The sequence below is a fragment of the Astyanax mexicanus genome, chromosome 3 (genome assembly GCF_023375975.1).
Source record: "Astyanax mexicanus isolate ESR-SI-001 chromosome 3, AstMex3_surface, whole genome shotgun sequence".
NCBI classification, from domain to species: Eukaryota; Metazoa; Chordata; class Actinopteri; order Characiformes; family Acestrorhamphidae; genus Astyanax; species Astyanax mexicanus.
The window spans coordinates 32,988,100-33,054,793 of NC_064410.1; the positions used below are offsets into that span (position 1 = coordinate 32,988,100).

Below are 66,694 nucleotides of genomic sequence, written 5' to 3' on the forward strand. Positions count from 1 at the left end.
AGATAGCACCCTCAGTCAATACAAGTATTTAACTACTTGCCAGAATAATTCAAGTATGTGCTGTTTGAAATACAGACGTTTCTTTTTATTTGGGCTCTGATTTCTGTCAAAACAGGAATTTCATTAAACCATAACCGAAAAACTGCAATTGTAAGAGAACAGTGCGTAGGACTAACAGGAATAGGATTAATCAGCATCTAAATGTGTAAATGTATGAAATGACCACCAATTAACAGAACTATGCAATAAACTGATACAATAACCAACCAGTGAATTAGTACAAACTTTTTTTTCCTGGTCCCCTATATCTATTTTAAATCTGTTTCTACGTTTCATTGATTTGCATGTATTAAGATACCAACATAAATGTTATGAGTTGCATAAGCAGTGTGTAATGGGTAGTATTAACACCATTCATTGTAAAACCCTGCACTCACACCAGCAGCACTACTTTATGATGTCATTATCTAAGGTTTTAAATAATTAAGCCAATACTGAAGGATGATCGGCCACTCACCAGTTTAAACTAGAGCTAGAGAGGCTAGATCTGATGCCACTGGTTGGTCTGTGCACTGATCTTAAGAGAACTGGTGGTGTGTCAGCTAATTAAAATGTTAGTTAGTAAAACATGAGACAAGGTAATATGCCACTCTCTTGTCCTGTGTTCACCCAGCCAATCAGCCATAGATATTTGCTAGTTTTCCACTTTTAATGGCTAGCATGATTTTGAACACGTTTGCGTCTTATGCAACAGAAAAACTAGCGACCAAAACATCTGCTATGCCTGTTTATACATGGGCACTCAATCCAGACTTCAACACTTTCAATTTAAACTCTGTTTACATGATATGCCATAAACAATTTCCTTGTTTGTAATTACTGGTTGTTACAGTGATCAGTTTTAAACTTGCTTTGCCAGATGAACCATTTTGTAAAGTAGTTACGTTTTAGAACCTGAACCTCAGTTTAATGGAAACGCTTTACCTTTCAGTTAAACAGAAAGAGAAACCATAGTCACTTCAGAGCACCTCATTTCAGAGTAGTCTGAGCTGATTGACATTATTTGCAAACTGGTAATTCTTTGACATCACAATTTTACATTCTCCTCCGGTTGGTGAAGCTTAGCAGCATTCTGTGATTTCAAGAAATGACAGACAGAATAGCAGACACTAATTTTATTTGAGCAAGCATATCTTCAATTGAATTTCACAATGCTGGCGTTGAGCAGTCCCTCGCCTCTCCTCCCAGGACACGCCAAGCTTTTGAAAGTAAAATTAGTAAAATAAGGAATGCTATGGGTATTTACCCCTTTTTTTAATGGAATATTTTTTTAAAACACCAGATTTTACATTTTTTACTTTTTCCATTTTTCTGATTTTTTTTTTTATTTAAGATAATTTACTAGGCCTAGCATTCTCTTTTTCCAGACCTGGCAGAATCTAGTTCCATTTTTCCTTTTTTTAAAATAGTTTTAAATCTTTTTGCAATGTTTTGTTTTTCAATGTTACATTTTTTCCCCCCTCGGTGAAGCAAGTTTCGAAGTTCTGTCCCTGCAACAGAAAAAGGAAAAATAAAAATCAGTTTCAAATGCATAAACACAGAAGTCACACAGTAAGTCTAGAGCAGTTATTGGTATATTGATGAGAACTGCAAGTTCACGTTACCTCTGCTTAGACGGTTGGCACACCAGCAGAGTTGGTTACATTTTTCTGAGCGGCTTCTTTAGCCTGATGAGCCTGGAGCACAGCGACTGCCTCATCAACCTGAAAGACATTGAAAGTAGAAGCTTAAAATTCAACCCAAATACTGATACTTGTTTGGCTCATGGCCTCAATTTAGACAATGATATGGCTGCACAACACCCATACCAAACAGTGATTTACAAATAATGCATTGTATTTGACCTTGGAGCGCAGAGATTCAGGAGACTCCAGCATGTGCAGCAGCTCGGAGTTGTCAATCTCCAGCAGCATGCCTGTGATCTTGCCGGCCAGAGTCGGATGCATGTTCTGAATAAGTGGGAAGAGGCGTTCACCTGGAAGAAAATACAAAAGGTTAATCAGGAGAGGTCTTTACATTAAACTGATAGTAATGCAATAGCAAATCAAATGTTTACCTAGAGGTAATGTAATCAGATAATCCATCTTAAACCTTGAAATAGCCATAGTTTCAAAATAATTATTAAACTGCATAAAACGGCAACTAATCTATAAAGAGAAATTTGAAGCAAACAGTAAAGTGTACACATTTCTAAAAACAAGCACCAGTGAACCATCTTCCTGCCAGCACAAAGCAGTACACAAACAAATCCTTCAATCATCATTACTCATTACCTTTAGACAGTCAAATGCAATATTTCAAAGAAAGCTCATGACACTTACCCAGCATCTGCTTCTGCTCCTGTGGAGGTGCGGCAGCCAACATGGAGGCTGTGAGAGGCTCCTGTCCCTGCACGTGCACAGCAGGCTAAAAGAGAGCAAACGAATGTCAGTTATTAGGCCTTCATAGTTACGTGATCCAACAGCAAAAAGAAACTGTGCCAACATTTGCAACATTAAATGTTACAAGTAAAGACTCACCTGCTGCATTGAGACCTGAGGCTGTGTGTTCATGTGCTGCTGGGGGTTGCGCACTCCTGCTGCGTATTTGTACTGTGGCACACTGCGCACCGGAGCTGCGGCAGCAGCGGCTGCAGCTGTTGCAGGCCGTGGACCCATTGTCTGTGCAGCTGAAGATGGAGAGCACACAGTTTAGAATACTGGTTCCTCAATGATTTAAACCCAGACCATCCATACCCTGATGATCAATGAGAGCAAATAAAGCTGTTAAAATTAAATACTTACCAACACGCTGAGCGGACATCATGCGGGGCACCTGTGAGGGAGGCCGCATCGCACCGAACGTCTGAGGTCTTGGAGCTGATGGGCGCATGGTGGCTGGCATGTTCTGGAAGTCTGGAGAAAGAAATTAAGCACTCTTTAGAAGCTGAAAACTCAACAAACCAAGACATCTGATTTATGAACTAAAAATACCCATTATTCTATGGATTACTAGGCTGATTTAAAAAGTGAAAGCATTTTACTTTAAGGAAAATGTGAACTTGCATTAAATCTTTTCAGTTAAGTTGCGCTCATTTTGAATAAACTAGTCCATAAATTGGGTATTAATTAAAAGGAACACCTGTGTGTCTGTAGGTGTACTTACGTTGAGGTCGGACACCCTGGGTAGCCCAGCGTGGGCTTGGTCGAAGCTGGGCCAGCTGACTTGTAGGATAGTACGCAGCTCTGTTTTGGGCCTTTGAATAAAACCAACAATGACTATTAAATTGCTGTGAAAACATCAAAACATTTTGCTGCAAAAATGCACATTTGGATGCCTGATCTGCAAGTCCTTAATCATTAAGTGCAATCGGCAATTTTAGATGCAACACAAACCTGTGGAATGGCAGCCATGAAGTATCCGGATGGTGGGGCAGGCTGGTACGGGTTGAGAACAGGGTTGGGAACTGCACGGACGCTGGCCATCCTCTGCATGTACTGGTTGGTAAGGTGAGCCTGACGCTCCTCTTTACGCTGAGCCAGAGCAACATACAGTGGCTTTGTGGCAACAATTCGCCCGTTCATCTCTGTTACAGCCTTAGTGGCCTCCTCAGGAGAGGAAAAGCAGACGAATCCGAATCCTTTACTGCGACCTCCGTCCATCATAACCTGCAGAAAAAAGATTAAGTGAGAACACTGCTGCTAACCAGAACTAGGGACATGTTACAACATTTTATAAGTATTTGTCTTCGTGATGAGGCAAACATCACTGATCATTATAGACTAAAATATAAAAATATAGAGTCTTAGGCTAATTTGCCTAGATGATTAAAAAACAAAATCTTTCAAATGTGACTGTTCCATTTAGTCTGTTTAAACTGTGGTCTAATTGATGTCTGGAGAAACTGCTCTAAAACTGGTGATTAAGTAGGGAGAACTGAGCACTTGTTCATAGCCCTATTTATCCCCAATATCTTGAAAATTCGAACATGGGGCCCATGGACTACTCGCTTATTGTTGCAGCCATTTTGGCCAGTGTATCCCACTGAGGGGGGTTACACTGAATTTGACAAGGCTGCAAAAAGTATTTATACCCAACAGAATCATTTTTATTCATCAATGAAATTAAACAGTGTATGTGTATATATATATAAAAAAAATAAATAAATAAATAAAAAAAAAATGCACCAAACCACAAGTTTCTGCTAATGGTTCAATACTACAGCAATGTTGAGGCCTTAAGCTTGCCGTATTTTTGCACTATACGGTGATCGTACTCGAGAATGGAAGCCCCAGTGCTGGGAAACTAAACTGAAACTCTTATTTCAGTGGAGTGGCTTTACTGCTCCTTACAAGCTGACCGGTAAAATTCATACATACGTATTAAAAGGCACACTAATGATTTTTGGGAAAATTAGTTATAATTATAGTTCAAAATATGGCACTAATTTTCTATTTTTTTGAAGACTATAGATAAATGGATATTATGCACCATCTGCAGCAGGAAGTAAAAACAGTCTACTGGCAAAAAGGCCAGCATGTCCAATAAGAGTAAGCAAATAAACTTCTCTACAGAAAATTAAATCTCAAAGATATTCCTTTAAATTGTGCAGCTACTAAACATGTATACCTTGGCACTGGTGATGGTTCCAAAAGGTGAAAACTCTTTGCGGAGACGTTCGTCATCAATGCCATCGTCCAGGTTCTTCACGTAAAGATTGACACCCTACAAACAATAATAAAAACAAACATTACAATTTGTACAAATTTGAATTCTAAATCTTATATAGATGCATTTGAGATCAGTCTGCAAACTTACTGTACAGTAAGTCAGTAAGTACAGTAAGTACAGTAAATCACTTAATTTCAGTGCTTGTCGATAGCCCCAATTATCCCCAAGATCTACCAGTTTCAGAACGTTGGGGCCCATGGACTACTTTTACTGTGGCAGCCATTTGGGCCAGTGCAGCTCATTGCCGGTGCTGCACTGAATTTGACAAGGCTGCAAGTGGACATTTTTATATACATTTTTTTTCGTCCAATCAGACCAACCTGGTAACGAGTCATACGATCCTGCTTCATCTGCTCAAACTTGCGCTTCAGTTCAGTCTGACGCTCCACCTTCTTCTGAGCACGGCCGACGTAGATTAGCTTCCCATTGAGCTCTTTTCCATTCATCTCATCTACAGCCTGCAAGAGGTCAGGGAATACTTTACCATTTCGTTTTAAGGTCTACACTAAAACCTAAATTTTAAAACAGTAGATTTTTGGCATGTGTGAGCCAAAGAACTCAATTTTCTATACACCTTATGTAAAGTCTTAAATATATATGCAAGACTGTTCTAGATGCCACTACAAAGGTGATCCTCTTGTTAAAAATATAGCATATTGGAACAGAACTGTTTTAACTTGAAAAACATCTAACGTGGACTAAACTTAAAATGCATGTTCTTGATGTTGCACCAACCTTTTGAGCATCTTCATGCCTTTCAAAGCTGACAAAGCCAAAGCCTCTGGATTTGCCACTGTCGTCAGTCATCACACGGATACTCATAGAATTGCCTGTTAATAAAAAAAAAAAATGCACGCTTTCATTAACTTAAGTCCCAAGACCCAAAGTGAACTCTTTGCTCTATGCGTGTAGATCTAGGAAGGGGACATTTTGAAAGGGATATAGCTGCAAGTTAAAAAAAAAAAAAAAAAAAAAGTTTTGCTGAGTTTTGCTTGACTAAAATGTTTAAGGTCTATTAGGCTGATTTGCCTTAATGGAAACTGGTGATTAAGTAAGGAGGATTAAGCACTTGTTCATAGCCCTATTTATCCCCAATATCTTATAAACTCGAACATGGGGCCCATGGACTACTCGCTTATTGTGGCAGCCATTTTGGCCAATGTATCCCACTGTGGGGGTTACACTGAATTTGACAAGGCTGCAAAAAGTCATGTTTAATACCAAACAGGATCATTTTGATTTAGGATTCCTGGAATCATTTACCAGTAAAATCACTTGAGACTTCCAACCATTGTTGGAAACTACAGGTTCCCAACAATGGTTCATTTTCACAGTAAATGTTAAGGACGAAACCATACCATATTTGCTGAAGACCTCCTTAAGTTTCTCATCATCCATGTCTTCTCCAAAATTTTTGATGTAGACATTGGTGAATTCCTTGGCTCTGGCTCCAAGCTCAGCCTCGCGTTCTTTGCGAGATTTGAAGCGCCCCACAAACCTGCATTTATAAACATTTAGAGTGGAGAAAACCTTAATACAAGCTCAGTTTTATTATACAGTACCACATTTTACACAGCATTCTCCAAACATCTTGCATAGAAAAAAGTGCTTGTTAGTTTCTACACATCTGCTATTTAATCAGTGACCACAGCACCCATTTTAACCATCCATGCCAAATGTGTTGTGTCTTATGGTAGTGATGCTGGCCTAAACATTTTGAAATAAAATTCAAAGAGTGCTAGTAAAATTTCACTCTGCCGAACATAAAAAAGTCCTCCAGTCTTACAAGTTCTGTATGCGGAGCACAGACAGATTAATTTAAATGACACTGACACTAATAGTCCACTTACACTTTTCTGTCATTGAGTAACATGCCGTTCATTTTCTCAATGGCCCTTTCGGCGGCCTCCTGGGTCTCAAAGTGCACAAAGCCGTAACCTTTTGAGCCATTCTCATCACAAACCACCTTGGAAAGAAGACAAAGGGGAGCAAATGCAAATCAAAGTCATGCAGCCACCACAAGCAGTCGTGCACAAGTAAAACCAACAAGTGAACAAAAAACAAGGCAAAACCCAAAAACATGTTGCAGTCAGGAGTGGGCAATATGACTATTTATTGGATTATGATGCATTTCATGAAGCTGCTGGTCTTTTTTTTTTTTTTTTTAATATATCAAACATTGCGCATAATGAAAATGTCTAATTACACTAACTTTACCACATTGCCCAGCCCTAGATCCAGTCCACCACAAACATATGCTTGGTCTCTTACCTTGCAGGATAAGATGTTTCCAAAAGCAGAAAAGGTGTCGTAAAGGGCCTTGTTGTCAATAGATTTGTCCAAGTTCTTGATAAAGATGTTGCCAACTCCACTTTTCCTCAGTGAGGGGTCGCGTTGAGACCACATAATGCGAACAGGCCTGCCTTTGATCACATCAAAGTTCATGGTGTCCAAAGCACGCTCAGCTGTAACACGGGAAACAAAAACAAAATTATTTATTACACTGCCTACCTTTTTTGCTTTAATATTATGTGCAAATCACTTGGAAATTTTCTTAGTTATTGTTATACACTCAAAAAAAAAGGAACTATCCATGACCAGATTTTCTCTTCACATAATAATGCTGACGTTTTGATATATGAATCTTCGTTATCTTCATGCCAAAGTACTACAACATTTCTTCAAATGTCCCTCATGAACTTAACAGGTTCATCTTCAACAAGGAACAAAGTTCATTTTTATACAGTTTCATGCTTGGTGCCCATATACATGGGGTTCCCATCCCAAGTGATTGATATTTCTATATTTATGTATATTGTTACAGGGACAACTCTGCCTATATCTCCTTTAAGGACATTCTAATGAAATTGGCCACCATAGGACATAATTCAAACCAAAGAGGTGATTGATCACAATCGGCCAATGCTTATCATCTATTTTTTAGCACGTGCATGCATTATATATATATATATATATATATATATATATATATATATATATATATATATATATATATATATATATATATATATAGATATATATATTCTCGTTGGAACAACCTCTGCATGAACCCATTTACATGACTATCCAGCACATGCTAGTTATATCAGCCCTCTAGTTTTAGTGCTAAAAGAAAACGGCAAACATCAGATATGCCTGATAGTATATACATGTAGTACATTGATGCACATTTTGTAATCCCCTCCTGCCTGGGTGGGAGGTATGAAGTTATCTTGGCCTTCCACTCCTTCTCGGTCCTCCTCCACCCAGTCAGGCCTACTCCTGGTACAGCCATGTGCGCACAGGGAGCACATGCTTTTCTACAGCTTGGACTTTCTACTTTATTAAACTGCTCACATCTATAGGACCTCTTCAAACAATTATGATTCAGTTTCTGAGCCTATTAAAGCTGCTCTTTCACTAATAAGCTTAGTGCTGTGTTAGCATTAGCAGTTAGCTAGCTAACTAGCTTGCCCATGCTGGATAGGCCCAAAGCAGCCAGCTAAATAACCTTCATTTATACAACCCCCACTTTTCGGACAAGAGTGTAGTTTAGTAATTTCAGGGGGTAATGTTAATTAATAACATGGCATGATATGTCCAACAAAATCTGAGAAAATAAGCTAGTTAAAAATCAGCGTAAATCTGTATTGCTTGAAACAGAACTCAAGATCAGGACTTAGACTAAAGCAAATGCATTTAAACTTAAGTACAAAAAAACTCTTAGCTTAAAAAAAAGGCCAATACACAGATGACTGCTTTAAAAAGCTTTACCATAAAACATAAATTGATACACAATGTAAGTTTGGGAGAACTTCATATAAGCAATTAAAAATAAAGAACATTTACATAAATAGTAAGTGTGACTATATGCACATTTCATTAGATATACGTGCTTAAGCCTGTTTAACTAGATAACATAACGTTACAGCAGTTTATGCAGCTGTTAGTAGTATTAACAAACTGCTTCTACCAGTAAGTTAACATACATTTGGTCTAAAAGTGTCAATATACCCACCACATCGCCCACCCCTGCTGCCTACTTAACCTAACTAGCTATAACGTTATAGTGTTACACACAGGGAGCCCATTTTTGGTCCTGGAGGGCGGGCAAACAGCACGTTGCGGGTTATTTTCTGATCCAACACAGTCAGTCCTTACTAGTAGCCAAGATAGCCAGCTAGCTTACTAGCTTGTTGAACGCCACCTAATGTAGATTAGCTAATTAATCAATACCTAAAGCACACGATTCACGACAATTGTTTTAAACGCGTGACCGCTCGTGTGAGAAGCATTAGCTATAGTTACGTTAAAGAGTCACAGACGACCACCAGACCATGCTGCTGCATTAAGACCCTCCAGGCCCAAAGTTAGCCTGCGTCAGAACCGCGGGCTGTAGTGCTCCGCTACTCGGGGGGAAGCTCACCGTCTGCCGGCTGCTGGAAGTTGACGTAGGCGTAGCCGAGCGAGCGGCGTGTGATCATGTCTCGGCAGACGCGGATGGAGAGAATCGCCCCAGCCGGGCTGAACTTCTCATACAGCATGGCCTCGGTCACATCCTGGTGGAGATCCCCGACGTACAGGGAGGCCATCGGGTAGCTGGGAGCGCTGGGGTTCATCTTTGATTCCGATCCAAACTCGAGCGACCAGAAGATACGTTTGAATTTCCTTCAGCTCCGCTCACGCGCTTTCCTCACGCCAACGGACGAGCTTCGATTAGCAATAGGCTAACTTAAAAAAAACGTGTCCGACCTTAAAATGGGCTTTTTTAAAAAAGCTCGAGTTAAAATAGTCGCCGAATCTACAAATAAGAATTTGGGGTTAAGAAATTAAGAGATTAAATTAAGTAATCGGCGCTAATTTAAGATAAACGAGTTGTTAAATCGAAGGAAATCGGTCGTAAGGCCTTCTAGCTCGGGTTTGGGTTGAAGTTCTTCAGCGTTAGTTTCTCCTCCTGATGTGCCGAGAGTTCTGCTCCTGCTTCACCGACTTGTTTTCTTAAAAAAAAGAAAAAAGAAAGGATTTTTTAAGAGTTTTTAGATTTTTAAATTTTTTTTTGTTTTTTATTTTTTTATATAATGTGTGCCTAGCTCAGCAGCACACACGCATTCACACCGCACTAACAGCCGGGGGGTTTCGGGGAGGGCCGGATCCGCAGCGCAGTGGTATTTATAGCGCGAGCGCCGCGTCTCCGGAACGAACCATTCACCTCCGCTCAGGAGGGGGGGCCGCACCAGCGCAGCTCACGATGACGACACCTCCAGAGAGAGCTGGGCAACAGAGACTGACAGGATCAGAGATACTGTATAAAGTACTAGAGACACAGACCTGAGTATAAAGTACAAGGGATTTATCAAAAAAAGTGACTTGAGTAGAAATTGAGTTCTTTAAGATCCATATTTGAGTGAAAGTACTAAAGTATTTCAAAGTTTTTGTACTTAAGTATTTTAGTAGTAATTTACTGAAAAGTGCTGAAAGTAAAAGAACAGTACAGTATTATGTAGTTATTACAGAAAGCAGAGTAAAAGGCAGAAAGGGAGCAGCACGGTCTTATTAGACTATATAACTAGGTTGATTGTGTTTTTTGCTCAGTGACGAGGAGCCTAATCAAACAGAGCAGTGCAGTGCAGTGCAGTGTATGAGGGTTTGGAATTATTTGTAACATTTTCATAATTGTAGCGAGTAACAATGCAGCACATAACAAAATGATGGAAGTAATAGTTTTAAATACATCGAAAATATGTAGTAAAGTGAAAGTGGTCATAGGAAAGAAAAAAATATACTCCAGTAGATACATATACAGCATTTTAGTAATTTAAAAAAGATTTATAGTAATATTTGGGAAATATTTAAAGGTTAAAAAGTTTAAAAAAGCATAACTTTTATTTCATCATTTCGTTCTTGAATCAAGAAAAAAATGTCAGAACTGGTTATATGTAATATATTATTTTTTAATAAAAACATTCAGAAGCAAAAATACACTTTAAAAATAACTGCTTTTGTCACAAACACTAATTAAGCACACACGCATTTTGTAAATGATGTCACATGTTTACACATTAACATACTGTGCTGTGACACCATCTGTGCCGTTCAGTATATGTCACTTAGGAACTTCATGAGGTAAAGTGAAGGACAAAGTGCTGTAAAGACCTTGCCACGTCTTTTAACAGGGGTTCTGTTTTGTATGTATTCTATATTTAACTGGCGGTTCTGTATTGTATGTATTCTGTATTTAACAGGGGTTCTATATTGTATCTATTCTCTATTTAACTGCTGGTTCTGTATTGTATCAGGTCTTTTTTTCTGATTCTCTTTTCCGAAAAGCTGCTTTGTGACAACATCAGTTGTAAAAAGTGCTATACAAACAAATTTGTTTGATTTGATTTTAAATAGCCTGTGGCACATCCATGTTCATGGAATCTTAAGGGATAAACACCCAATATCGCAGTTGCTATGTTCACACTGCTGAGAAGTGGTTAGTAGCAGAGAATCATATCAAGGATAATGAAATGTCATTAAAATGATTTAAATGCTCAGAATTTTCAGATACGTGATATACATTTTTTTCTATTTGAATAAAATAGATAAAAGATAATAGATAAAAAGATAATAGATCCCACTTACAAAGGCAAAAAAAATCTTTCTCCTTTTTTAAATTGGTATATGCAATGACCATAGGTAATAAACATAGGTAACTGCCTTCACACAAACTGTGTGATCTGATGTGAATTTACAAGAATGATGCATTAAATGCTCATTGGAGGCACCTTTCAGCATTATTGTTGGGGGAATTTAGAGAAATATGACACCCTACAGCCCTGCACAACTAGTGATCATGCACAAGTGAGGGATGCAAGGGTGAAAATGTTAGCGATACCAGGTGATAACAAATTATGCAGTACATTGCACATCCAAAGGATGCATGACCACAGATAAAAGTTGGACAGTACTGTATGTACAACTAATTTAACAAGACACAAATAGACAGAAGTGTCAATAAACTGTTTAATACCATTGCTTTACCTACTAAAATGTAATGCTTCTGAAATCTGTTAGTGAGGCTCTTAAGTTGGAATTTCTTACTTGGAATCCATCAGAACGTGTCTAGCATTGTGCATCAGAAATCCTCTGCTTTAACTTAAATGCTTTTCAAATCACAAAGAATATAACTAATTGTTGTGGGAACTTTTTTTTTTTTTACCTCAAATTGAATGAGTTATTGTCTATTAACAACCAAAATAACAACAGTGTACTTAAACATACTGATGTGTTTACTGAAAAGTAATAAATGTTAAAAAATGTTCTCATCTCCAGCCTGCATTAATATTTACCAGCTTTATAAATTGGTATTAGACCCTCTGTTTCTGCCTGAGGATCCCCTTGAGGGAAGTCAGTGAAGATTTAATAGTTAATACCAATTCTGAAACAGATGGCCTGACAGGGTGTATTGTGGCATCAGGCCAACTGATGACCACAATGGTTTCAGACACTCTTTCTGGGGTTCTGGATTGGCTACTGTTTACAAGCCGTGATAAAATATTTGCCCTCAGGGATAAATCCTAGATATGTGAGGCATATGTACATATGTACAGCAGCACAACATTGTTTTTCTTTTGTTTTAAAGATGGTTAAAGGTAAATGTTTTAAAGATAAATAGTTAAAACTAATTTGTGTCATTTTTTTACACACAAAAGTGTGTATTGATATCTCGTTACCATTCCTTATGCAAAACAGAACTACAATAAATATGATGTAAGGCAAGGAGAAGCTAAGAAAAATGATTTACATAAATGGCTCATTTGTAGACGGAAGAAAAATCAATCATGTGAAAAAGTTAAAAAGGTACAAAAATGACAAACCAGTGCTCCCTGCAACTTAATAGGATCATATCGCTGTAACAGAGTTCTGCAAAAACTCTCTTGAGTAATTTACCTGTACATATTTTCAATAACCTTTAGAATATACACATACATTCATGTTAAGTATACATGACAGGCATATAAGTCACTTTACTAGAGACCAAACTGCTGTAGGATTAGGATTTAGGATTTAACTTTATTGATCCACATTGGGAAAATTCACTTGTTACAGCAGGACAAAAAATATTAAGAATATAGAAACATTTACACATACTGGTGTATAAGAAGATACATAAACAAACTAAAATAAGATAGACAAAAGAACATAAAAAACTGTTATATATACATACATACACATATACAAAAATAGCCTCCTATATGGAGTATATGGCATGAAAACTTCCACAATTCAACCTACATCAAGCTCTTTAGTATAAAATATGGTACATTTTTCATTATATGGACCCTTTAACTATTCTGCTAGTGTTTATATCTCTGCTACATGCTAGTCTATGATTACAGAGAACACTGATTCATACAGTTTCAGAAATCACAGTACACAAGCCTATTAGGGAGCACAGAACATTAGCCTTGTAGCTCATGCGAATGACTTATTATGAAAATACTTTTAAAATCATGCAACAATACATTATTTTCTGCAGAAATTTACTTGCAGAATCAATTATTTAATTAAGAGTTAAAACAAATACATTATGTGTTTGAGATTCTAATCGTCTAATTTAACAGTTTGTCGAAAGTGTAATTTCAGTTTTAGTCATAATTTCATATTTAAAAATGACAGTCACTATTGGTTTTAGTTTAATATTTTTAAAGAACATTTTAAATGCTAGAGTTTGTGGTGGTGTAATAACCTGTCAATCGTGTCAGCATGTGAGGGCTTGTCATGTTTTGGGTAAGCTTACAGCTATGCTGTCAAAATTGTTCACAGGTTTACATAGTTCAGAGGTTACTGTTCCAGTAAATATGTTACAATAAACCTAGTTTCCTTCAGGACCTGATCAACCAGCCCAGTCACTTTTATTCACTGCTCAGTAATGAGCTGGAGAGAGAGAGGAAAAGGAAATAAATAAAGATCTATTTGAGATATTGCCTGTAAACTGATGCCAACTGGAATGATATATAATAATAATCACTAAATAACATTCCATACATTTTACAAGTCTCTGCATAAATCAGTGGTTTAGATGAACAGTGTTTAGTGATTGAAATGGTTAATAGTACAGAAACTTACTGTCTGATGTCTCTACAGTGATACTGGTGATAAAACCAGGGGTGGGATGGTGGGAAACCAGGGGTCATTAAAACTGTCCCACAAATATAGGCATTTTATTTACTATCCAAACCCACCAGTTAGGGGTGGGCAATATGCCAATATTGTATCATATAGGTGATACATGCATGTATGCCATGTATGTTCAGTTTCGTCAACAGCTCACCAAGTAACAAATTTACCAATTTACCAAACCTCTTGTTGATATGATGAGAACTAGAAATAACTCTATTAAACTCAGATTAGGAGATGCTTTAAAGAAAACATTGTTGTAAAAGCTCTGCTTTTTGTAAAATTGCTGTTTGTATTTATTTTAATGCTAATGCTTTACTGGGCTAATAAACACTTACTTCACAGTTAAGACTCTTATTCTTCACTAAAATTCCCACAGGTGCCTAAACATATACACAATACTGTATACATATATATATATATATATATATATATATATATATATATATATATATATATAAGGTCCTCTTTAAATGACATAAATTAACGTACAAGTAGTGTAAGACAGTCTTATTTTGTTGGTAATTTAATTATTTCCTTTTTATCTGTGTCATGTGTCATATGTCACATGATAGTGTGACCACAGCTTGATGATCAGTGTTTAATTTATGAGTCATGGTTCAAATCACAGAATTGACTAACCATTCATTTAATGGGGGCATTCACGTTCATTCATGTTTCTTTAGTGTGTTGGAAAAATCTGATTGCATCTAATTTCATTTATTCAGCATCAGAACTCGATAAATGAGTCAGAATGTCAACACTTTGAACAGCTTCACACATTTTTTGTGACCTGCTCAGAAAGAGAAAACAAGTCCCTCTGGCTTATGATTACATTACAGACAGTAACTTTGATGAGTAGGTCTAATAAAGGAGGAGATAATATCTAAGAAGACACTGATGATACAGTGATCAAAGTAAAAAGACAGTCACAATCATCATTACACAACTGCAGACGTGTGTAGAGAGAACTCCACCCCCAGAAAATGTACTGTGATGCCAGTTAAACATAAATTGCAGTAAAAGTGTATTTCAAAATTAAAAAGAAAGCTCAAAAATCGTAGGAACTGTAGAACTGCAGTGTAGTTTCTTACTCCACCCAGCAGCTATCAGCACTCCCAAGAGGTGTGAGTACCAGTAATGCAGTCCAGAAATTCAGGAACTAGTAACACTTTATAATAAGAGTACATTATTTAACAACACTTATACCATAACTAATTATTAACCAACACTAGTTAAAACATTGATAATCATTTCTCTTTACATTTTAAACTAATGTCTCAATTCCTTATATACATCATTCTTAACATTAAAATGTAGTAATATTTAATAGTGCCTTAACTAGTGTCAATTAATAATTAGTTCTTAAACATTACTTGTTTATTACTGTCAGAAGTATGGTTGTAAAGTGGTGCCCAGGAATAAAATGTTAAGGACTGAACCTGATATTTTACAGCATTTTGCTGAAATGGTTATGTCCTATCCAGACAAACTGGGTGTTCGAAAAAAAAAAAATATTTGTGAGTGTTTTTAGTTTTCTTCTAAAAATGGCATTTTTGGTCACTCTTCAAGATTAAGTTTTTTTTAACTCAGTTTTTAGTGTTGTTGTGTAAATGTGGAAAACAGAGCTTTATGAAAACATTAATATCCTAACACATGCATATTTCTGCTGAATCTCAAATACCTTCTTACTTCCCTACATCAGGAGCGTCAAATCTTATTTACAAGTAGACTCTCATCAACTCTTTGAAGACTGACCAATTTATTAAACAGCTGCTGGTTATTTGTAAAGAAAAACTTTAGCCACACCGATTAATTTTGCTGATAGGGTCTGACCCACCCGTCCTTATTTAGTGAAATGCATACTGTAAGTCACAAAACTACATTCAGATACAGATGGCATTGCATCTGTATGTATGCATGAATTTATATTATGGAATAGAACACTACTTGGACTTAAACTTCATTTTCTTGTGTTTTCTTTGCGTTGTTTTGATTTAGCAAGCATCTATTTTTTCTCTAAGTGGAAAAAATATTTTTTTAAACTTGAAGGGAGGGAAATTTTTCGTTCTAAAAATATCAGAATTTGTGTGGGTGGCTCGCTGTTATACTACTCGGCAATTCTGCATCAGCAGCAGTTCGAAAAGATATGATGACTTTACATGTATCAGAGGAGGCGTGTGCTAGTCTTCACCCTTCTGGTGTTGGGACATTACTAGTGATAGGGGGAGTCCTAATGAGTGGGTTGGGTAATTGGCTGTGTAATTTAGGGAGAAAAAAAATAGAAATAAAATTATAAAAAAGGTAAAAGAAGTGACATAAAAACTCTTACATAAATGTTACCCTTCCAAACAGTATTTTCTCAGTATATTATCTAAGTAAAAATGCACATCTTTGGTTTTGTACATTTATTTAAGTTTTTATTATTTTAATAATGTAATTATTTGTGTGTATTAATGATATTGTTTTACCCGGTCCTTGGATGTTGCCAGTTTCTTTGGCAAAAAGTAAGCTATAGTTATCCTGTCTTCCTAATAAAATGCCCAGTAAGTGCATCTATATTAAATGAAAAGAAATATGAATATTTCAGTGGTTCTTTGCCTTAATTAAAGGTCAAAGACAATAACAAAGACAATCACCCATAGATGTTTCTACACAGAAGTAAAAATATTCAAAGAACCCATTTGGCTTGCAGTATAAAATTATAGAGTACCACAAGTTTGGACACACAACTTTTTTATGTAAAGTTTGACCCGATACCGATGGATGTTGGACCCATAGGCTCTCATGTCCTCTGTCCCGCCAGACTGATGGAAGTTTCTGAAGTCAGCTCTTCTCCACCACCACCACAGATTCAATTAAATTAAATTAAATTAAATTTTATTTATATAGAGCTTTTTACAACAAAGGTTGTCACAAAGCCGCTTTACAGGAAAAACAGGTCCATGGATGATGAGCAGCTGATCCACAGATCAGCTGCTCATCATCCATCTTACTCTCCACTATGGATTACGTCCAAGCCATTAGTGGCGCTGCTATACTCCTGAATATATAAAACCTTTTTGGATGTATAAAGACTTTTTAAATTTTAATTCAAAAGCCGTTTGACCAGTGGTAGGATGGTCCCCTCTTAAATGTGAGTCTTGGTCCTCCCAAGGTTTCTTCCTCCCCCTGCAGCTCTGAGGGAGTTTTTCCTTGCCTCCGCACTCACTGGGGTTCTGTATTCTGTATTTTCTATGTTTAATGTTTTTGCCTGACTCTGTCCTGTAATCATGTTTCTGTAAAGCTGCTTTGTGCCAACACCAGTTGTAAAAAGCGCTATACAAATACATTTGATTTGATTTTTTTTCTTTATTATTATTATTTTCTACATTGTAGATTAAAATAGAAGACATCAAAACTATGAAGGAATGCACATACAACTGTGAAGTAAACAAAAAAGTGTTAAACAAGCCTAAACTGTTGTTTTATATGTTTTATACTTTAGATTTTTCAGAATGGCACCTTTTGCTTTAATGTTAACTTTGCCCACTCTTGGCAGATTCTCTCAGTCGGTTTCATGGGGAAGAACTAGGAATGGTTACTCTGGTTGTAAAGAAGTTTTAGAGATGCTGAGCTCTTGTTAACAGCTTTTCATGGGTGTGGTTTTTATGTCAGATGTTTATGAAGAACTAGATTTGTGTGTACTGCCTAACTGCATATGTATTCCTTTATAGTTTTTAGGTGTTTAATATTATTCTACAATGTAGTATAAGGAACAAGTATTAATGAGAATGTGTATCCAAACTTTTGACTGGTACTGTATGCACTTGTTTTCATTCTCCACATGGGGGCCCTGCAGACAAAAAAATTAAATGTACTTCTTCATGTCGAGCGGCTAAATCAGCAGTAAATAAGCAGCTGTGATTGGACCAAATGTGTCTTTATTTGATTTTATTTATTCCTTGTAAGTTTCATACCTTGATTCACAGATGTGCAGTTTCTATTGTGTTGTCTGGTTATGTGGTGTCATATCATGTCTGTATACATTTATGTTCAATTGATTTTATGAATTGCTTCTGATCTATGCTCAGACAGCTCATCGACCATGCACTCTTCAATGAAGGTTCTTTAAGGGTTCTATATATAACTCAAATAACACTGTAGATGCCTATATGTTTTTTTGCCTGATGACATTTTAAAATAAAATAAAAATGCAGGCACAACACCTTAAAATGAGCATTTAAATTAAACTTACTCATGTAAAACAAATAGAGACTATAGAGTCTATCTGTTATCAGAACTGTTTTCTATAAACAATGACAACGGTACAAAACAGAGCTGAACGCACTAGCAGGCAGAAGGCATACTGTAGTCCATGTTTATAGAAAACAGTGTGCCACAAACTCTTATCAAAAATGGTTCATTGACTCAAAACAATCCTGGGGTTACTGAGGTTTTCCCTCACAACATTTCTAATAACCTTTATTACAGGGCTGGGCGAAACTGTAAAATAATTCATCTCAATATTTTTTAGATTGTATATGAGCAGAGCCTACATACACAATATTATTTACCAACTTATATGAGTCACTTAAATCTCCACCTATTTACCCTACCAAAGTTTAGCTCCACCCACTCAAACTGCAGATAATACTAAAGACTAAATCATTTTCAAATACATTTCTAGAAAAGAATAACAACGGGGAAAAAAGCATCTGCAGCAACTTTTTTTTAAACTGTACTTTTTTATAGTTCCTGCCAATTTGTTGGGGCTACATTAGCATTGTAGCCTCAGGTCTAGACTAATCATCTACATATAGAGTTGGGATGGTTACAAAACTCAGTGCATCTTGGCCTGGCCAAAAAAAAGTTGCTGATCTGAGGTTACTGCAGTTGGTCTGCAGGTTTAGGTTCAGCAACAGTATGTGCTGAAAAAATGAGGTCAGCTGACTACCTGAATATACTGAATATAGACCAGGTTATTCCATGGATTTCTTCTCCCTTGATGGCTCGGGCATATTCCAAGATGACAATGCCAGGATTCATGGGGCTGAAATTGTGAAAGAGTGGTTCAGGGAGCATGAGATCATTTTCACACATGAATTGTTCACCAAAGAGTCTAGATCTTAACCTCATTGAGAATCTTTGGGATGTGCTGGAGAAGGCTTTGTGCAGTCGTCAGACTCTACCATCATCAATGCTGCTGCAAGATCTTGTTGAAAATTTAATGCAATACTGGATTGAAATAAATCTTGTGACACTGCAAAGGCGTATCGAAACAATGTCACAGTGAATATGTGCTGCAATCAAAGCTAAAGGCGGTCCAATTAAATATTAAGCCCTATACAGACGGAATTAGTTTCTCATGGGGTGCTGGGGTATTTTTCTCTTTTATGGGGGTCCACTGTGATTTTATTCCCGTCCCGAACGACCATGTATGTTTTTTTCTCAAAAGCCCTCTGAGAAAATTACAGGCTGCATTATCTACTGTTTTTCGCCGAACTCTGTGGTCCTCCAGTAATTTTAGTGCCATCTGGACGCACATCTCTGAGTTTCGTCTCCTTGCGTTTAATAAAACAGCTATTTGTTCAATGCCACGCAATGTAATTACACTTTGGGTGCGTGTTTCCATGGAGATCCACATAAACACAACAGCAAGTGGAAATAGAGGAGCTACTGAACGCGATGTCACGTAACCAAGAAAGCCAAAAAAAAAACCCTCACTGGTTCTCCTGTTTTTTCACTGAGTAAAAGTGTAAAATATCTTTCACAGATGTCCCCCTGAGAAACTAATCCCGTCCGCATAGGGCTAAAGAGTGTGTTATCTTTTTTTTTTTGGCCAGGCAGTGTATTTGGGCATTTTTTTTATTTTTTTTATTTGCACAGATAGAATGTGACATCAAATAATCAAATAAACAAACAAAATAACTGTGCAGGGAAAGTAAAAAAAGCCTTAAAGAGGCTTGTACAAGCTACTTTCCCTCCAAGCAAATTCTAAGAGAAACACAGAAAAAAGAAAAGATTGAGAAAAAACAAACAAACAAACAAAAAAAATAATAATAATAAAATAAAATAGTAAAAAAAACGTAATATGTAATATGTAGTTACTCAATATACATAATTAGAACACAAATACATATTTACTATTTGGATTGGTTATAATGAGAGTAGATACATTTTAAGCTGTTTTTTGAAACTAGTGATGCTATTGCAGATTTTCAAATGAGGTATAAAAGAAGCTGTTTTGATTTAATTGTTTTTGTGACTTCACAACATTTATCACTGTCACATATAGCTGTTTTGTGCCAACTACTCACACTAAAGTCACAAGCAGTGTTTCTGAGTACTTTTTAAACATGATACAAACATTGTTGCCATTCTGAACAGAGCTAACTTGCATATAACTGTCTTAAAGAGACAGTATGTTTAATGGGTATGGATAAAGAGAAGGTGGGGACGTTTAAGTTTGTAAGAGCTGTGGTTAAAGTGCTTGTCTGTGCTGATGTGTGTCTGTGGTGTGGTCTGGTATCTTTTGTTATCTGACTCACCCAGGCATTGTTTCCCACTCATGCATATGTGAATAAGTCAGGATACTGAAACATTACTCTCTCTCTCACACACACACACACACACCATGTGAAAAATTCCTGTGCCATTAGCTGGAGTCCGCTCGTCTCCTGCAGTATGGCCTGAGGGCTCTGAGCCACGCCCGGAGATCAGGAGGAACGTTCTGGAAGATCTGGGCTGACATCCGCTCAATAAAACAATCAGCCACAAGAGGCAGCAGTGACTTAACAGTGATTTCACCACATTAAAGAACTATAGTCTACACTGAGGTTCACTTATTTTGCACTTTTCTTTATCTAATTAAGTTTCAATAGATACATTGAATGAACACGTTACGAAGATGAATGATATCCATCACTTTAAAGTACACTTTGTACATTTTATACAGTTTTCCTTGATGTGAGGCGTAGAGCTTTTGCTGTGTCTGCAGTCTAGTAAAGTTGGATAATTCTTAAATATAAAATTTAAGAATTCTTAAATATATATTTTCTAAATTGTAACCGACAATGGCATGGTGTTGCGTTCGGGCAACAAACCTTTTTTTTTTTTACATAACACAAACATGTCAAAATTAGGAGTTAACATTTTATCTGGGGATGAAGCAATGGAGTTGGAGGGCCAGCAGTAATGTAATATAAACCTTTTTTATCATAAAAAAATGGAAAAATACCCTTAAAGCACACACACACACACACACACACACACACAAATATATATATATATATATATATATATATATATATATATATATATATATATATATATATATATATATATATATATACATATATACATATGCTTGATGCTTGTCTGTTTAAAGCCATATTTGGTTTTAATGTACTTACTAAAGTGCAACATTTTTTTAAATTGCTCTATCAACAAAGACTTTATATGGTTGGTGTGAGGCCTTAGATAACGCCTGCCAGTGAGGTGAGTATGCTGTGCTACACCAATGAGTCCTTGGGCAAGACTCCTAACACTACATTGGCCTGCCTCTCTAATAGGAATAACCTAATAAAGTTATTCTGGATAAGAGCATCAGCTAAATGCCCCCTAAAAAAATTATTTAATATTTGTTCTCCAAAAACAATCATGCTGTAGAGGGTTAAATTATACGTTTTAAAGATGTTGTTTGTTTTATTTAAACTATTAGATTATTCATTTAGCTATTTTCATTCAAATCCAGCTATTCATACTTGTCCAAAAAATTCGTTAGTGGCAATTAAAATATTTTTAGAATACCAAAAAATTTATTTTTGGTAGAACAAGATCACCATGGACAAATCACAAAGTTTGCAACTTTATTTTAACCATGTTATCATTAAACGCCACTTTTTATTATTATTATTGTCCACCCTGTTGTGCAGCTTGCCATGACAAATGCATGCAAGGGATAATATAGTGATTAAGCTGGAACAATATGATTACCTGGCAGTCTGAAGTCTTGTACATTTGAAAAATGCATAGTGTTTTGATAATAAATAAACAATATAAATAATAAGAAATATCACTTTAGAGAAATCCAGTTCATTACCATATTTTGCTAGGTTTGCTAGGTTTTGGATTGTCTAGGCTGGTCTTTGGTGGCTGTCCAGGCAAAAACATATACTATGGTAAGCTAGCTGGCTAGCCAGCTCATGACTTTGGTCATACTGGTCATGCAGGTTAACTAGCATAGTCTAAGTGGTCATAATGGTTGTATAGCTTGGATTAGTTAAACAAAAGCTGTCTTACCCTATGCCAGTCAAAAACTAAGCTGGTCAACCAGCAAAGCAAAGGTTTCTAATAAACTGGCCAGTAACAGGGTCGGTAACTAAACAAAATCCAGCAACACAGTTCGTACCATCTGTCGCTATCTGTGAAGGTTCTTGAATTGGCCTCAAATATAACTTGAACCACAAGCCCCCTGTCCAGAGGGAACACTGCCTGGGCTCCTGAAACTGGTGCAGTGCTCTGAAGTCTCTACACATGCTCAGTAAAAGGCTGCAGCATCATTCCTCTGAGACACTGTGGCCCGGTTGCTGTTCCCATTAAACTGCAAAGAGACTGAATGGTATAGAGCAAGGCAGAGGACTGTACTAACAGACTGTAGTTTAAGGTTAGCAGTTGTCACTGGGTAGGCTTCCATCCACAAATCATGGCTTGACCATGGCTTGGTCATGGCTTGACCAGGCAGACTCTATTGCACACTGTGTAATGGAGTAATTACTACCTCACCTGGTCCTTTTTGCACACTGCAAAATTTGCACACTGTCTTGTTATTTATTATTCTTTGTCTGTATGGTGTTGTATTGTCTGTCTGCACTTTTGTACTGTTGCACTATTGTTCTGTCTACACTGTGTTTATGTGCACCATGGTCCTTGGAGGAACGTTGTTTCGTTTCACTGTGTACTCTGTATATAGCTGAAATGACAATAAAACCACTTTGACTTTGACTTTGATACAAAAAAATTCCAGTTGCCTTCCTTGCAAAAAGGAACTGTTGCTGCTGTTAAGAGTTATTCTTACAATACAAGGATAATATAACTAATAAAGGAAGCTCCTAGCCACTATGTTAGCATAACCTTATACCTAGCTAACCTTATACCTACAGGTCTAAATTGCAGACTATTTGAAATTGTTCAGTAATCTCTAACAGACTAATGTACAGAGCAGACATAAGCATAATAGCATTTGAATATCTTCAAATTGTATCTGTACCCTTGTCTGTTATAGAACAATGGCATTGTTTGTTTTTTTTTAGTACAGCACTTTACACACTATTACATCATAGACCAACTGTGTGTTAATAGCCTGCCATTTTTACTCATAATCAGCTGCTCTCTCTCGCTTTTGTCCACTAAAAGAGGAACAGCTATTCAAATTAGTAATGCAACCTAATAAAAAATGAAATGCTTTAAAATCATTAGTTTTTCCCGGAATAAAAAACCCTGTTTTATGGCACCAACGTAACAAACATCTGTTATCATTTTCCTGCGTGTGTTGAGGTTCACTGGTGTTGAAAAGATGTGGTGGAGTTTTAGATGTCTCAGTTTTTAGCACATGAAAGTTTTCACCCCAGCAGCATTATGAGATAGAAAGCTAAAGTAGTAAAAGAGAAATTAAAATTCAGTAAAAACATGACAATGTTCTTTTAAGAGTTTGCCTTTAGAAATCACTAGATGGAATTGCTGTTTTTTTATTGAGAATCTGTTTTCTGATTTTTATTTCTAAAGCATAGATTCTGACTGACAAATAGTAAACAGCAAACATGAACACAAGTTTTTTTTTTTGTCAGCAACTATATTTAAAGGAAAGAAGGATACCAAAATGAAAAAAAAAGAAAGGAACAGCAGACAATGACTTTTTTTGAATCCACATTTTATTCACGTCCCACCCCAGAATGAATTAACAGTTACGCTTGGTGTTCTGTATGAAAAGACACGACTCTACTGTAGCTAGCCCAAACAGCAACCTCTGTTTACCCTGATTAACTGCCCTTTAGCCTCATGCATTCTAGGCGAGTAACAAAAGACTAAACAAATCCAAAAAAAGGCGCAAGAAGTACATATAAACGAAACCCTCCTAAACAGTAACTGGATAGATAAGCAAGCTCATGTAAAAGTCTTACGGCTCGGCTGAAAAAGACGTATCAAAGTTACAGTATAAGCAAAAAGTCCTCGTTTGCGCTCGTGCTGTACCTCAGAAAAGGTGACGCACATCATGAAGAGAAATGAACTGGAAGAAAAATGGAACAAACGTCATTTTCTGTCCCTTAAAAACGTTCATTTCTCAAGACTGGTGAAGAAGGAACACAATGGCAGTCTAAAGCCCATGCCAGCCCAAATGTCTAAACACACCCCTAAACAAGCTGTCTCGTCTCTCGTTCACTCACTCAATCACTCTCTCACACACACACACACACACACACACATACATACATATGCACACGTACGTTCATGTTGGCTTCTTGGTGTAAACCACAGATCAAACAAGACTTCTCGATGTTTTCATGTAAATATGAAGCACATACAAAACAATATACTAAAAATCACCCTTTCCCTCACTTTTGTGCAGGGCTGCACAATACACTGCTTCTTAATACCTTAACATGATCTTGGCCTTTGCAATACTGACATCACAGGCTGCGATATGCAAATGAGCCCTCTAGCCGACCTCTCTGATTATAAGTTAATGTGAGCATTCCACCCAGTTACAAACATATTAAGAATAAATTTCGGTGACATTACTTTGGTCACAAAAATGTACTAATGTGAATTGTTCATTTGGAGTTTTGCCTGTACTGTGCAGCCCTACTTTTGTGCCAAAGGAACCTCAAGTTCTCCAGACAGACCCCTGCCCAAAATGCACTCAGTCTCACATACACACATGCCCACACATACACTCACACTCTCTTTCAGTCACACTCCAGTACAAATGCACACACACTGATGGCAGAGGCTGGTGAGGAGTAGTAGAGAGCGAGTCTCTCTGGTTGTTGAAGCGCTGACTGGAGTTTGTGGCCTTAGTTTTCTCGACCCTCCTCCGTATCCTCAACGTCCGGTTGATTGTCCGAGGTCCACAGCTGAAGAAAGAAAGAAGAATATTAACTTGCTGTTTTAAAATAGTACTGGTGGAAACATGACTATGCTCCTAAAATTACATATTTAGACTAAATTAAATCCAAAATGTTATAAATGTATTTTTATAAGAACAAACAAAAGAAACATTAACATTAACAAAAATATTTTCTAATTCAGTAGAAATGTTCCTTTTTTTAAATTAACAGACCACAAAACATGAGACATGTAATATATATTTAAAAGAAGATGAATGAAACCATTCTGGTTACAGAGATGAACTTACTGTCAGATTGTCTCTTAGTAACTGCATGATCAGCGTGCTGTCTTTGTATGAATCCTCAGTTAACTGGTCAAGCTCAGCAATCGCATCGTCAAAAGCCTGCATTTAAAAACATAACAATGACATTCAGTCAAAAAAAAAAAAACAAACAAAAAAAAAACCTGTAGCAGAATTGCGGTGTACTTTCATGATCATGCAACCCCAACCAGAACTATAACTAGCAGGAATTTCACAGAGCAGGACTAGACAGACAACTTTATAAGCAGTTATGATGACCTAAAAAGACCTTCCTTACTGCCTTACTGTCACAAATCTTTTACCCAGAGGAACTCACACTGAATTTCTGCTCTCAAAATGGATGTTTGGGAGATATTGGTGTACAGTAGTGGAAGCAACCAAACAAAGTTCAGTGTTCCCTACAAAACGTTACCCCACAGTGGGAAATTAGCACCCACCACTGGACAAATGCGGGTAACTTTATGGAATGGCAGGTACATTTGGACAACCCACCAGCCACAGTGGCAGGTTATCTTTAGGACAGGAGAGAGCCACTGATGCAATAATACTGGCAATAATTGGTTTGTTGGGGCAGCAATATGCCAGAGCTGTCACTAGTCTGCCACAAATGCCATTGGCAGTTCAATAAACAGGTTATATTATATATTAAAATGATCCCAGTCACAGGATTAAATATAAAATGCCAATATAAAAGTTTGCACTTCACCTCAAAATTAAATGAAAATGACTGATGAAATCAGTCAAATCAGATGTGGTCAAATCTTTAGTTTAGAACAGAAGAGGATAAACTTGAAAACAGAAAATGAACCTTGGTAATTAAAACATTATAAGATTGGCATTTACAGAGAGAGAATTTTGTTTGAAGTTCAAATTTAATGTTTGTACGCAATAATAGCCTAAACTCATTATCATAAAAAAAGCAGAATTTTCTTACACCAAATTGTTACTTTAAACCATGGCTGAAGTTTATGCTGATGTTTTCCAGTGTGGTGGAAAGCCATTTCCCTGTTTAATCATTTACTATTGGAGCATAGGACTGCACTGTTTGACGAAATTTGATCAGGTAAAATAAATTCCTGCTGGTATAAGTAGAAACCTGGCTTTAAAAAGTGACACCATTTAGAACTCCTCTCACCTTCTTGGCGAGTTCACAGGCCTGCTCTGGAGAGTTCAGGATTTCATAGAAGAAGACCGAGAAGTTGAGTGCGAGGCCGAGCCGGATGGGGTGGGTAGGCTGCATGTTGTCTTTGCTGATGTCAAATGCAGCCTGGTATGCTTCCTGTGACTTCTGGATGATGTCTACAGGGGAAAAAAATAAAAAAATAAATAAAAATACAAATCTGACCAAAAACAAAAAATGCATAAAGCTGGAGAGCCATTTCTCTAATAGCAGAAGCAATCATGACAAAACAATCACACTGATTTTGGTTTGTCTCATGGACTCAACATAAACCATTCATTTGCAAAGTAAAAGGGGTAATCCTTGTCAGCTTAATTTTGCAGCCACAACAAAACCATATGAAACCTAAGACTGTGACCTTTCAAACGCATACAAAACAAACATGTCTGGACAACGCATTCACTGAAGATACAATGTGGTACATTTCTTCCTGAAAAAGAAGCCACTACAGTAGTATACTGTAGTATATTTAAGCAGACTTTTTTTGTTTGTTAATGGGCTCACCCTACAGGTAAAGAGTGTAATTCACTGCTGCAAAGACAAAGCACATATAAAGATCCACCCTCCTCAGAGCATACATGTTTTACAAACCAAAAGATACAGAACAGACACATCATGCAGTCTGATGTGGCAGAGTAATATTACCAAATTTTACACGAATATGACTGGCGGATGCAGTCCTGATAAATTCATCAAAAAGTTGAGATCCCCGAGTGACAATCATAGAGAAGCCATCACCCATTTCGAAGTCAGTGAGCATCACAACAATTTTATTACATAAAAATGCTACATAATGCTGCTTTAAAGAAAAAAATTGTAAACATCAAACTGTAGCTTAGCGGTTAGAGCACTGATTATTGACAATTGATAACAAGGGTGTAGGTTAAAAACTCAGCTTCATCTTTAATCAAGTCCCTCTGGGGAGCCACAACAGAGTCCATTGTGAGTGTGTGCACTTACTAGTGTGTATGTGTGTTCACCGCATGAATGGCTTAAAGGCAAAGTCAAATTTAATCTGTGTCAAACACAGCACAAATTATTTAATATTTTTAAACCACACTTATTTTCTTGATATTTTAAATTAATCTTGAAATTTGATATTTTCTTAATATTTCTTTTAATCAAAATGAGGCACCCATGCAACCCACCACTGCACCACCTACAGCTGTGTTGCACCTCCACAGTCAACTCTTAAGAGACTGAACATTAGACATCACATAAAACCACAGTTCTTACAAAGACAGTACAGCACTTGACTTATGTTTACATAAGGCTCTTAGTCATATTGTGGGTGCAGCATAGCAGGGCGGAAGTCAGTTAGTTTTAGACTTTTACACTGTGGTCTGTTAACCAGATTTAATTGGTGAACCCCACACTCTTCTCACAGTCTTTCATTCAGTCGTTTACTTTAAATCAGTCAGTAATCGACACTACTATTTGGGTGCAGCCTGTAGGCGGGGCTTATGGCATGTAAAACCATGTGGTGTAGAACAGAATAAAACACTGGTTCTACAGAGGTTTGATGCTACAGGCTCTTTGTTTCTACAATCTGTGAAGGAAAGAACTGAAAAAATAACTGTACCGAGACTCTAGTTGGGTAGTCCTAGGTCAGTTCCAAATGAACTCTCGGCCGGTTCATTTCTTCTGATCAAACTTCTGATTAAACTTTCACCTGTACTCTGTACTTTGATCTGACTAACTTCAGTCTTTCGGTTTGCTTTATATTAAACCTCGTATATATGGTCAGATAATTACTATAGCTATGAATAAATGCCATATTTGCTGCTGTTCACTGTTAATTTCGATTAAATCTACACCAGAAAACAGGACCTTTTTCTTGTATTTACTTTCTTGCTCCCGCACCAGGGCAGCTTTGACCAATGGGCAGAGAGAACATATTCATATGCTTGGCTGACAAAGGGTAACAGTAATAGAAGCAGCCTATTCTATAAGGATAAAGATGGAAATATGGTTGTGTAAAAATGATTTATGACCGTTTCTGGAAAATGAACTAACTTAAACAAGTGAGGAATAAACTCAAAATACAGCTAGAAGTTCACTATTAGAACTAAAGAGTGGAACTTGTTTCTGCTCTCTGCAAAATGGGGAACTAGCATCCCCTCCTTTTTACCAAGACCATGTGACACGGAAGGATGTTTACATCACTTGTGTCACAAATCTTCCTTCACACATCTATGCTACAGGAGGCCATTTGAAGTTCTTACTCTGAGTAACTGCAGCCTAAATGACAAATTATATCATAACCAGCATTTTACTGATTTCACATGAAAACTAAATAAAAAAGAATAACGCAAAGCTTAGTGTCAAAGTCAAAATGTCAAAATAAACGGCCCAATGAAAGTTCAGAACTGAAACTACAACAAACAATGCAATAGATGAATAAACTGCAATTACATTTTTTTGGTAATAAAGAAAGATCTTAGCTAGTCTTTAAAAACATTATGAAGAAAATATAACAAAGAAAACAGTGGCAACGGTGAAGAAATTAATTTACTGGTCACCACTTTTCTTTTAAGGTGTTACCCTGGAATCACATTAGCAGGTGACAAGTTGTTTGTGTTTTCCAAAGTTTGGCTCTTTTGGTATGTGAGGCTAGGAAGTGACTTGTGTCGCATGTTACTCCGGCGGCTGCTAGTGTGAACACACAATTAGAATACTGGCGCCAGGACTGGAGCAGTTACCTATTTAGCTGAACTTTCTACTCTCCATGCACACACCTAATATAAACAAACATTGCTCGTTAATTAGTATTTTGTAACAGTAGGCAGAAGAAAAGCAGCAGGAGTCTGATTGGAACTCCCTGTTCTACTAGTGAAGAAACTAAAGTGACACTTTCCCTTTCATTCATTGGCTCATGGGCGTGGGAGCACAAGCTAAGGCCTGTTACAGTTCTCTGATTCAGCTAGCAGGAAACTATGACACATGTCAGCGCGAGTGGGGGTGGGGGTGGGGTATCCATGTGTAATTGGCTAGCTGTACAGGGCAGAGGAACCATGCTGAACACTGTTTTAACAGAAGGTGAATTTCTGCCCCGACATGTGTCTGCTGCAGCTGCTGATCCAGCGCATTGAGTGCAGGTGTGTGCAGAGGTAACTCAAGGTGCAGTTATTCCAGTACTCTGGTAATCACTGGTCTGGTATTCACTGCATAAAAAGGTATAAAAAGGTGTGAAGTTGGCCTTGGCCATAGAGCGACAATTTGATGTGCCAATGTTATAATTAAGTCTGAAAAGTAAGGATGCTCTATACCATTTTTTTTTGCCGAAATGGAGAAAAATTAAATATTCGTCCAAAGTAGGAAAACCATTTTTAAAGAAAAAGCAATTACAAAGCTATTATTTATTTTTTCTGAGCTGAATTACATGCAGATACTTGACCACTGTCTTGGCATTTGATATGATATGTAGCATGTCTGTTGGTTTTCTGATCTTGAGTTGTAAAAAGCTCAGACTTAGAACCAAACCTAAGATTTTAAGTAAAATAATTTAGTTTGGCTAAATTTAGGGGAATCCATTCTAAAAAGTGAACCCATATTTGAGGTGGATGGGCTTCAACAGAAGAAGACCAATGTTGGATTCAATTAATGTCAGTCAAGAACAGAAAGCTGAGGCCACAGTGCACAGGATGACCAAATCTGGACAGTTTAAGATTGGAAAAATGTAGAGTGGCCTGATGCTTCTTAATTTCTGCTGAGGTTCCCAGATGGTAGGCAGAGAATTTGGCACAATCAGCACAGATATCAGTAGTCCAGGTTGGTGAGAGCGGGTAACATTTGCTTAGCAGTCCCTGTGCTGTCAATACTATCAATCATTGCTTGAATGCCTCAGCTTATCATGACCATCATCACTCTAATGGCTACTTGCAGCACAATAATGCACCATGTCATAAAGCAACAGTCACCCCAAACTGGTTTCATGAACTTCACACTGAGCTTAGTGTTCTTCACTGGCCTTCCTAGTCATAGAACTGAATCCAATAAAGCACTTTTGGTGCTGTGGAAGAATGGAAGCCATAGTGCCCTAAAAAAACTGCAGGACTTTCGTGATCTCAAAGGAATGTGTTCAAGATGTAGTGGAATCCAAGATGCTGAGCTGCAGTTCTGTGGGTTTTGGAAAGCAAAGTGAGGACCTAGCCAGCATCAGTACAATGTTCCTAACAAACTGTTAGTTAGGAGTATGTACAGATTACATTTGGCAACATGCTGATAAAGAGAGCAACACTGACACTGTGTGTGTGTTATGAAACACCAAACCTGCCCACAGGGCTTCAACCAGCTCAATGCTGAATCATCCTCATCCTGTACAATCGCTTCATCCGGCAGCAGAACAAGAACTGGCCAGAGCACATATTCCGTCAATATCACTTCATTAGCACAGCTCAAAAATGCTAAAATAAAATTGATCTTTTCAGGTTCTGTCCTCGAATGTTTTCTGTCCTAACTACCAAGTCTGAGGCTGTAACTCTATCTTAGTTTGCCTAAATTAAGAATGTGTTACTAATATTCACCCTAATGAGAGACATCCTAAAGATAACACACTTCAGTTTATATCCCAGTACCTACATTTAGAGAGTTATTAACATTCACCCTAATGAGAGTTTATATTCAAACAATTAGCAAATAGGTGCTAACTGCATGCCTCAATGATCACTCATCCATGTGTAGTTGTTCAGGAAGCTCTAACACTGACTGGAGTAGGTTTCTCTTATAAACATGGACTGAAGTACGGACAAAATTCAGACTTCAAGACCAGCTCTACTCTGCAGAACAACTGCATACTGTGAGAACTATGCTAATTGGCCTCATTATTCTATATTCATTGTCTTATCCTAATAGCTCCAGTACTAAAACAGGAGAAGCACCACACAACTTGGGTAAACTATGTTAAGAGTTTTGTATAAGAGTATGTAAGAAATTAAAATATTAACGTTAGGGATGTCCCCGATTTGGTCATGTGATCGGAAACTGGGGCCAATTACATATTTTTCAAAGAAACGGAATTGGGTGGAAAACATCCAAATCACTAATTTATTAAAAATGTAATTTTACGTTGTTACTCCACAAGTTCAATACACAGTGAGAATGCTCATGCTCAGAAAATAAAATATATTAATGCAATCTATGGAGCTACACTATGATATATTTCCTCTGTTAAAGCTCTGTTAAACAATATTCTTAAAAAGCATCAATATTATAATACAGTAAAAAAAGTCTAGTATAAATTTATTTGTTACAAAAACAAAGGATGATTATTTGAATGAAAATCATATGGCTATTTAGTACTTTTTTACGACTTATTTTGTGATATTATTGATACCATTGTTTAATAATAATTCTAAAGGTATTTTAAAAAAAACCTTAAGGGACAATTTGGATGCGTTTTTTTTTACTGCACTGCTAAAATATCCAATCAAATAACTAGGGAGCAAAAAAGTGATCAGGACATCCCTAAATTACATAATAGCTTTGAGGAAAATATCAAAAGAGACTCACTGGTTTTTTCATCTCCTGTAGCAACCTCCGCCAGGTAACGGTAGTAGTCTCCCTTCATCTTCAGGTAGAACACCTGGCTCTCTGCTGGAGACGTGCTGCGGATCAGGAACTTATCCAGGAGATTCTGCAGGTAGAAGGAAGCAAACGTTGTTTTTAAATACATGGTTCAAGTCTAAAGCATGATGACCTCAACAGATAGCACATGGTTATAAATGGGTATCGGTAGTCATGAATGGGTTACAGATGGGTAAAGGCCAGAATTATCATAAGGCATATAAATATATAGATATAAATATCGGCAGGTAAGCAGGATACAGGTAGGCAGGAGTGGATATCGAAATGGTGGCCGAGTCTTGCAGTAATTTGTTCATGCTAGCTTACATAAGTACAGAACAGAGCAAAATAAAAGCTAGGATAAAAAAATCTGTACCAGACACAGACATTGTATAATTTATAGTTATCCATGGCAGCTGCAAAAAGAACCAAAGCACTCTGATTAGGCTATCAGATCAAGTTGTTGCTGTGTGAAAAGTACTATAAAAACCTTCACATAGATCTGCACCATCTTTCTGCAATAAACGCACACAGAGAGGCTTCACAGCCTCCAGCTGGTGCCAGAGCTTCTGCATGGGTTGACCTTCTGACCTTGTGGGCTTTATTTGCATGCTTATGTAAGAGAGACAGTTTTATCAGTGTTGTATTGAAGATTAAATAAAAAACACACAAACAACATACAAGGCATTTGTATTTCCAGGCATTTGGAAACACGGTTTCAGCTCATAGTATAGATACTGACGAAAAACAAATATCTCACGAAACATTCAAACATGGATTTGCACAACTGTCTAAGTGTTGGCCCAATCAACATGAGATCGCAGACATAACTCACTCATCCATGATCCCTAAGAGCATAACTGGCCTAGCTGCGTCTGGGCAGGTAAATGGCCTTCCCTGTATCCATACTAGCCAGGTGTCTAGTGCAGGTATCTCTTAACTGGCTAGACAAAATTAGCAGATAGATAGTATTCTCCTTCAAATTTCATGTTGCCCTTTGCTTTTAAAATTTCATGTTGCGTTTTGCTTTAAAATATTTTTTTTTCTCTACTACAGTTTAGCCCTATCCATACATAATGAGAGAAGATATTATGTAGGAGATAAAGTATCGTATATCATTCTTACACACATATGAACAGAAACATTTTAAAGGGTAAACTTGTTAAAATAATAATAATTATATATTTGTCAAAGTTGACCAACAACGCAGCCAAGTTTAAAGTTATCTGCAACAGTCTTTACAGTCTTATGCAACATTTTGAGCAATCCTTTTATGTGTATGGTTGGTGGTGTAAGTGCAAACAAGTGCTTTTCTGCAGACACACTTCGGCACATGTTAATACCAATACTCTTAATTTACTGGACACTACATATTGGTAATATTAAAATATAAAATGGGACATGGATAAAGATAATGGCACATTTGATATTAAGAAAAGTGTATAATACATCGTATTTAAGTTCTACAACAAAACTAAACCAAAAAAAAAAAAATTGACCACAAATACTGGAATTTGCACATGGAATTTGCAGGTTTTCATTAAGGGGATGGTCTTTAAAATCCTGGGTTCCTCCATTAGGGAGGAGAGAGAAAAAAAAAAGACACTGAAACGGACTTCCAATAAACTAGTCATGTAATTTGAACAGATGTGTAGAAACTTGCATATGAATTTAGCAGTTGGTTCTGTAATTCAGTTCTCTGCAAGAGAGCCTGAAAGTGTTTGTTTTAAGAGGCTTTCATGTAGAGATGTTTTTCACTTTCCTCCATTTCAACATGCAGGATGGATTGTCATCATGAATACAGACACTGAAGCTGTTTGGATGCGGAAAGAAGAACATCCATGCCAACGCCTGCCAACATCACCATTACCTTATTACAGGCAACATTAAACACTGAATTCTTCCACAAGCAGTCTAAATAGCAAAGCAGGGAAGTGGCAGGAATGTTACATGCGTGAGGCATTTATATGCAAGCTCTTATTAAGCTCCCTTTAGGCTGTGAGCCAAGTGAAACAGCACAGTAGCAGCCTCCCAGACTGACTGCCTCATAACTCCATCTGCACTGTCTGCATGCCTCTACAGTAGAGTTTTGACATACATCAAATAATGAGGAATAACTTGAACAAATATTTGTGTGTTCGGGCTTTTACAGAATCATGCACTCCTTCCCCACACCAAAGGGCCATTACAATTTTTGCCTATTGTTTCATTGTTCAGGAAGTGTAATTTGAGGGGGAGGTGACAGGAAATAGTATCATGTCCCATGACTTTTGCCATGTTGCATGGAAGCAAAAGAACAGCAGGATGTGTGTGTGGGGCCTCCTGAACTGAATATGAATGTGATTTCTGACAAAGACACTTGTGTGAAAGAGATTAAGCCAGTCACCGCCAATTAAAATAATGACTGCCCACTGCACTGTCCACTGTGGGTGGTAATGCAGTCTAAGATATATTTGTGCTACATGTGACCTTTACACCTTAGGTCTAAGTGTTTTCAACATACTCTCACTACATATATTGGGAGTGTAGCAAAAGGGTGTTGAGGAGTGCCTTAAAACGACTAACAGGAGGTCAGAGGAAGCACAGGCGAGGCTTGTCTAGACTAGGACATGTTTTTCCAGAAACCTAATATACATATTGATGAGCTCACTAAAAACAATTATGTGTGCTTACTGTGTTCTACAAATCTCACAGATTTTTAGAATTAGTGAAAAAAAAAAGAAAGAGACTGATTCATTGCTTCATTGTTTGACTGTGTGACGTTTTCATTAACTATGTTTAACTGATTTCTTGGCTGTTAAAATGTGGCACCGCTGTACATTGTGTTTTTTTCTGTCAGGATAGAATATTTGCAGAATTGCCTAAATCCAAACATATTTGTACACACACACACACACACATACATATACATATACATATATATATATATATATATATATATATTTCTTTTTTTCTGCTTTGTACATATTTAATACTGGGCCAAACTCACCAGCACGTCTTTGCAAATGGACTGTAGCTCTGCCTCAATTTTCTCACGATACTCTTTAGCCATCTGCTGCTTGTCGCTGCCCTCTGTCTTCTGCTCGATGCTAGAGATGACCCTCCAGGATGACCGACGGGCGCCCACCACGTTCTTGTAGGCAACAGAGAGCAGGTTCCTCTCCTCGTCTGTCAGCTCCTCTCCCAGCTCCGTCACAGCCTTCATAGAGGCGGCCATGTCATCGTAGCGCTCAGCCTGCTCTGCAAGCTTGGCCTTCTGCACGTGCTGACTCTTATCCATCACTGCTCAGTTCCTAAACAAGAACCATAAAGAGTGAGGAGAGTGCATCTCAGAACAATCTGATCAATGTACATTCATGAGAACATACTGTACATCAGTGACAATTATAATAATGTTTCTAATGGAGATATACCACCTTTTTCCAACATCAGTATCAATCAATTCCACGTTATCCCCAGTCTCCAGCATTTATACCCACCCTTCCACAGTCTTCCCCTTTTCTACCCATCCATCCTAACATACCTTTTCATACTCCAGCCATCCACACTTCCACCCAGACCTATCTCTACTCCTACAGTAATCACCACTTCCACCTTTTTTATATCCAGCCACTTCCAATCCTGCCTATTCACACATAGTAACCCCAATTTATACTGCTGCCCAGCCTTCTTACTTATTCATACCCAGTCACCACCATCAAAACACAGCTAATCACAGGTTTTACAGTCCTTTTTATTCATACCCAGCCATCCCTATTTCTACCTATACATATCCATCAAACCACAGTCACTCCACCACTCCTACCAAGGCTGCACGATATTGGGAATCACTTTAGATCAATATTCTAACGTGCTGATAATAACAATTCAGGCTGTGTACCCAAATAAACAGTATTACACACATGAAATCTGCCTCTGTCAATAGTCATTAGAAATTACAATAGTGTGGATTTTCCTTTTGTGTAAAGAATCATAAATGTTGGTTGATTTAATGTCTCACGCAGCACAGCACATCCTGCGATGACTTTAGCACATGTTCACTCTGCTATGAAGACACTGAAATGATGTAAAGGCATCCCAGCCCTGCTTATTCATACCAGCCATGCCTATTCCTACCAAGCTCATCTGCCACTCCCACTCCAACTTGTTCATACCCATCCATCTCCACTTACACACAGTAATCCTCACTTCAACCCAGCCTTCCCAGTGCCTCCCCATGCCTACCAGGCCTTCCCCACACCTTCCCACTTCTGCCCAGCCTTCTCCACACCTCCCTATACTCTGCCAGCCTTATCCATACGTCCCCACTCCAACCCAGCATTCTCCACACTACTCCCCACTCCTAATTTGCCTGTTCCACAATTCCCCACTCCAACCCAGCCCTTTCTACTCCTCCCCAGTCCCACCCAGCTTTCTCCACATCTCCCCGGGCCTACCCAGCCTACTCCACACCTCCCCGGGCCTACCCAGCTTTCTCCACACCTCCCCACATTTACCCAGCTTTCTCCACACTACTCCCCACTCCTAATTTGCCTGTTCCACAATTCCCCACTCCAACCCAGCCCTTTCTACTCCTCCCCAGTCCCACCCAGCTTTTTCCCCATCTCCCAAGTCCCAGCCAGCTTTCTCCACACCTCCCCACATTTACCCAGCTTTCTCCACACCTCCCCGGGCCTACTCAGCCTACTCCACAACTCCCCGGGCCTACCCAGCCTACTCCACAACTCCCCGGGCCTCCCCACTTCTCCTCAGCCTTCTCCACACCTCCAAAGTCCTACCCAGCTTTCTCCACACCTCCCCACTCCTCTCGAGCCTTCTCCACAATTCCCCACTCCAACCCAGCCCTTTCTACTCCTCCCCAGTCCCACCCAGCTTTTTCCCCATCTCCCAAGTCCCAGCCAGCTTTCTCCACACCTCCCCACATTTACCCAGCTTTCTCCACACCTCCCCGGGCCTACTCAGCCTACTCCACAACTCCCCGGGCCTACCCAGCCTACTCCACAACTCCCCGGGCCTCCCCACTTCTCCTCAGCCTTCTCCACACCTCCAAAGTCCTACCCAGCTTTCTCCACACCTCCCCACTCCTCTCGAGCCTTCTCCACAATTCCCCACTCCAACCCAGCCCTTTCTACTCCTCCCCAGTCCCACCCAGCTTTTTCCCCATCTCCCAAGTCCCAGCCAGCTTTCTCCACACCTCCCCACATTTACCCAGCTTTCTCCACACCTCCCCGGGCCTACCCAGCCTACTCCACAACTCCCCGGGCCTACCCAGCCTACTCCACAACTCCCCGGGCCTACCCAGCCTACTCCACAACTCCCCGGGCCTCCCCACTTCTCCTCAGCCTACTCCACAACTCCCCGGGCCTCCCCACTTCTCCTCAGCCTTCTCCACAGGTCCAAAGTCCTACCCAGCTTTCTCCACACCTCCCCACTCCTCTCGAGCCTTCTCCACACCTCCTCACTCCTCCCCAGCCTTCTCCACACCTCCCCACATTTACCCAGCTTTCTCCACACCTTCCCGGGCCTACCCAGCCTACTCCACAACTCCCCGGGCCTACCCAGCCTACTCCACAACTCCCCGGGCCTACCCAGCTTTCTCCACACCTCCCCACTCCTCTCGAGCCTTCTCCACACCTCCTCACTCCTCCCCACTTCTCCTCAGCCTTCTCCACACCTCCAAAGTCCTACCCAGCTTTCTCCACACCTCCCCACATTTACCCAGCTTTCTCCACACTACTCCCCACTCCTAACTTGCCAGTTCCACAATTCCCCACTCCAACCCAGCCCTTTCTACTCCTCCCCAGTCCCACCCAGCTTTTTCCACATCTCCCAAGTCCTACCCAGCTTTCTCCATACCTCCCCACATTTACCCAGCTTTCTCCACACTACTCCCCACTCCTAATTTGCCTGTTCCACAATTCCCCACTCCTCCCCAGCCCTTTTTACTCCTCCCCAGTCCCACTCAGCCTTCTCCACACCTCCCCAGGCCCACCCAGCCATCTCCACACCTCCCCAGGCCCACCCAGCCATCTCCACACCTCCCCACGCCTACCCAGCCATCTCCACACCTCCCCACGCCTACCCAGCCATCTCCACACCTCCCCACGCCTACCCAGCCATCTCCACACCTCCCCACGCCTACCCAGCCATCTCCACACCTCCCCACTCCTACCCAGCCATCTCCACACCTCCCCACTCCTACCCAGCCATCTCCACACCTCCCCACTCCTACCCAGCCATCTCCACACCTCCCCACTCCTACCCAGCCATCTCCACACCTCCCCACTCCTACCCAGCCATCTCCACACCTCCCCACTCCTACCCAGCCATCTCCACACCTCCCCACTCCTACCCAGCCATCTCCACACCTCCCCACTCCTACCCAGCCATCTCCACACCTCCCCACTCCTACCCAGCCATCTCCACACCTCCCCACTCCTACCCAGCCATCTCCACACCTCCCCACTCCTACCCAGCCATCTCCACACCTCCCCACTCCTACCCAGCCATCTCCACACCTCCCCACTCCTACCCAGCCATCTCCACACCTCCCCACTCCTACCCAGCCATCTCCACACCTCCCCACTCCTACCCAGCCATCTCCACACCTCCCCACTCCTACCCAGCCATCTCCACACCTCCCCACTCCTACCCAGCCATCTCCACACCTCCCCACTCCTACCCAGCCATCTCCACACCTCCCCACTCCTACCCAGCCATCTCCACACCTCCCCACTCCTACCCAGCCATCTCCACACCTCCCCACTCCTACCCAGCCATCTCCACACCTCCCCACTCCTACCCAGCCATCTCCACACCTCCCCACTCCTACCCAGCCATCTCCACACCTCCCCACTCCTACCCAGCCATCTCCACACCTCCCCACTCCTACCCAGCCATCTCCACACCTCCCCACTCCTACCCAGCCATCTCCACACCTCCCCACTCCTACCCAGCCATCTCCACACCTCCCCACTCCTACCCAGCCATCTCCACACCTCCCCACTCCTACCCAGCCATCTCCACACCTCCCCACTCCTACCCAGCCATCTCCACACCTCCCCACTCCTACCCAGCCATCTCCACACCTCCCCACTCCTACCCAGCCATCTCCACACCTCCCCACTCCTACCCAGCCATCTCCACACCTCCCCACTCCTACCCAGCCATCTCCACACCTCCCCACTCCTACCCAGCCATCTCCACACCTCCCCACTCCTACCCAGCCATCTCCACACCTCCCCACTCCTACCCAGCCATCTCCACACCTCCCCACTCCTACCCAGCCATCTCCACACCTCCCCACTCCTACCCAGCCATCTCCACACCTCCCCAGCCATCTCCACACCTCCCCACTCCTACCCAGCCATCTCCACACCTCCCCACTCCTACCCAGCCATCTCCACACCTCCCCACTCCTACCCAGCCATCTCCACACCTCCCCACTCCTACCCAGCCATCTCCACACCTCCCCACTCCTACCCAGCCATCTCCACACCTCCCCACTCCTACCCAGCCATCTCCACACCTCCCCACTCCTACCCAGCCTTCACCACGCTTCCCAACTCCAACCTAGCCATTTCAAAGTCCTACCTGGCCACCCCCATTTTTATTCAGCTTTTCTACCTAGTCATCCCCACTGTTACCCACCCATGCCCAAACACACCCATCCATTTGCTGACTGTTTAAGGATGACCAAATTGGTGCTGAATAAGAGTAAACTTAGAGTAAATCTGCCAGTGCTACAGAAGCTTTATACAAACATAGGCGCACACAGCCCAATATTTATAAGGGACGAAACATTTATATTCTTAGGGCTCCTTATTAAAAAAAAAAACATTTTGCACCATGTGAATGATACACAAAGAATAGATTCTGTAATTTCATGAACTTTTGAAAGAAAATAATAAATTCAGATCTGAAATCCAAGTTTCCTGTTTCCTGTAGAGGGCTTCTCTAGTTTTTTTTTTTTTTTTTTTTTTTACACATTACGTCATTTGAACAGGGGATTGCATTCAACTATAGACGCTGTCTCTTCTGAGGAAACAATACTATTAGTCTACAAAATTACTCCTTTAACTTTAACCTAAAAATAAAATAAATAAGGCTAATCCGTTTACATATATACAGACTCGTTAGGACCAGTGTTTTTAAAAACAGAGCTGCCTTTAAATGACATTTCCCCTTTAAATAAAAGATTTCACTAGAGAAAACGCTTCACATGTCGCTCAGACTGCAGGCTGAAGTGTGCGCGGTGTGGAATCTGTAGAAGTGAGCGGGTGCGCCACGCCCAGCAGGGTCTACCTGCTGCAACAGGAGAGCCAAACCTGAGGGCAGGGCTGATCCGGGAAACTCAGACATATTATGCAAAACCGTGCTCAACGTGCCCCAAATGAAAGTGTGCTGTGGGCAAATCCCAACCAGTATCTCTCTCCCTCTCTCTCCCGGCTCAGCTCACACCTTCCCCCTTCCTGCCTTTACAACACGTAGCAGCTATAACTATAGTAATACTAACTACTAAAGGCTTCTTGTAGAAATCTTACAATATAGCTTACAATATAGGATACCACATGACTATTATAGCGTTAGCCAGTTATTTTATATGCCAGAGTGGTTCTTCAGGTTATAGTAGCAGTATCTATACAGAATTATACAGTAAGCCATTACGATCATTAGAAATATACAAAAAATAATGTAGCTATATTCTAATCTATTCCATTAACTACAAACATAATAAGAAAAAGGAATAAAATATTTAAAACCCATTCAATATTTTTTTCTCCAACCAGCTCACTGACAAAGACAGAGAGAGAACAATGTCCACCCTGCAGTCAGATCTGATCAGTGAGATACCACACCGCCCCCTCCTCCTCCTCCTCCTCAATCATCATGCTGAACTAAGACAAAACACTTATCTCCTCTTATAGCTGTATCTGATTATCCAGCTACAACTCGAAAGCCACTCACTCACTCACTCGTTCACTCACACGTCTCCTCTCCGATGCTTATTTGCACTTTAATCTGCCTGACGCACAGAAACACACCCAGCACACCCAGTGAGCAGGAGCGCGAGAAAGAGAGACCACAAAGCACAGCACTAAAACACCTCCACCCTCACGTTTCTGCTCCTCTTTTTCAGACAAGTTGTTCGACTGAGATAGCTAACCTAGCTAACCCCAGCTGCTCCTCCATACATAAAACCCTAAACATTAAAAACCCAAAGCGTCTCACCAGACTGAAGTTAGATTCATATCTGACGGTTCCTGTTCCACCTTAAACGCTGCAGCTGTTACATTCATTTAAGGTGGAACAAGGGGAAAGAGCGGAAAAGAAGCCAACTTCAGCCTCCTTCCTCCCCGGCGCATCCCTGACATGCGCTACAAAACAGCTCATTTCAAGAGACAGAAAAACAACCAAACTGACCCGAGAAAGGCAAAGGCGAAGCCGAAAGACGTCCTTATTCCGAAGGCAGAGCGGAAGACGAGACGAAATCGCTCAACAGTTTGCCGACCTCGTAACCAGGGCGTGTATCCGTGCAGCCTTCCCTGCTTCCCAGCTGACAGTCACCAAGAGCTCATCGGTGCACGGGGTTTCCCGCTCACTTTCCACTGCGGGCAGCAGGGGCTACAGTGGGAGGGCGTTGCTCTCTTTCCCGCCCGTTTTCGGACTAGCATCGCCTCCCGCACTCCGATTGGCTAGCTGTTCTCAACCACAATCAGTCAGCCAATGGCGATGCACTCTAATATAATACGGTAAAATCCCATTCAATCATAAGACGCAGAAATACTACTAGCATCTTAAACAGCCAATCAGCGAGTGGTTGACGAAGGGTGCCGGAAAACCGGTGCGGAGAGAAACCTGTTACGAGTCCTGACGTCAAACGCTGCCAAGGCAACCGTGCTACGGATTGGCTGGAGGAATTAACCGACCGTTTTAAAAGTCCCGAGTTTCAGGGCGTCCTGAGTTTAAAACCGATTTTTATAATCAATATTACGATAATCTGTTTTATTTTTACATAACAGACTTCTGACTATTAGTAGGATACTAAAAGCTGTTCAAAAATACTGCTCACCTTTGTTAGAAGTTTAAAGGTAAGAATGAATTATGCCAGTTTTTGAAGCATAAAATCACACAAATGACAATTGAAGGACATGGGCTTTTTAAACAAACTAAAAACTAAATCCAAAATGTCTCTACTAAAAGCAAAGTGAATTTACATTAACAACATTTCTTTACCTAAATTGTGCCCTGTTTTTTGGTCGTGAAAAAACAGCCTTAAACCATCTTTATTTAACATTGCCCAATAGACATTGGTTAATGTTGAAAATTTTGCACGTTGAATTAATGTTCATTTAAATATTTTAAATGCTTCAAGCTCTGAATCTACTCTCACAATGGTTTTACGTTAAAGGTGCTTCCCATAAATAACATAACCCTTCTGGAAATGTAATATATGTACATATATGAGATTGACATAAGTTAAATATATGGCCATATAAAGTAAAACATTATTTGTCGTTTATGTGCAGCATGGAAACACCACTACTGATATAGGGTCATATATGTTATATATTGCATTTCCGTATGGACATTAATGTTTATTCTTAAAATTTTATACAAACCATACATATAAATCCTTAATGTTGAATCAACTGAAAATCAATGTACACAAATAAATCAGCTTTGAGATCAGAGATCAACGCTGTTAATCAAGGCATTGATGATGGGGAAACAAATGCTTCCAACCATGTGGTCAGAAGTCTGTGCAGGAAGGAAAGAGTGGGTTTCTGAGGAAGAGGCTGAAAGGTGATTCAGTCCAGCTGACACGGTAGCAGCCTGCATGTGTGTGAGGATGTTGTGTGGACTGAAAACAGCCTAAAAACTGAGCAATCCTTCCTTCCAGTCTCACAAACCTCCTGACCAGCCAAAAGGTCACATCCTTTATAGGCCACACTGATATGAATGGAGATCCTGCTCCAAGAGGAAGTGTCTCAGAGAGGCCTCTATTATTACATACAATATCAACACATTAAAAACTATTCTACAGTGAATTATTCTGGCCAGAGTAAATATTATGTTGTTTTTTTCAGTTGTTAAGTAGTAAACACAGCTGTTAAGCAAACAAAAACTAAGTACAGTTAATGTGCTAATAGTTTAGGCATCTTACATAATCACAACTTATTACTACCCCCTTTATCTACAGTATATCCCAGTCATCTTTTTTTAACATTTTCAGTATTTTTACAGATGGCTAAACACCACCATGAAGAAAGACATATTCACCTTTTGTCAGAAAGGACTTTCTTCGGCCACCGTATATCTTTTTATTAAATGCTATTTCTGTTTGTTTCTCCAAATAGACCTTTTTCTCATTTTGATAAAGGGGTCTTTTTTATCAGCATTTATTCAGAATCAGAATCAGAATCACTTTATTTCGCCAAGTATGTTACATATACAAGGAATTTGTCTTGGTGAGAGCAACACGTGTATGACACATAACAAATACAGAGACTATAGACAAACATCACACTACAAAAGAATGAACAATAAACAATAAATAGAATAAGAATAGAGTTAAAAGTTCTACAGAAATAAAGAGCACTGAAGAGTGATAGGAGCTAAGAGCTAAATAAAATAAAATAAAATCTGTACTGTACACATATGAATATATTATTAGAACCGAATGTTTCTGAGGTAGGTTTATCTTAAATATTGCTTAGGAAGTTACAGAGGAACATCTGTATAGCTGTGCAAATAAGCAAAGTGCAAGTGAGCAGATTGTAAATCCAGTCAGTTGTGAATACAGTTCAGTGAGTGAGATGTTTGGAGACTCAGATGTGTCCACTGTGGTTAAGGAGTGCTACAGCTCTGGGAAAGAAGCTGTTTGCGTGTCGTGTTGTGCTGGTTTTGATTGTTCGAAGCCTTCTACCAGAGGGGAGAGTCTGGAAGATGTGATATCCAGGATGTGAGGGGGCAGTCATGATTTTGCCAGCACGCTTCCTCATCCTGCTGGTGTAGATTTCCTGAAGTGTTGGCAGGTTACATCCAATGATCCTATTCCAAAACTCATCTGGCTCATTTATTCTATCTATGGTCTTTCTGCAGATTTTGACATACAGGAGTTTGATTTGTCTGTCTATTATCGCACAGTTCGCATTAAAGGAGAAATCTGGTGTGACATGGACTTGGGGTGAAGTGAAACATGATAACGAGTATGATCTTTTGCTGAATAGCCCACCTCCATTTACCATAAGCATTCCAAAATACAGCGCTTTTAACTGATGCTCCCAACAGACTTAAAATGCTTGCAATAGGGGCATAGTGTTCCTATGCAAAGACATTACTATTTTTACACTATAAATAAGCTCAAAATAGTGCCACACTTCATTGGTAGAATTCACAAGAAGAATACACAAAAAAGTTTGTGCTAGGGCTGTCAATGTTAAAGTGTTAACGCACGCTGTTAATTTGAAATCAGTAACCCGTTACTATTTTTTTTTAACGCAAGTTAATTAAGGCACCAAGTTTGACCCCTACTTCCACTGTAATCTGCCCCATCCCCGCCCAACACACTGATCTGTTGTCTGTCTGAATGACTGAACGGCGTGCTCTGAACTTTCAGCTCAGACCCGGTCAGAGAGCTTTGTTTCTCTCTCTTTCTCTCTCTCACTTCCTCTCTCACATGCATGCACTCAAACACACATATACATATGCTTTCCTGCCCTGCTCCTTATCGCTGAGATTTTTATCCCCGCCATTAATACAGTTCGAATTCAGAAATCCTCACAACCAAGCTGAGACATTTACAGTCCAATTCATCACGCATTCTTTATTCCAGCACCCTACATTGATTTTTTTCCCCTCTAAAAACATACAAGTATATACTATTATTTTATTCGACACCACTAATATACATAGAATTGCATTTTACATTTCTTACATTCATTTTCACATTTCGCATCTCACATTTCTTTTATTTACATTTAAATATCCACTATAAAATTTGTTATATTCTTATAACTATAAGAATTTTGTTGTGATTAATCAGATTACATATTTTAATCGATTGACACCACTAGTTTGTACTCATTATTATGGTTTACTACACCTAAGTCCATTTCACAGAGGATTTTTTACCTTTAAGTGTTTTCTTGGTCAGTGAATAAATACAACCATTTCAAGGTTTGATGACAACACAAATAACCATTTCAGTGTTTATTAAAACTTTGCCTGGTAAAATTGTTCAAAAGATTATCTTCTCTATAGAGATGGGTTTTTTATAGAGCCTTGGAAATTGTCCTAAAAAGCTAAATGTCTTACAAAAATGTCTTACAAAAATATTTTTTTATCACTATATAGAACATTTTTTCTTTTGTTTATAGTGAACAGCAATAATCATCAGCCCACTGACATAAACTATGTTGGTATGTTTGCTGTGTTTATAAATGTGTCATTGACTTAACAGTCCATGTATGGGAAACTAAACGGCATGAAAAAAAAAGCCTGTTTTTTTTAATCATTATTTTTATGATTAGCTATGTTTCAGCCTGGAGTCATTTTTTAATTAATTACAGGGAAGCCAATAAGAACAGAGCTCATTGGTATATGTCAGTCTTAAAGGCACAGTAACAGATTGGGGAGATTGGAAAAGTAGAAGTTATTTATTCATGCTACACAAATGTGACAAAAATACCAAAAAAAAATGTGGGATCTGGGCATTTTACCTGTAGACAACACAACACTTCACAAGCAAAAATGTTCACGTTTTGAAATTATTTCTTGACCTTGACCATCAGCATGTCCAGACGGCAGCACAGCTGGTTGTGACAGCAGGCCAGTGTGAACCTAGAAACTTCTCTGTAAAGTGGATGTGAGGAGATCGAAGGTTGGAGGTGCTCAGAAACTGGAGCAGAGGACACTGGGATGTGCTAATAAAAGCACTGCCTCTATTATCTTCCATTCAGTCTCCATAGGGGGGTGGGGGTGGAGGGCAAACTGTTCTATTTTTTAACCGTCACATGTTTTCTCCACAGACCAAACTGTTGATGAAATAACCCATTTTACACACGGCCACACTAGCAGCTGAACTGATAAGACTTTCCTGCAAATCAAATCTTTAATACATCCTTGTTTACACTTACATTAACAGGATGAGCTTTTCCAGTGGAGGGAAAAGTGTTGAGCAAGCTTGTCAGTATTTAAATTTAAAAGACATGAAAAGTATTTGATTCATTACAAACTGTGGTGAGATGAATAAAGGGGAAATTCCAACAATTCTTCTAAATTCCCAGCATCATTAAACAGTTAAGATGTGAACAGAGTTTTTCATTCTTGAAAAACAGAGTAAGAATTGTTTACAGTGGTGGTGAATGGAATCATATGAAAACTCTGTCAGATGTCCGAGACACTGATTAACCATGGTTCTTGAAAAGTGAGAGCCTAAAGAAACATTTTATCTGCAAAACAATCCCTAAGGATTTTTTAATATATTTGTACAGATTTGCCTCTATTTTACCGTCCTAAAAGTTATCATGTCATGGCAACTGCTGGTTGCTAACACTACCACTGTAAAGAAAGAGTTTCTCTACAGTGAACCATTTAGCACCTAACATACATTGACTATTTCATCTCATGCACTAAATTCTGCATAATGAATAATAATAAATATCTACAAATGAGCAAAATTCTCTTTTAAAGTAGTTTTAGACAGGACAGCCATATTTACAATTGTTGTGTTGGACACAGATGGAATGTGACCTCCTTTAACCGCCTTTTACCCATCTGTGCAGTGAACACACACATACACAATAGCTAACACACTCAAAAGACACACACATTGATATAGTGAGCACACAGGTCTGTAGCAGTGGACAGCTATTGCTGCAGTGCCTAGGCAGCAGTGAGGGGTAGGGGTCATGCTCAAGGGCCCAAAAGTGGTAGATTTTGACCCAAAACCCTTTCATTAATAACCTGGTGCTCTAACCATTAGTCCATTAGTGTCTTAAAATATTTAGATCTAGGTAGGGCTGTACATAAATAAATCGTATTTATTTTTATAATTTACTTGTAATTGACTCCAATTTTCTTACAAATTTGGAAGGCCAAATTTGTACCCACTGTACACATTAGGACTCTTCTATCATTATTAATGCCCCCTTGGTAAAGACTAGGATTGTGAAGGCTGGGACTCAGCTCCGATACATCAGCTAACAGACTCCTGTGCCGACCAGCATTACACTAGGTGTGTATTGCAAATCTTGTCAAAAGAGTTGCAGTAACATCTCAAATTGCATTACATGCATGCAGCAATTGGGGGAGCTTCAAATAGGGAGGCGGGAGGCAGTGTGAGGTAGAGGTCCACAGTGAACGCACACACCAAAATACAGTTTAACCTCAGAAAAATGAGCACCAAATATATTTAATAAGCTTAAAATGTTTTGGGATCTTCATTTATAGTGTTTACATTGATGCTGGGATTTTTTGCAACTATAGATTTAGGCAATAATACTAAATGGCTCCAAATAGTCACATATTTTGCTCACTTTTTCCACAGTTATCACAAAAGGATGATTGTGTAATTTATACATTCTCTTTAAATATAAAGGATTCTTTTAAATGGTTGCTAAGTCACAAAGACTAGGCTGCTGGAAAACACTAGGGTGAATTATAGTGAATACCACAGCTATGATTCACCTTGAGAAAATTAAGTATGGACAGTAAAACATCTATTAAACCAGATGCAACAATAGTAATCAAAGCAAGTATAAGAAGCATATCCCCCATTAAATGAATAAATGACACTGGTCTCAAATGTTGTTCAGGAGCCTGTCCACAGCACAGCTTTACCTATGTAAACAAATGTTGGCAAACATATGTAGATGTGAATTTTCATAGTAGCTCTGAAACGGGACATTTGTTACATTAAACATTAACTCGAAGGAAACATGTATAACTCAACCAGTAATACAGAGCTGTGATCTTATAACACAGTAGTCTCCAACCCTGATCCTGAAGGCCCAATCTCTCACTGCCCACTTATTCACACTTAAACCAACTAATCAACTCAATAACATACACTTACTGAGTTGTTGAAATGGGTCAAAGCATGTGCAGAGCTGTGGCCTTTCATGGCGTTTCAGTCTACATTTTCAGAAGGGAGTTTATATTCAGCAAGTCCTCCAGAAATCACAACTCTAGTCTCTAGTTTAACTGGTCAATGGAACTCAAAAACACTTGGTTAATTAAGTAACTAAAGAGGACAATATATATATTGTTTTAAAACGGTAATCTTTGTGTTTATTCAGGTTGTATTTTTCAAAAAATATATTTCATGTGAATTTATTTTTTACCTCATAATGGGAGAGACATTAAAAATGAAGGAAGACAACAGATGTCCAATCCCAAATTATACAATATTTTCTGTAGTGTACGATGCAAGTTATAAAACTATGTATTTTACATCTTAACAAAGCATTGTATACAGTCTCTTGAACAGAATAGGTTTTGCATTTATACATAAGAACTCTAATGCTATGTGTGTGTAGTTGTTGTAGTTCTATGATTTATGTAGGAGATTCAGCCGAAAACATGCATACATTGTGTTTTAATAAAGCTCCGTTTTGCCTGTCCACATGACTAATGTGTCAATGCAGACAAAACCCTGTTTCTAAAATATCTGGATATGTGTGGATATTTATGTAAAAATAAGGCAAATACAAAAGCAATCAGGTAAAGACTTTTCACTTTCCTGTAAACAGTGAAAGTGTTTGTTAATTGATGTAACATAACTAGCAAAATCATTTATTAATGTGTAGCTACATGACCTGCCACTGCTTCAGGTTGAGCACAGCTGTGACACTGTGTTTATACGCTTTATGCGTTATATTTAAAACTGATGTAGCAATTTAGACACCAGAAATATAACTGAATAAACTGTTCTTCCGCTGCATAATGAGACTGGAGGCAGAGTGAGGTAGAGGTCCACAGTAAACACACACACCAGAAGTGAGTTCTTGCACCAGGAGTGGCATAAAGTTATCCAAAAGCAGTGTGTAAGACTGGTGGAGGAGAACATGCCAAGATGCATGAAAACTGTGATTGAAAACTAGGGTTATTCCATCAAATATTGATTTCTGAACTGCAAAGTCTGAAAGCTCTTTTTTATTTCAGCCATTTTATTTGGAATTTGGGAGAAATGTTGTCCGTAGTTTATAGAATAAAACAACAATGTTTATTTTACTCAAACATACACCTATAAATAGCAAAATCAGAGAAACTGATTCAGAAACTGAAGTGGTCTTTTAATTTTTTTAGTATTCACACATCCGTTAGCATTATGCTATTTACATAAATTACATTAAAATCACATTAGCCTCATTAGAAAAGTAGTTCCAGTGTAAAACTGAAGAAACACTTCAGACATCAGAAATGTAATCGGATGCATGTGGGGTAAGATGGGTAAAGTGGGTCAATTAGATTTTTTCACAGAACTGCTGCTTTAAATCAGGCCTCAGATGAAGAGCTGAGGTCAGAGTCAGTAAGCGTCTTCCTCCAGGTCAGGATCCTGTGAGTCCAGTAATTCCAGACAGAGTAGACATGCCTGAATGTGTGCTGAAAGGAATACACACACAGCAGAACAGAGCTGATTTAAGTTTAAGCACAACTCTAGCTCCCTGTGTGCAGCTTTTCTAAAAAGAAGAGGGGGTGGGAACATATCGCTGCCACCTTGTGGACAAGATAAAAGGCAGGTGTGAGGACTAAGGAGCATGAGATGAGATCTTACTTTCTAACAGTGACTCAAAAACACCCTTAAACACCAGACTGCCTACTTGCAGGAACTCATTAAAGCCATCTTACACACTGTACTCTACATTACATCTGTTCATTGCTTTTTACCTGGTAAATAACTAGGTCAAAATCAGAGTCTTTAATACAGTGTGTCCTACTAGGCTGTTGCCATGGTAACGTTGCCCTAGAAACTGCACATCCTCTTGATGCTGAGGATAGATTTTCACACACAGTTAAAGGTCTTTATGTAATTCGTACAGGACAGTAATAACAGCAGCCACAAATTGGTTTGTCTACAGTAACAGTGATAATTCAGCAAAATAAATAATACATTTACAGTTATGCCTTTTTTATAACTTTATTTATAATTTTTATTATATTTTCTCCCCAATATACAAGGCCAATTACCCAACCCACTCACTAGGACTTCCCCTATCACTAGTGATGCCCTAACACCACGAGAGTGAAGACTAGCACATGCTTACTCTGATACATCTGAAGCCGTTTAGTGTAAAGCCGTCTTGTGCTGACCGACATCCACCTTTGGAGTGATGTAGGGAAAGAGCGCCCTCAACCCACCCAGAGAGAGCCAGGACAATTGTGCTCTTAGGGCTCTGGCAGCCGATGGCAAGATACATGAACAGGATTCGAACCAGCGATCTTCTTATCATGGTGGCAGCGCTCATCCTGTTGGACCCCCTTATTTAATTTTCAATGAAATACAATGAAAATGTTCCCACAGTTTAATAAATCAGTTTAATCAATTGTTCCTTTAATTTAGTAAACCTTTCCTTCAAGGAGTTTAGAGTTTCAGTTGTGTATATTTGCATCTTGTGAACAATATATTATGATAATTGTTGGTGTAACAATTTGTTAAATGGAGAAAACGAATAGGTGAAATTTGGTAATAATTTATGGCACTGAAAGAATAGATTGTCAAATTGAGGTAATTCAGTAAAATGAGAGATCAATATATTAAGTTAAGAGAACAATTTACTAAACTAAGAAAATGTTTTTAAAGGAGAAATCCAGTGTAAAATGATACTTTGAGTATGAACTTTTGTAGAATACCCCACCTCCATTCACCCTAGCATTCAGAAATACAACGCTGCCAAAAGACTTGTGAGTGATGGGGCATTGCGTTGCCCATGCAAAGAAATCCCTATTTTCAATAACAGTCAAAATTCAGTTCAATTAATGTAACAATTTTCTAAATTGGAACGGAAAACAAAATTGAGCTAGTATTTTATTCAACTGAAGGAACAGATTGTTAAATTGAGCTAATACGTAATTTTACTAAGAGAACTAATTGATACATTTAGGTATTTTTACACTGAGGCTATGAGACTAATGTGTGGGAATGCATTGCTGCTTCAGGCCTAAGTGACTGCAGCAGTCAAAGCTTGTGAAGCAAAGCTTTATGAAGCAAGGCAGCAATCCAAATCACAAATGCCTCAAAAGTCCTCATCTAAAGGCCTAAAAAACATAAAATAAAGAGTTTGGAATGACCTGGTTGAAGTTGTGACTTAATGACATGGTGCTTGAAAGATGTTCTGTGAGGATGAATAAGATCAATTCTGTGAAGAAAAATGGGGCAGGAATCTATCATAGTGTTTCAGGAGACTGAGCTCCAGTTATAGCATTTGGTTGTTTTGCAGCACACTGCTATTTTTGTTTCACACAGGTTACTTTTTACCACCGAAAAAATCTAAACATTTTGTATGAAGGTACAAAATCTAACTATGGCTTTTAAGAAAGATGCACAGTAAACAATGCATTAAACAAAGTTAAACTTTATTAAAATGTTATATTACATTGGTGCAGAAACCAGGTGACAAAAGCATGAATCTCATCTTAAATATTGATGCAATATCTCTCCAGTGAACGATTAGAATTCCTGCAGCAAAAAAATTAAAGGATTTACAGTCACTCTTGGCTTCATCCAGTGATTAAGAGAAACACCTTTATGTATACATTTCCAATCACCGTTTTGATCACAGAAACTCCATTACAAAGTCTTTACCACAGGTACTTTTAGCAAAACCAACAGAGCAAAAGGACTCAAATTACTACGACCGAAAATCTTACACACCTTTATTAACCAGGCCCACTGCAATCAGCACATGACTGCTACTAGCCAAAAAAGAAGTAGAAGAAAAACAAACAAACAAACAAACAAAAAAGACCTCTGAAGCTGTGCGTTAAACCCATAAAAGGAAGCTCGAAGTGCAAGCTGGCTTTTTCTATAAAAAAAACTGAAGGGTGTTAACTGAAGAGTTACATGGCATATTGAGTTTCTAATATACTTTCTAATTATTTACTAAAAAATATAATTAGACAACAATAAGATACAACTTAAAATGTGCCAATACTTTTGTATATATTGTTTTATTTTATATTCAGTAAATAACCTCATTTTCGTTATATTAGCAGAAATATGGCTCTGTAGAGGATAGGACAGATAACATTAATATCAGAGTTTGACACATGACTGGAAATTCATGCAATCATCTATTATTGCTGAACACTCAAAAGATGTGACATAAAGGAGCATGTTAAACTAAACTAAACTCAAACAGTAAAGTCCCTTCACCTCCCCACATAACAGTGTTTGCAGATTAGTTTGCGTGGTTTGGGGGAGTCTCATAGTGCCAGTCCTGTTGTGCGGAAGTGTTAGCTTGCAGTTATATTCACAGATATAGTATTACTTTTATTTCTCCTCCACAACAGCCTCGTAATTCAGAGGATCAAATGACACAAGACTACAAGTATGTGGTTTGAAATGTGTGTATCGAAGGGTGACACAGAGGAGATTTTCAAAACCGGCATTCATTTTAACTCTCACACAAAAGCAAAACAGCTCAGACCCAGAGTTCCTAATACAAGCATGACGCCGACCACAGAATGACGCACAACTTCAGAGGTCTATGAAACCGTTGAGCTGGATTACCTTTTAATCAGCTCTACCCATGAAATACACCAGAGATGCTAATAAAGGACAGACTGCAGACTGAGGTAATACATTGATCTGACGTTTTTGCCAAGGCTGGAGCCATCGTTTCATTGAAAAAGTGTACCAGTGAGGAGCGGGCGGCGGGTGAGGGACTCAAGGTCAACAGTCTTTGATCCGAGAAGAGTAGTGCGGGGTCCAGGACCGAAGTCGTGTCTGTTTTTAAGCCTCAACACCTTCCAGCTCCGGAGGGAGGGGGTTCTTAGGATGTTTGCTCTCAAAATGCTGCTTGAAGGTTTTAGGGTCGGGCATCTGCGACTGAAACAAGACAAAACAAAAATCATCAGTGCACTTGGTTTATTACACAATGACTCAAAACAATAGGAAATACCTGATTCAGAGACTTCAAATTGTACATATTACAAGAAAAAACTAAAAGGAAATAAAAAAATCATTTCTTTTATGATTCAAAACTAGCAACAATTTTATCCCCTATATATCAAACACATATCAAAAAAATATAAGATATTGGCAAGTAATTATCTCTAATTAAGTTCGCCTGCGGGACAGATATTTTCCAAGATATTTTACATGGCAGGCCACAAAAAAATATATGTTTTGGAAAATTAAGTGTAATGGGATGGAGTGCTACAGACTAGTATCTCTCCAGCCCAGAGGGTTGTTGAATCGTCAGGGTTGTGGTACAATACAGTACAAAAATCACCCGTATAAGGAGATAGGGAGCCCAAGAATGTGCGGAAAACGAAAACGGGCAGAAACTAAAGTTACACAAGCACAATAGAGAGACAGGGGACAAATTTACATAAAAGCTCGCCAGAGAAGCATTTTATTTATTTTCTTTCCCAACCCCCCATTGTCGTTATAGTTAAAATAACCTCATGGGCCAGATATTTCAAGCTTGCGGGCCATTGCCGGCCCTTCATATGTTCTGCTATTCTAATATCTGATGCCCACCTTGAGAGAATGAGAGATGACCATTCCCATTAAATACTTACACAAACAGTATGTCTTCATAAGTATTTGCAATACAAAATCTTTAGAGGAATTCAAAAGCTCAATTAATTCATCATGAGAGCTGCTGAATGTTTTTGTTGGATTAAGTGGGACACAAATTGAAAAAGGTTGGAAACCCTTGATCTCGACCTGACCATAATGCTTGGTTTAGGGTCAAATCAAGCACATTTAAATGAGCTCATGGAGCATACAAACAATGTCTGTGTAACAGTAAAAACAGATAGAAACGATGAGGAAAAATTTCAGGATTCAATTTGTTGACATCCATTTATAATTTTATTTCAAAATCTTCCAATTTTCTCCCCAATTTACACGGCCAATTACCCAACCCACTCATTAGGACCCACTCTCCCCCTATCACTAGTAATGCCCCAACACACCAGGAGGGCGAAGACTAGCACATGCTTTCTCCGATACATGTGAAGTCAGCCACCGCTTCTTTTCGAGCTGCTGCTGATGCAGCATTGCCGAGCAGCCAGCGCGCTTAGAGGAAAGCGCAGTGACTCGGTTCCGGTACATCAGCTCACAGACGCCCTGTGCTGCAGACATCACTGTGGGAGTGATGTGGGAAGTGAGCGCCATCTACCCACCCAGAAGGAGCAGGGCCAATTGTGCTCCCTCTGAGCGGCGGCAGCTTGATGGCAAAGCTGCATAAACAGGGGTTCAAACCAGCGACCTCCTGCTCATAGTGGCAGCGCTTTAGACCGCTGGAACACTCGGCACCCGAGATCCATTTAAATATGGTTCCGAGACTGCAGCAGTGATGAACGTTTTTGACATGGAACTGGGCACTTTACAGCCTTTAGTACAATCGTTCTATAGTGGAACATCAACATGGCAGTTCTTTCTAGTGTTCTCACTGTGCTGTCTTACACATAGAAAGCTGTCTGTCTTTAAATGTAGGTGTGTAACTTTTAGTTTTTTTTTCACCTGTGGTTTCAGGTTGTTCAGTCAGATCACAGCTGCTGTAAAAAACATGCCCAAATCTTAACAATGCCTCTAACAAGTTTGGAAAATCATGTTGTGTTCTTCCTTATCTTTTCCATTCTTAAGTAACTTTTGGTTTTATCTGTCCTAAAAACCTTGTTGCAGACCTGAGCAGCCTTGTTCTATCATTGTAGTCTGACCTTTTAGTTTGAGATTTACTTAATAACTAGTGGTTTGAATCTAAAAGTATATGTCCTGTAATAAAATTATTTTATTGTAGACTCTGCTTTGTTCATTTAAACTATACATGTTTTTTTTTCTGTAAATATTCACAGCCTCTGCATTATACGGACTTTTAGGTATTTTGGTGTTGCTGATTGTAGTATTGTGTTGTTGCTCATAAATAAATTCCTTCTATTTAAAAAATATGTAAATGTCGTTCTAAAGTCTGGTCCTGTTTAAGAAATACTGTGCTCAGATCTTTGCTTTGTTGTTGGACTTGTAACTATGAAGTTGCCTTTGTCTCTGCCTCTGCCTGCCTGCCATGATGATGAGTATAGGTTCAGCCCAAAATGAACAAAGTTGGCAACTGCAATCTGCCTCACCCTCAGTGTTGCCTAAGATTTCACCTCCCAAAGTAGCAGGGAGTGACTTTATCCCCAGGGCTGGCCTTCCTTACTAAGCTCTGGAACCTCATCCAGTCCAGTTTTGAACTACTGCTGAAAATTAGGCTTCTTAATGTATGCGTGGGGAAGTATGGCAGACCTGTTCCAGACCCAAAAAATTTAGGGAGCTAGTGATGGAACCGCCAAGTGTTCCAAAAGCTGCAGAGCTGTCTGATGCAAAGGAACCCACTTCACTTCAATAGCGGCTAAACAACACCTTCCATTTCTACGCCTCTCCTAGAACAGCTCCTGTCCTCCACACAGCTCCAGACCCTGTGTCCTGGGTCGTTTCAGTTCCCAGTTTCTTTAGTTCCTGCACACCAGCAGACTCCATTTCCAGTTCAAGACATTTTAGTGCGTGTTCCAGTTTCTCAGTCTATTACAGCTAGTTCCTGCCTTTGGGGTCATTCCAGCTCTATTTCTCTGGGCTACTCAAGCCTCTGGTCAACAGACAGTTGCTGTTCCTACACCACAGAAGGCTCTGCTTCTTGCTTTGCTGACTATTCCAGCGTTGGCACATTGTCCCTCAACCTCAGCTCCAGCCCCAGGTTCTGTCTCAGTCCTGTCCCTGTCTCAGACTGTGCACGAAACCTGACAAAGACTTTACTGTCATCCTAGTTTCTGTACATTGTCTACTGTGCTGTTAAATTCTGATCCCCTCTTGTCCAGGGTTCTGCTCTGTTCTTTCTCTTGTCAAGGGGCACTTCCTGAGGCAGGTGCTTCTGTAACATGACTCCCCCTCCTGCATCTATCAGGCACTGCACAAGACCATGGCCATGTGCTTAGGATATAGCAGATTGCAACTATAGTCCTGATAAACATTGTTTTGCAAAGTCTGCATTTCTAATTATGTTTATAGTCCGGGTTTGTCTTGTATTCTCATTTCTGCTTTACTGAATGAACATATAGTTGCAGATTATATGTACTGTGTACACACACACACACACACACACACACACACAGAGACAGGATAATAGACAGGCATTAGGGATGATGGGATTAACCCTCATTGAGAACCAAGTTGCACTGAGAGCATATTCTTATTCTGCAGGCTTGCCACAGGTGGATAATAATATAACTTACCAATTCTTAAGTTTATTGAATCTTTAATTCTGGATTCCACTAAACGAATATTTTGCAAAGCATCCACGTTTTCAATCAGCCTTAACCTAGTTTCCCTATTTCCCAGTCAACGATAAAGGGTTTGTGTAATTAGGAGGCATGAAGAAACTGATTTGGAATGGTTCATTTATTACATTACTCAGAATGGCCATTACTCACTGCTGACAAATTTACGACTTTGGATGAAATAAATAATTGCAGATAACCATGTGACCTGATGTTTTTACACACTGATGTGTGAACATACAGATCAATTTTATTATTTTATTTTATTTAACTTAAATCTGAGACACATTCATATATCCAACTCCTGGCCATGTGCCCATGAAGGGATCAGTCAGGTGTGTACTTTTTGTGTTGCAGTACATTCTTTGTCTAGCTTTAATACTTAATAGCTCAGAGCCAATGGGATCAGATTATCTTGCTGATGGCCTTTCCTGCTGCATAAATTGACAATCTCAAATTGTTTCCTACGAAGTGCACTACATAGATTGTAGAAGAGTAGCCTCTGTATGAAAAGTGTGCATGAAATGTAAAAAAAAAAAAAAAAAAAAAAGTCTGGGATGAAGTCCGTGTTGATGTTTGTGATGCAATGCGATGTTAATCTGTGCATGCAGGTTATTTAAAAGTAAATTGGGTTCCCACAAAAGACAGATAGGACAAATAGTTGCTCAGCTACATTAAAGAGACCCTTTAAGGCCACTTCCCAACACAAGACTACTGGACAAGGTTAACAAACAGATATCTCTGTAACTGACCCTGCAGACTCCACAGGTGAACACCAGAGCAGCCTTGGCTGCCGTTTTCTGGTCGTGGCCTTTAGACTTCTTGATCTCGGCCTGCTTCTTGGCATTTTTCTGCTGAGACTGGATCTTCTGGTGTCCTCGAGCCATGCTGTCTCTAGGACATAAATAAACACATAAATAAACAAACAGTGTGACAATTATAGAAATGTCTATGAAATGAATATGAAATGATTCAGCAACTTCAGGTATTCCTAGATATTTCCATCTACTTAGATTTAAAAGAGCATTTGTTTTGTGTTATATTAAATTAATTCTGTTAACTATAAAAAATCAAAATCATATGCATAAATATATATAAATATAGTAATCAATGTACTAGTATTACTATATCCAGAATAGCATATCTTTGTTTAGAAAGAAAGACTGATCTGTGGTTGAACCACATGTTTACTCTACATAATAAATGGAGGAGTTGAGAGGCCCACTGGTGCAGTGATATTTAAATAATGTTTGGAGAAAAATCGAATTAAATCATCCTAATCAGTAGACTACAGAGACAGCAAAAATGTAGACATGACATATTTGCCATACACAACCAAATATATTACACTCTAAGATCAAAATCAAAAGTATTAAATTTGAATTATTTACTCAGTATGAGGACTGAGAAGGTAAATAACACTAAATGTGTTCTGATTACTGTAAAGTGAACAGACTTGTATAAATACAACTCGGTTAAACATTTAACAAGATCAATTTGGATCTTGTTTTTGTTATTCTTACTCTTATTTATAAGTCAGTATCAGATTGGGCAAACACTTCATTAATAAAAACTGAAAATGTGTTAATAAAACACTGCATCTAGAGATAAAGTGATGAAAGAAAGCAGTTTCAGTCAAGTGGTTGATCAGTTTTAAAATATATCTTGGGATTTGTGCTCAGGCATACAAAACATATGGTCCAAATATGGATACGCTTAACATATGGATATTAATGGATTAAGAAACAGTGTGTAAAGAGGCTTGGGCCAATTAAGTGAATACAAATTATGTGTAATATATATTCAGTCTGTTGCTATTAGGGATGATACCGACTTCGGTTCCTTTCACAATTTATTATCAGTAGACCACAATACGGATTTAGAGTGACTTTTCCAGGGTTCGGTTAGCCAGCTTGCTAAACTAGCTATAGCCACCAGTGTTGTTGTAGCGTTTATGGCTGTTAGTGTGTTAGCTTATTAGATAGGTAAGCGAAACCTAGCGCAGCTACTACAATATTAACTATCTTACGAAATACGGGTTTGTGAACCGAATTTATTTAACCTAGCTAAGCAAGCGTTAAGTTAGTTAACGCTAACTGGCTACAGCAGGGAGAACAGGAAAGCTATGCTATGCTAAGCTAAGTGAAGTTCGCCGTTACAATATCACACAAATATCGTCGCCTGAGTGAAAACATACACTAATTTACGGCACCGGAGCGCGTTTAAGAAACCCCAGCTCACAAATATATAATAAAACACGAAATTTTGCCATGTATCCAGTAAAACTCGGGGTTATATTTAACAGCTGGGAGGTTAGCAGGCTGGCTAGCCACAGCTTCACTTTAACGCGCTGCTGCCAAACACCTTAACTTTAACTCGACACAGATTCACTCCAGACACGAGAAAATACGGCGTACTCTCGCTCAGATTAAACAACACACATACATACACGCTTACTTGGCAAATGAAGAGTAAATCCAGTGGATAAATGTAAAGTTCAGAGGTATTTTTTGGCTGACAGCTGTGCGCGCTGCTGCTGTTACCAGATGGATCAGTCCCAATTTACTCCCAAATCAAACCCCTGCTCACTTCCCCTAAACACTAACACTAGTGAAAACAGAGCCTCTGGCCGCGTCCCATTCATGTCTCTAAAACGTTACTCTACAACTTACCTGAAATTTGAATGTACCAAACAAGAAATTATTTTGATACGTAATAATATGATAATAAAAAATATACATGTATTTTATAAATTGTAAACTAAAAACAAAGTTCTAAACAATTATCATTTTGTGATTTAAAAAACACAAAAATAAGAACTTCAAAATAAACGTTGAAAATCGAAATAAACATGGCAGTATACTGTAATACTGAAAATAGAAAACAAGCCATTATTTTGGCAAACTAGTCATGTCAATATTGCCTTTGCTGGAAGCAACAGAGAAGAAGATGGAAAATCATGTTTAGTCATGTTTATTGTCATTTCATCTGAGCACAAGTACACAGTGCAATTAAATTACATTGCTCCGGAAACATGGCGCAGCATGAGACAAACAGTACAATATAGACAACACAAAGTACAAACATGCAACAAATTGTGCAACATAGAGAAAGAACACTACAATAAATACAGCAGACATGAGACAGGATAGTGCAGTACTGACACAGTACACACTAAGAAAAATAAGTACGATTTGTACTTAAAAGAGTTATATTGAGGTAAACTAGAGTGAAAGTCTTTGGCTGGTTAAATGGTACACATCTGTTCTTCCTGCTGTTAGGAAAGACTTTGTTCTTCAAAAAGAACACATCTGACAATGTAAAAACCAATATTGTACCTTTGAGGGTACAATAATAAAAAGTGTACCTTTGAGTACGGTAAAGTTCTTATATCATACCTCTGTTGGTTAGTGTGTACTGTCTTAAAGTGTGAGAAAAAGGTGTGGAGATATGTAACATACTGTAACGTATAGACCATACATTATCACAGCAGTTTCTGACAAAGAGTTCTTTATATATATATAGTTCTTTTTTTTTATGGGGGGGGTGGTCAGCTCCGTCTCTGTGTGTTGAGGAGTCTGACTGCCTGGTGGATAAGGCTGTTGCAGAGTCTGGTAGTGGAGGCCCGGATGCTCCTTTATCATTTGCCGGACGGCATCAGAGCCAAGAGTCCGGTGAGGGATGGGTGAGTCATCCACAATGCTGGTGGCTTTGCGGATGAAGCGGATGGTGTAGATCTTGGTCATGGAGGCGAGAGAAACTCTGATGATTAGTACATTAGTACATGCCTTTATAATTAGCACATGCCTTTATTACCTCAAGGCTAGATTATTGTAATGCGCTACTGTCTGGATGTTCCGGCAGTAACTTAAATGAACTTCAGCTAGTTCAAAATGCTGCAGCCAGGGTCCTTACTAAAACTAGAAAATTTGACCATATTAGTCCAGTACTATCAGCACTGCACTGGCTTCCAGTCAAATTCCGCATAGTCTATAAAATTCTCCTGTTAACGTATAAAGCCCTACACGGACTCGCTCCTGAGTATTTACAAGACCTCATCTCCTGTTATGAACCACCGCGATTACTCAGATCTCAGGGTGCTGGTTTATTAGTAGTTCCTAAAATTCAGAGGAGCTCTGCAGGAGGAAGAGCTTTCTCTTATAAAGCGCCTCAACTCTGGAATAATCTCCCCGAATATGTTCGGGACTCAGACACAGTCTCAATCTTTAAGTCTAGACTGAAAACTTACTTGTTTAGTTTAGCTTTTGGTAATTAATGTTTTTTTCCTTTAGATAAGGCTGCAGATTCAGGGGTTCATGGACAGAGGAAATTGTGGTAAACTGAGATGCTGGTGCTGTTGTTCTCCCACTGCACACGGTCACTCAGGTTTGTGGACGGTGGAGTGGGTGGATGCTGGTGTTTCAGGGTGCCTCCATGTCTATGTTACCTTCTGGCTCTCTGCCTCTAGTTAGGCTGTTTTATTCAGTTCTGCCGGAGTCATTTGCCACACTCTGATAATGTTTTAATATTCTCAGTTTTGCATAAATCCAGTCAAAGCTAATTCCATCTCTCTGCTTTCCTCCGAGTTACTGACTGCCCACCTGTCTGACCCGATACCGATGTTGGACCCTCAGGCTCTCGCGTCTCCTGTCCGGCCAGACTGATGGAAGTTTCTGAAGTCAGCTCTTCTCCACCACCACCACAGATCAGCTGCTCATCGACCATCTTACTCTCCACTACAGATTACATCCAAGCCATTAGTGGCGCTATTACACTCCTGAGTACATAAAACCTATATGGATGTATAAAAGACTTTTTAAATTTTTATTTAAAAGCCGTTTGACCAGTGGTAGGATGGTCCCCCCTCAAATGTGAGTCTTGGTCCTCCCAAGGTTTCTTCCTCCTCCTGCAGCTCTGAGGGAGTTTTTCCTTACCTCCGCGCTCACTGGGGGTTCTGTATTCTGTATTTTCTATGTGTAATGTTTTGCCTGATTCTTTGTCCTGTAACCATGTTTCTGTAAAGCTGCTTTGTGCCAACACCTGTTGTAAAAAGCGCTATACAAATAAATTTGATTTGATTTGATGATCTTCTCAGCTGTCCTCACTATCCGCTGTTGGGTCTTGCTATTGCAGTTCCCAAAACAGAAGATAATGCAGGTGCTCAAGATGCTCTGCTGGGCTTTCTTTCTGGGAAATGAGCAATAGAGAAAACTACTAATCTCGGGAACACATTTATAGCAAACAAAATCACACAGAAATTATGTTACAAGAATTTGAGTAAAATGCTGAAATCATTTAGCATTTTCAAGCCTCCAGTCGCCACTACAATATTGACCACTAGATGGCACTGTAATGCTTTAATTCTCAGCATTAATACTGAAACTTACTTTCCCCTCTGGGCTTTTAATTTCTGTATTCCTGTCCTGCAGATCCACCATGCTGGTTTACAGTAAGACTGTTAATGCACTAATGTGTATAAAAAAAACAGCAACAACACTGTGCCTGATACAGTTATGCCCACACCACACACGCTGTGACCACTTGAAGGTCAGTGTGACTGACTGCTTTGTTGACAATATTGGTCTTTTGGCCATAAATGAGATGTAATTAGTAGTGCAGCAACAGATGAACTACAGTCTGTAATTGTACACGTATACAGTGGTATGAAAAAGTTTAGGCACTCTTAATCATTTTTATGATTTTCCTTTATAAACCATTGGTTGTTTAGATCAGCAATTCCAGTTAAATATATCATACAGCAAAAAACACAGTGATATTTGAGTAGTGCAATGAAGTTTATAGGATTTACAGAAAATGTGCAATAATTATTTCAACAAAGTTAGGCAGGTGCAGAAATAACAGCCTCTTAACACTTTCTATAGCTTCCAATTAGAGTCTGGCTTCTGGTTGAAGGTATTTTGGACCATTCTTCTTTACAAAACATCTCCGAATTGATGGTCTCTGAGCACGAAAAGCCCGATTTAAATCACACCAGAGATTTTCATGATTTCACGATTCAATGATTTATAAAGGAAAATCATGAAAATTATCATGTGTGCCCAAACCCTTTTATTCAACTGCAGTGCAGCAACAAGGCAGGTATTTCTAATAAAGATGTCAATGAATGGAAGTTTAAAGTACTTGTCTAATAAAGTGGCCAGTTAAGTGGAAGCACGAGGTGATATTTCTAGTAGTGTATATTTATGTGGCACAGCAAAAATGGGAAAGAAGCCCACAAAATGTGGAATAGCAGGTTGAGTGTTTAAAGTTTAGAGTTCAGAAGCCTGAGGGATTTCTCACCGCCGTGCTCCACCGAGTATGACAGTTTCATACAGTAGAGCATTTGAATATTTACACTTCTGTTACAAGTCCACAGCATAACATGAAAAACGAACAAGCATCAGAGGCAAAAGTATAAGTGCATAATTTTACTTGTTTTACATTTTTACAGAGAATCAAATGTACGCATACAGTGAAAGGAATGTATGTGCACTGTACGTAATGTGATATGCTAGTATTAGCATTTTGTAATAGTTTATTCAAGACTACTTAAGAATACATTGGCTTGCAAAAGTATTTGTTCCTCTTAACTTTTTCCCCATTTTGTCACATTACAATTGAGATTTTTAGTGATAGACCAATACATACTAGCACATAATTGTGAAGTGAAATAAAAAAAAATAATTAAATAAAAATCTGAAACATATTCATACCTTTTACTCTGAAACCCCTAAATAAAATCCAGTTTAATTAATTGTCTTCAAGAGTATATTAATTGTTTCTGGTCCAGCTGTGTGTAATTAAGTCTTAGTATAAATACACCGGTTCTGTGAAGGATTCAGTGTTTTATTAGAGAACACTAGTGAACAAACAGCATCACAAAGACAGAGGAACTCACCAGAGAGATAAAGGTGTGTAGAAATTTTAAGCAGGGTTACAATATAAAAACATATCCCAAGCTTTGAGCATACCAAGGAGCACTGTTCAATACATCATCCAAAAAATATATATCTGTAAACCTACCAAGGCATGTCCGTCCACCCAAATTGGCATATGGAACAAGGAGAGCACCGGTCAGGGAAGCAGCCAAGAGGCGCATGGTCACTCTGGAGGAGCTGCAGAAATCCACAGCTCAGGTGTCAGAATCTGTCTACAGGTCAATTATAAGCCATGCACTCCACAAATCTAGCCTTTTCAGAAGAGTGGCAAGAAGAAAACCGTTAATAAAAGAAAAACATAAGTAGTGCCGTTTACAGTTTGTTACAAGCCATGTAGGGGACACAGCAAACATCTTGTTCTTAGAAGAGACCAAATTTGAACTTTTTGGCCTAAATGAAAAGCGCAATGTGTGACAGAAAAGTAACACTGCTCATCACCATGAACACACCATCCCCGCTGTGAATCATGCTTTTCCTGTTAAGATTTACCCTACAGCAAGACAATGACCCTAAAAACATACAACCAGAGCTACAGTGGAATGGGTTAGTTCAAAGAATATTTATATGTTAGAATAGCCCATTTATTACCTAAATCCCACCAAACATACAGTATGTGGCAAGACATGAAAATTACTGCTCACACATGCTGTTCATTTAAACTCACTAGGCTTGAGCTATTTGAGCTATTGAGTCTATAGATGCACAAAGCTGGTAGAAGAATACCCCAAAAGACATTTAATAAGCATATGTAATTGCAGTAAAAGGTGTCACTATTATATATTGATATTGATTTTTATTTGATACAAACTATTTTTTATTTTTTGGATTTGGATCATGGCAATGAAGGGTATATTAAAGCATGAGTAAATATGACAAGATGACAAAGCATAACAGTAAATATGAAAGAATAAGAGGCTAACGAGTAAATATGACAGTATAAGTATACCAGTAAGTATGAGAATATAAGTGAATTCATAAGTGAAAATGAGGAGAGATGGTTTGCCTAAGGCACGCCTTGACATTTAAATACAACCTTAGTTTTCCTCCTTAGACAAACAGATGTACAACTTCTCTATCCAGTTTCTCGTGCCATAGAAGAAATATCTTATTTAATTTTCACTAAAATGCATTATTTTCCAGTGTTTGAGTTATGAAACCCCTGGGTATTCGTCCATTAAGTGATCCATCAAACAGCACAACAATGTGGAAGGTTCCCTTTGCCCAACCTAATATTATACTCTATCCAGGTGGAAATGTTATCATTGTGAGAAAGGTTGTGGCTTGGTGTTGTGTTTCTTTTCAGTCTACATCATAAGAAAGGAAAAGAATACGTACAGATCCATTGTTGAGGTGTCATTACTCTGGAGAGAAGAAGGAACACGACTAAAACCAGTACAGAAACAAGACACTTCTTTTAATGGTTCTTTAAACAAGTTAATTACAATCTGTAACATATTGCCCAATACTGTATATAGACAAACATATGTGAGGTTAGTGTAATTCTAATCTGACTAATGCTCTAACTGGGTATGTATGCGTGAACTCACTGTACATGCCTTTAGACCTCAAGTGGTGTTTCATTCTTGCTTGGGTGGAGGTGTCCAGCCTGCGGCGCTCTGAAAGGAAATCTCCTGGGCTCAGAATAGCATGCCGAGAATTTTAGCCTGTTGTCTTTTGTCCATAGATAAAAGCATGTCTTTCTTCAGACAACCTTTTTTGAGTCGGTGGCCAGTACTTTCTGAATTCACTCCACTGAATGGCGAGTAAAATAAAACCCTGAATATGCAACATTTATTGAGCATTATGAAAAAAAAGTATTTTGATAGTTTGAGAAAACTAGATTGCAAATAAAAAGGTTGCTATAAGAAGTCTGCTTTTTTACTTTAACATTGAAATGATAAGGCTAAGTAACTGGGTTTTAGCAGTTAGCATTATGCTAACTACATGTTTAAATGAGCACACAATCACCTCAAAACCCAACCAAGTTGTGCAGTGCTCTTTAATAGACTTGCTTAAGTTCTCTTTTTTTAGCTTGTATGACTCAGTGCTATTTTTAAACATGGATTAAAGTACAGCGCAGAACTAGAACAATAGTCACCATTCTGAAGCCTGGAGATTTTTCATTGTGTTTGTTCACTTTTATAGACAGCAGTGTGTCATACAGAATCTGAAACCACATACTGAATTTCTGACTATATTTAGGGTGAAATAAGAAAAACTTGAGGATAGAGAATACTTGTTCTTTTTCACTGAAGTATTACTCACATACTACTGAACTGACTACTGAACTGTAGATGTAGGTGCATATTTGACAATGCATTTAATTCTTTTATCAAGATTCAGAAGCTTAATTGTAACTCTTGGAAATATGTTTTAATGTGAAGACATTCATTGCTAAGACAGGAACAAGTATCAGGCCCGTGTCCCATGGAAGCTAAAGAATGTGGTATTGACCTCTTGCACTGAATGTGGATGCTTGTCTGTTCATTAGACAGTTTTAGCCAGACACCTCCTACCACAATCACTACCAACCACTATACTGTCTACTGAAAGTGGTAAAGCCTTTAATGACATATTACTAGAGCATGTGTAATGAAATGTTCTATTCATCTGGCACCCACTATATAGCCAGTTTTCAGTCTTACTTACAAGATAACATCTCACAACTTGTACAGGTCTGGGTGTTCCTGGGTGTTTCTTCTGAGGTAACACTTTATGATCAATTTACATACTGCAATCCCATGACATTTGTCATGTCATTCTTATTTTTCCCACATTTAGTTTTCCACATTAGTATTACTATTATTTCTGAAAGCAATAGATTTAATCAGAATACCCAAAAGTCCAACAAAGAAACACAGTCATATTTGGGCTACGTTCACATTACCAAACTGAAGAGACTCAAATCAAATTTTTTGCTCAAGCTCAATGTGGCTCAGATCTGAATCACTTTCATATGTGGTTCTAAATCGGATATGAATCTGATACATGGACATGTGACATAAATGTGAACAGTTAAATCGGAATTCATGTGTCTTTTTGCTTTTACGCATGCGCTACACATATCAATATGCGTTTGATCCCTCAGGCGTTTCAGGGGCATATTTGTTTACACCGATACAGATCATTTACATTTGTGAATGTGAACCGTCAAGACAGCCAAAACAGGTCTCA

The 66,694-nt window shown here is 38.9% G+C and overlaps 3 protein-coding genes and 3 non-coding genes across 7 annotated transcripts; all 6 read right to left on the reverse strand.

Moving 5' to 3' along the window:
- Positions 1-1,375: 1,375 nt before the first annotated feature.
- pabpc1b (poly A binding protein, cytoplasmic 1 b) lies at positions 1,376-9,929 on the reverse strand. Its single transcript, XM_007230817.4, has 15 exons — positions 9,197-9,929; positions 7,042-7,235; positions 6,621-6,736; positions 6,129-6,268; positions 5,506-5,600; positions 5,091-5,228; positions 4,669-4,764; positions 3,435-3,707; positions 3,205-3,295; positions 2,844-2,954; positions 2,580-2,728; positions 2,382-2,466; positions 1,905-2,035; positions 1,665-1,763; positions 1,376-1,550 (listed from the first exon to the last, which is right to left on the reverse strand). Exons 1-14 carry the CDS (start codon positions 9,387-9,389, stop codon positions 1,671-1,673), a joined length of 1,905 nt encoding a protein of 634 aa, XP_007230879.2. The 5' UTR covers positions 9,390-9,929; the 3' UTR covers positions 1,376-1,550; positions 1,665-1,670.
- Positions 3,982-4,118, reverse strand: LOC125799533 (small nucleolar RNA SNORA5). Its single transcript, XR_007438515.1, has one exon. It is a non-coding gene; the product is annotated as a small nucleolar RNA SNORA5 (small nucleolar RNA).
- On the reverse strand, positions 4,910-5,045 carry LOC125799532 (small nucleolar RNA SNORA5). Its single transcript, XR_007438514.1, has one exon. It is a non-coding gene; the product is annotated as a small nucleolar RNA SNORA5 (small nucleolar RNA).
- Positions 5,838-5,973, reverse strand: LOC125799534 (small nucleolar RNA SNORA5). Its single transcript, XR_007438516.1, has one exon. It is a non-coding gene; the product is annotated as a small nucleolar RNA SNORA5 (small nucleolar RNA).
- A 14,035-nt stretch (positions 9,930-23,964) lies between the features above and the next one.
- On the reverse strand, positions 23,965-41,673 carry ywhaz (tyrosine 3-monooxygenase/tryptophan 5-monooxygenase activation protein, zeta polypeptide). The gene is made up of 6 exons (XM_007230818.3): positions 41,514-41,673; positions 35,080-35,383; positions 32,037-32,160; positions 26,481-26,644; positions 25,331-25,426; positions 23,965-25,049 (listed from the first exon to the last, which is right to left on the reverse strand). The coding sequence occupies exons 2-6, from the start codon at positions 35,368-35,370 to the stop codon at positions 24,990-24,992; spliced, it is 735 nt and encodes a 244-aa protein (XP_007230880.1). The 5' UTR covers positions 35,371-35,383; positions 41,514-41,673; the 3' UTR covers positions 23,965-24,989.
- Positions 41,674-51,654: 9,981 nt separating this feature from the next.
- znf706 (zinc finger protein 706) lies at positions 51,655-59,163 on the reverse strand. Of its 2 annotated transcripts, none has more exons than XM_022683053.2 (3): positions 59,032-59,163; positions 57,335-57,476; positions 51,655-53,145 (listed from the first exon to the last, which is right to left on the reverse strand). In XM_022683053.2, exons 2-3 carry the CDS (start codon positions 57,467-57,469, stop codon positions 53,050-53,052), a joined length of 231 nt encoding a protein of 76 aa, XP_022538774.1. In that variant the 5' UTR covers positions 57,470-57,476; positions 59,032-59,163; the 3' UTR covers positions 51,655-53,049. The 2 variants fall into 2 exon arrangements, with proteins under 2 accessions (XP_022538774.1, XP_007230881.1); XM_007230819.4 differs by having other exon boundaries at positions 59,040-59,162.
- Between the last annotated feature and the right edge of the window lie 7,531 nt (positions 59,164-66,694).

Bases quoted from the DNA above. Each gene is read 5' to 3' on its own strand.
- znf706 (XM_022683053.2), bottom strand. From the start codon at position 57,469: ATGGCTCGAGGACACCAGAAGATCCAGTCTCAGCAGAAAAATGCCAAG. The intron at 53,146-57,334 runs GTCAGTTACAGA...GTCTTGTTTCAG, and splicing joins TCACCTGTGGAGTCTGCAGG to TCGCAGATGCCCGACCCTAA.
- pabpc1b (XM_007230817.4), bottom strand. From the start codon at position 9,389: ATGAACCCCAGCGCTCCCAGCTACCCGATGGCCTCCCTGTACGTCGGG. The intron at 7,236-9,196 runs GTGAGCTTCCCC...CCCGTGTTACAG, and splicing joins CTTCCAGCAGCCGGCAGACG to CTGAGCGTGCTTTGGACACC. The intron at 5,229-5,505 runs GTTGGTGCAACA...GACCTCTTGCAG, and splicing joins GGCATGAAGATGCTCAAAAG to GCTGTAGATGAGATGAATGG.
- ywhaz (XM_007230818.3), bottom strand. From the start codon at position 35,370: ATGGATAAGAGTCAGCACGTGCAGAAGGCCAAGCTTGCAGAGCAGGCT. The intron at 32,161-35,079 runs GTGAGTTTGGCC...TTCTACCTGCAG, and splicing joins CCATTTGCAAAGACGTGCTG to AATCTCCTGGATAAGTTCCT. The intron at 26,645-32,036 runs GTGAGTCTCTTT...TTTCCCCTGTAG, and splicing joins TACAGGAGATGAAAAAACCA to ACATCATCCAGAAGTCACAG.